At 52.6% G+C, this 67,709-nt stretch overlaps 4 protein-coding genes, 2 long non-coding RNA genes and 2 other non-coding genes across 10 annotated transcripts in view; 5 read left to right on the top strand and 3 right to left on the bottom strand.

Annotated features, from left to right (window-relative positions):
• Positions 1-23,847: 23,847 nt before the first annotated feature.
• PPP1R26 (protein phosphatase 1 regulatory subunit 26) lies at positions 23,848-37,662 on the top strand. Its single transcript, XM_072883023.1, has 2 exons — positions 23,848-24,087; positions 27,712-37,662. The coding sequence occupies exon 2, from the start codon at positions 27,773-27,775 to the stop codon at positions 31,829-31,831; it is 4,059 nt and encodes a 1,352-aa protein (XP_072739124.1). The 5' UTR covers positions 23,848-24,087; positions 27,712-27,772; the 3' UTR covers positions 31,832-37,662.
• A 58-nt stretch (positions 37,663-37,720) lies between these two features.
• On the bottom strand, positions 37,721-39,704 carry PIERCE1 (piercer of microtubule wall 1). Its single transcript, XM_072883211.1, has 3 exons — positions 39,444-39,704; positions 39,264-39,342; positions 37,721-39,033 (listed from the first exon to the last, which is right to left on the bottom strand). Exons 1-3 carry the CDS (start codon positions 39,554-39,556, stop codon positions 38,848-38,850), a joined length of 378 nt encoding a protein of 125 aa, XP_072739312.1. The 5' UTR covers positions 39,557-39,704; the 3' UTR covers positions 37,721-38,847.
• Positions 39,705-39,712: 8 nt separating this feature from the next.
• MRPS2 (mitochondrial ribosomal protein S2) lies at positions 39,713-41,738 on the top strand. 2 transcript variants are annotated; one of them, XM_072883209.1, is made up of 4 exons: positions 39,713-39,819; positions 39,905-39,970; positions 40,244-40,373; positions 40,801-41,738. In XM_072883209.1, exons 1-4 carry the CDS (start codon positions 39,792-39,794, stop codon positions 41,342-41,344), a joined length of 768 nt encoding a protein of 255 aa, XP_072739310.1. In that variant the 5' UTR covers positions 39,713-39,791; the 3' UTR covers positions 41,345-41,738. The 2 variants fall into 2 exon arrangements, with proteins under 2 accessions (XP_072739310.1, XP_072739311.1); XM_072883210.1 differs by having other exon boundaries at positions 39,739-39,819; positions 39,908-39,970.
• An 806-nt stretch (positions 41,739-42,544) lies between these two features.
• On the top strand, positions 42,545-48,382 carry LOC140661227 (uncharacterized). Its single transcript, XR_012045674.1, has 5 exons — positions 42,545-42,812; positions 43,399-43,454; positions 44,266-44,326; positions 45,559-45,608; positions 47,943-48,382. It is a non-coding gene; the product is annotated as an uncharacterized lncRNA (long non-coding RNA).
• Positions 43,661-43,793, top strand: LOC140661432 (small nucleolar RNA SNORA17). Its single transcript, XR_012045745.1, has one exon. It is a non-coding gene; the product is annotated as a small nucleolar RNA SNORA17 (small nucleolar RNA).
• Positions 44,365-44,498, top strand: LOC140661433 (small nucleolar RNA SNORA17). The gene has a single exon (XR_012045746.1). It is a non-coding gene; the product is annotated as a small nucleolar RNA SNORA17 (small nucleolar RNA).
• On the bottom strand, positions 48,353-58,366 carry DIPK1B (divergent protein kinase domain 1B). 2 transcript variants are annotated; one of them, XM_072883068.1, is made up of 5 exons: positions 58,204-58,366; positions 55,096-55,230; positions 52,794-52,901; positions 52,411-52,587; positions 48,353-51,794 (listed from the first exon to the last, which is right to left on the bottom strand). In XM_072883068.1, exons 1-5 carry the CDS (start codon positions 58,264-58,266, stop codon positions 50,982-50,984), a joined length of 1,296 nt encoding a protein of 431 aa, XP_072739169.1. In that variant the 5' UTR covers positions 58,267-58,366; the 3' UTR covers positions 48,353-50,981. The 2 variants fall into 2 exon arrangements, with proteins under 2 accessions (XP_072739169.1, XP_072739170.1); XM_072883069.1 differs by lacking the exon at positions 55,096-55,230.
• A 7,406-nt stretch (positions 58,367-65,772) lies between these two features.
• The window catches only part of LOC140661296 (uncharacterized), a 3,303-nt gene continuing 1,366 nt past the window's right edge, over positions 65,773-67,709 (bottom strand). The window contains exon 3 of the long non-coding RNA XR_012045702.1: positions 65,773-65,953. This is a non-coding gene — a long non-coding RNA (uncharacterized lncRNA). The remainder of the gene's footprint in view (positions 65,954-67,709) is intronic.

Raw genomic sequence — 67,709 nt, 5'->3', positions numbered from 1 at the left:
TGATTGCATTGCTTTGCATCACGGACAGTGACACATGCTGAGATTTGGGGGAGAATTGGGTTTTTTTCTGTTCCGTGCTCTCCTTCTCTAGCCTCAGTCCCTTCGAGCGTCGCTGTTTGTTGCTCTCGGGGCTGCTTGTTTCGGAGCTGGTTTACATTGCCCCAACGGAAGCTCTCACCAAGGAAGTCTTGGAAGGAACAGAGCGAAGGGAAATCTATTGCTGAACGTATTGATCTGTACATTTTTTTGAGGCGAAGCAGGCTGAGATGGTGGCAGCTTCTCTCAACGTCTGCAGCACCGGGGGCTGCCGGGGAGGAGGCGGGAGGGAGAGAGACTCTGGCAGAAATAGCAGCCAGCGAGGGGGAGCCAGGATGCCGAAACGCTGCGCCAGGAGCCCCGTCTGCCAGAATCCTGCTCAGGGCCGAGGGGCAGCGATCCCCGGAGCAGCAGATCTCTGTGTTCCCGTCCCCATCCCTGTCCCCTTCCCTATCTTTTATGTACAAAGCATCACAGAGGGTCTGATGGGTACATCGCATCCTGGGCAGCCCCTTATCAACGATAACCTGAGGCCACCTTCACAATCTCCCACCATTCCAAAAATTAAGGGTCAAGAAAATACGGCAGCAGAAAAAGAGGACAGTTCATTAGAAACTGCCTCCCTCATAGCAGGATTTATCATTTATTTTGTATTGATAGGGCAGTCCACTGCGCTGATGGGATACAGGGAATTTCACCTACCCCTTTGCTACTTAGAAAAATATCTGTGAAAGCAAGAAAGGCCCAAAAGGGAAAGGCCTGGGGGCTCGGAGGGGCTCCCGCTGTGCCAGGCAGGGGGTTTGGGTTACAGGGCTGGGAGCTGCCGGTGCCAATGCTCTCCGCAGTATTACACACCAGCTTTCTGCTCCCCCCATTTTTCTCCCGACTGCTCAGCCGTGTGAGACAGCTCATTAGAGCGGCTGCAGATTTGAGCAGAAGAGATGATCAAGTTGTAGAGGAAAAAAATAAACCATTTTAAAAGTGGCTGGTTTTGTTTCACAGCTGTCTGTGGCGTTAATAACATAATCGCAGCCTGTCTCCCCGCTGCCCGGGCGCGCTGGCTGGGTGGGTAGGAAAAGTTTGCTTTGCCCAACGTGGTGCAGCCACATCTGGGAGAGGAGCTGCAGGAGCAGCTTTGGGGAATAATATTGAGTTTTGACTGATGGAGAGGAAGATTTGGATCAGAGCTCAGGTTATAAAAACCTTTCTTCCTCTCCAGAGCACCTTCTAGTCGGTGCAGGGGCTCAGGAGCCGGAGCCTCAGCTGTACAGCTCAGATGAGGCTCCCAGCAGCCGGGATCAGCCGGCACGCTCAGCTCCCGGCTCCCCTGCTGCCAGGCACGGCTTGGTGTGGAGCCGGGCTCTGCCTTGGCAGGCAGCGATGCGGCATATTTCTCAGCTGGCTGCCTGGGAAGCGCCGGGGAGCCGGGCTGGTGACACCTCTTGGCTGTCGCAAGAGGCTGGGATGTCCTGGATGAATTTTTTAAAACATGGGGGAGGAAATCAAACAGCTACTGTTGGCTCAGGTCTTCTTCAACACCTAGACACCACCGAAGCCCTGGGGACATTCAGCCAAGGCTTGGACTGTCATTGTCACTGAAGTCACCGACCGGGAGGGGACACAGCCACTGGCACCCAGTGCCATGGATGCCAGCGGCCGTGGGCCGGTGCCTTCCCTGGCACTGCACCCACAGTGGCACCTGGAAATGCTGTCCTTTCCCAGACCGTCCCTCCTGCCAGCCCCACTCCCAGCAGATGGGTAGAAAAACTCTGATAAAACACATCGACCGTGGCGAGAGGCCAGGAGAGACGCTGCTCCTGTGCAGGGCTTGTGCAGCGCTGGACCGTGGCCGAGCATCCCGCTGGGCTCCCGCATCCCACTGGCCCCTTCATCGCACCAGGCCCCCGCATCCCGCCGTCCCCAGCACCCAGCCCACATCCGCAGGTCTGATGAAATGTGACAGCGAATGTAAAATTAGTCTTTGGGGAATCAAATGGGGGTTTTGCAGCAAAGAGCCATGAATCAGCTTCCTTGTTCGGAGCTATTAGTGTCTAACTTGCCCTGCCTTCAGACACTCCATGCTGAATTCCATGGCAGGAAACATGTCGTATGTGTGTTACCAAAAAGCACGTAAATAAATAAGCAACTATCCAGTCCCCCCGCCTGGCTTATGTCTTTAAAAGGAGTTGGGTTTGCAGGGCTGGGGTGTGTGATAGAAATCAATTCACCTTGTCCTTTGCCCAGGAGGAGGGTACAGACCTGGACGGCTGTGACAGGGGGAGAGGTGGCAGCTTCCCGGTCCCCGCAGCTGGGGTGGGGGTCCCACAGCAGCTCCCCAGCCATCCCAGCCAGCCGTGCGGTGCCACCGCTGCCGGTGACACTTGAATTCCTGCAAACGCACCGCCATTTATTAGATAAGTGCATTGGGGCAGCAGCAAAGCAATGGCGTATCGGAGGCACTGCTGAAGGTAATCGCCTGATTTATTCAAATTTCTCAATGAGAGGAGTCCTGGCCCTGCTGGGGACAGTGCTCTGGCTCTGTCCTCCTGCTGCACAGCCTGAGGCGGCCGCTGAGGCCACGGTGATGGGCACAGGGCTGTGGGGAAAGGGCAAAGGTCTCCTGTGCCAGGGAGGATGGAGAGACCGTTTCTGGGTAGCAGGGGTCAGGGCATCCCATGCTCCACATCTGGTAAGAGGTTAATTTATCTGAAATGCAGGAAAAATGTAAGGCGCTCTCTTCTTTTTAGCAACCACATTTCAAAGGGGAAATGTTTTATCGTAAGAGAAAATATGCCCCCATCGCCTTGCCAGCACGGTGCCCGGGGAGCACCGGCTGCCCACACCTCCAAGGACCATCCTTCACCGCAGCAGCATCTGATGTGCAGGGTGGAGAGGAGGGGGATAAATCCCAGCTTCGCCAAGCAGCTGGCTCTGCTCAATGCTGATATTAAAAAGAGAGTGAGAAGGGAAATGAAGACAGCCCTGAGAAGCCCAAAAGGTAATTAAGGTAAAACTCGTTAATATTTCAAGCCAGCGCTGTGCCTGTTACAGCAAAAGGCCTGGCTGAAGCTGGAGAAGTGACGGGAAAGAGCTTGTCTCATTGCATAACGGCACATTATGGGATCAAAGCAATAAAACTTAAGAAACCTGCTGAAAGCCCTTGCAGGGCGAGGGGGGGACGGTGCCTCTGGAAAAGCCTGGGAGAGCAGAAAATAAAAAAGCTGCCAGTTCTTGTTAGACCTGAGTAATCACGGAGAAAAATTCCCTGCGATCCTCTTAGCACTTTGCTAAGTCTCCTCTGGCTGAGAGGGAGCCAGCGCGGGGAAGAAGGCTGCTGCTGCTCCTAGGCTGTGATGGGTTGGGGGGCCTTTGGGAAGGAACTCGGCCCTGGCTGGTGCAGGGGGGCCCGGGGAGGGGCAGAGCTGGGGAAACCGGCCAGCGAACCCTGGGACCCTCGGTGCCCCCCAGCATCCCCCCCAGACGAGGAGCTGCTGGGGCAGCCCAGCCCTGAGCAGGGTTGGAGGGGCTCAGCTAAATATCAAGGTTGGAGGGGCTCGGGTCATTATTGGGGTTGGAGGGGCTCAGTTAATTATCGGGGTTGGAGGGGCTCGGGTCATTATTGGGGTTGGAGGGGCTCAGTTAATTATCGGGGTTGGAGGGGCTCGGGTAATTATTGGGTTTGGAGGGGATCACTTAATTATCGGGGTTGGAGGGTCTCGACTGATTATAGGGGTTGGAGGGGCTCAGTTAATTATTGGGGTTGGAGGGGTTCAATTCATTATCAGGGTTGGAGGAGCTCAACTAATTATCTCTCGCAGTCATTGCTATTCCAGCAGCGGTGGTGAGGGCGGCTCAGCTCTCCGGAGCAGCTCAATCTCCGTTTTAATCTCCACAAGGAGGGGAGGGGAGGGGAAACGTGGCTTTTCCTCTGCTTTAAATTTTTCCAGCAGTGTCCCGGTCACTGCTGTTGGCGCAGGCTGCTCGGCTCCTCTGACATCCCCGGGAAGGGAGACGGCAGCAGGTCCTGGGGGTCAGTGCCCGTTCCCAGGACTGAGCCCACCCCTGTCCCTCCCCAGGGAAAGCCCCCCCTTTGCAGAGGAGCAGAAAAGCCCACAAAAGCCCAGTGTCCTGCGCTTCCCGGGGCCACCGCAGGGCCCTATGGCAACAGAAGGTCCCGTCGAAGGGTTGGGGCTGGCAGCGGAGCCCGGCATCTCTTGGGATGGGGCTTTCCCGCAGGCTGTCCCGAAACTCAGCCTCAGCCCCAGCCCCCTCTGCGACGCTCGCGATGCAGGCTGTCTTCCAAATGTTGGATTAGCAGATATGAGAGCAGGGACTTGCCGAGGTGTGGAGTGGATTACAGGCACTCCAGTGCTCTGGTACCCAGTAATTAATGTCCTAGATTTGCCAAGAATACATCAGCAAATATTTGCTTCTTAAGTAAACAAACTGAATAAATATTAATTCCCCATTTCATGTGTCTCTGTGCGAGGGCCCCACTGCGGATGAGCCGGGGGCGAGGGATGCCCGCATCCATCCCACGCCACACCATGTGTTATGCAGCGCTGTGAAATTCCCAACTTGTCATGATTTATTGATGCCAGAGATCTCCACTCTCCTCCTCTGCAGTTTCCCTGAGCAGAATGATTCCCAAATCAAATTGCGGCATTTTCTATAGCACCCGCTCCTCTGAATACACAAAGCACACAGGTTAGGCGAGGAAAATAACACAATCGCAGCAGAGAAATTACAGGATGGCTTCTTTATTTGTGCTTCAAAACAAGGGGCCGGTTTCTCCCAGCTTGTGAAAGCAGCACGGTGCTACGCAGATCAGCACCGCCAGCCACAGGGAAAGAAATTCAAGAGGAAACCAGGCAGGCTTGGAAGGGGCTGCGGAAGGGGGATTTTCTGGGGGAGTCTTTAGGAATGGAGAGAAATTTAAAATACATTGAAAACATATAATATAAGCTTTAAGGGCTGGCAAAAAGGCATGAAGGAATTAAGTGATGGCTGGGAGCCAGCAGCTGGCCAGGAGGGGAAGCCCCTGTATTCGGGGTCTCCTCCCAACCCCAGCCCCAGCTGGGCAAAACAGGGTGAAGGATCCGGCCTCGCCAGCCCTCCCCACGTTAGGCAAGGAAAGCAGGGAGCTCATTTTCCTGCTGCGCTGGAGATGATACCCAGAATATTCTACTTGGATCCCTCCAGCCTCCGTGAAAACCAATTTCCCTTGCACCAGCAAAAGTGGGTTTTATTAACAGCAATTTGAGCTCTCTGATAAATCTCAGCAAGGCAAAATTTCTCCACAAATGGCATGTCCGCATTGTTACTACCTCCGCTGCTCCTTGCTCTGAACCATTTAGGACAATACTTACTTGATGGAGTCTATTAAGTGGGATATTTTGGGATGTGCAACAATTGCTGTCATTAAGCCTTCTCAGGGTTGCTCATTTACCGGGCAATGGCCCCGCGCGCTGGGAGCCGGCAGAGAGGATGCTCACCCATCCATCTCGGGTGAAACCACCTCATTTGCGGGCTGGATGCTGCTACCACCGTGTCTTCGTGTCCTGATCTCAGGAAAATGTAGTAAAATGGGAGCTGAGTTTAGTGGTGAGCGGCTGGGGTGGAAGCCGGCGAGGCGGGAGGTACGGTGAGCATCGCTGGGACCTCACGGCACTACAAGCGTCGGGCAGGCAGGGAGATGTGGAAAAAGCTCCTGGGTCATCTGGGACCCACCAGCAAGGGTGCTTCAAGCAGAGGAGAACCCAGGCTGCTGCGAAAGTGAAGATTTCCACCCATTTATTTGCAAGGCAGAGGTTTAGGGCAGGGATTGACTGCACAGACAGCAGGAGAGCCGCTGCCTTGTGAAAGAGGGGAACGTGGCCAGGGCAGGATCCTGCAAACCTCCACTCCGCAGCCGGACAGTTCCCCCCTTCTCTTCCCCGGGCGGGCGTGCAGCCCCCCAGAGCAGCCCAAGCTCACGGGAGGCGACTGCTGCCGCCCAGCCCTTCCCCAGCAAACCCCAGGGCTTTCGGGAGAACATGCGGGCCGCTCCAGCAGCGCCCATATATCTTTTTTTAATTTGAAGAACGAACAGTTTCCAGGAACTGCTCCGAAGTTAGAAACAATATGATGCTGCTGGTGAATAAGTCATGAGGGCTGGAGCCTGAATCTACATATTTATGTGCACACTCCCTCATCCAGGGGGATGATTTATATAATTTATACAAGTGAGAATACTCCAATGCCAAACCACAGCCATCAGAGCTGCTCTGCCAAGGGTCCCGCTCGCCCCCAGGCTGGGCTGTGCCCCACAAAAGCCAAGCTGCCACCCCGGGGTCCCGCTGCAAGGCTGGCACCCACCCCCCGGCTTCAACCTGCCGCCCGAGTGGCTCCGGGGACACGCCGGTCCCTGTGAGCCCTGCCCTCGGGTCGGCGGTTTCCACCTCCCGGGGCTGCCAAAGCCACCGACTGGAGCCCTCTTATTAGAGAAATGTAAAATATCGCCAGCCGACAACATCTCAGAGTGGGGAAGTCAGCAGAGATCTATTTTCATATACTTTCCATACCAACAGTTATTATTTTTCTTTTTTTGTTTTTTAATTATTGAAAGTTTCTGCTTCAAGAAGCTCTCCCCTTCTCAAGGAAAAAAAAAATATTAAAAGGGCCTTTTGCTAATCTCTGCCTTTTAATGTGTGGCGGAGTTGTGCAGTTATCCTTGGGAAAGCTGACTGCAGAGCTCTCTGCCACCTCCCCCCTGCTCTCAGCAGCATCAGAAAGTCCTGCGCCTTCGGGGTTTGCCTGCCACGCTCCCCACTATGAGAGAAAGCGAACCTAATTAAATCGCAAAATTGCAACTGGCACTTTTCCTTTATTTTTCCTTTTTTCACTCAGCGCTCGGCTATGCCTTTAATTACCACCTTCAATTATTTGTCACTTCAAGGCCCAAGTCCCACTTTTGAAAAATCCTTTCGCTTCAATCAAGGGAAAAAGCTGTGGAAAGCATCAGAGGGTGGGGGGAGGCCAGCTTGGGTGCGGACCCCCCGGGCACCAGCTTAACTTAAGCACGTGCGCAAGGGCTGCGCAGCATGGGGATGTGACGGCTCACCTCGGGAGGCTTTGTGAGGCTTAGAGCATCTCCGTGCCTCAGTTTCCCCCGACCATCCAGAGCAGGCTCTGCCCTTTTCTCCAGGACTGGAGCCACCAGCATCGTCACCGCCCTGCGGGGACACGGGCATCCCCTCCCACTGCCCTGCGGGGACCAGCACAAGCACCTGGGACCCTGGCTGGGGGGCACACAGAGCCCCCCCAGCCCCTCCTGCCCTCCCGGCAGAGCTGGAGCCGGCGGCAGCCCTCTGCCTCTGCCCTCCCACCCCGGCGCCAGCAGCAGAAATGCCCCCACGGACTTTTTCCCCCTCCAAGCACTCCCCAGGACCCCGCTGCGAAGGGCAGCCTGCAAGAGGGGAGTTTAAAGCCAGCAGTGAAGGGTTTCTCCTGGAGAAGGGTTTCTCCTGGAGAAGGGTTTCCCGAGCAGGCGGCTTCACAAGCGCCACAGGCAGGATCGTCTCACCACGATCACAAAAACATCGAGGACTTGGTTGGAGATCAAACACCTTCCCCAGTCTGCTTTCAAAGGCTGCTGGGGTAGCACTAAGAGCCTGGGCTTTCTCTCCCAGCAAGCGTCCTCCTCTCCTCCATCCTTCTGAAAAGCCTCCGTGCTTTCATGCATCCATCAGTGCCCCCTCCCTGCACTAGCGGGACTGACCAGAAAAATCCAAAAACGGAACTAAAACCCCTCTGAGACACTTGTGTGTTCTCGAGCCAAGCCCTGGCAGCTGCCAGACCTGCCTGCAGGCTGCCTGCCCCTGCACGGCACAGGGAGGGATGGGGAAAAGCAGCCCGGTGACACATTTGGGGTAGCCCTTGCTGCTCCCCAGCGGTGCGTGCCCGGATGCTCGGGCACCACGGGATGCTGAGCAGCAAAGACAGCGTTTGGGGAGCATTGGGATCCCAAAGCGCTGGGGTTCCCAGCTTGGAGCGGCACAGGGAGCTCCTGGGCGAGGTGTGCTTGTGCACAAGGAGCAGCGGGTGCCCGTCCCCTCACCGGCCTGTGTTGGGGAGCCGAGCCACGGTGCCCATGGACACACGTCTGCCCCTGGTGCGGGTGCTTGGCGTGCTGAGCCCCGGGGGGTGGGAGCATGGTGAGCAGTGCCTCCGGCCTCGGCTCCAGCCTCTGCGGCAGTGGGAGACAGGCTCTCCATCCCAACCTCCATCCCAACCTCCATCCCAACCGCCTTCCTGTGCTTCCTCTGGAAAGCTAAACCCCCCCCAACCTAACTCCCTGCCTTTGGGCACTGCGGGTGGGCAGCTTCTACCTGCTCCGTCTCTTTCTGTAAATTCTGGGAGAAAAAAGAAGGAAAAAAGAGCTTGTGGAAGGAGCGGAGAGGAGGAAGATGCATTTCCTGGTAATGAGTCCTTTGCATCAAGTGAGGAAGGGGAACTGCGAAGGATTAGCACAGACATGAAAATTAAGAGTCAGAAGAAGTAATTAGAAGAGCCTGGATCACCGCTTAGCCCCAGAGGAACCCCTGATAACGGTGTGGGTGCTCATTAAAGAGATATAATTAGGAATCTGAAGCCACTGATGAGCCACTCCGCATCCCTGGCACTGCAGTCTCTGCGCAGGCAGCTCCCGCTCCCCCCCTCCTCTCGCAGGACCCTTCGCTCCACAGGGCTGGGGCACACGGCAAATCCCTCCACAGTCTGAATTCTGCAAGAGCCTCATCAGAGGTGATCGGAAACGAGAAGCATCGGCATGGCGGGCCACCTCCCTGCCCGCTCTGCCCCGCACGGCTGCAGGCAGCCAGGACCAAGGGGTCGCTGCCTCCATCTGCATTTTGCTTTTTGCAATGAGATGCCAACATCCACGCAAGAGGGGTTTTTTTGCCTGGGGTAGGCGCAGTGAGCAGGAGCAGGGGTTTGTGAATTATTCCTTGGCTTATTTGCTGCCAAATTGCACTCAGATGCAGCAGAGCAAGGCCCAGCTCATCTCCTTGGGCAGGATGCAACCCCAGCTTGCATGGGGTAAGGGACCGCTAGAGCCAGCCTCCATGATGCCGGCGGGGCACTGTGTGGGTCATAAATCCCAAAAAGTTGCAATATGGAAAAGTGAAGCTATTTCGGTACTTGCCAAGAAGGTTGGGTGAGACCGCGCGGTCTCGGGGAGCTGCTGTGCCGTGGGTTCAACCCGTGCAGCTTTGAGATGCTTTTTGACGAGGCTCTAAGGACGGAGCATTAACCCTGAGGGCAGCCCAAGCCCTGGCAGGAGCAGGCAACACGTGGCAGAAATAATTGAACGGGCCCCGCTCACACCTCAGCTGGACACGACCCTTGGGCTGCCGAAAACTGGCGACGCAAAGATGCAATGAATTGTTTGAACACATGATGAAAACCCTTGAGTGAGCTTGAACTCAACAGGGTGTTGTGAGGCTTAATTAATTTATGTCCAGAAGCACTTTGAGGGCGTTAGATGAAAGAGGTTATTATAGGAGTGCAAAGAGATCCTTTATCCCACAAGATGGAAGCAGGAACAGCCCCGGCCACGTTCCCTCTTTAAAGAGCACAGGCTATTAGCACAAAGGCCGGTGATGAATAGGAGGTCTTTTATTTTTTTATCTTAGGGAAATGATCCTGCAGCTTCTCATGATGACACATCATCCTGGCACAAGAGGGCATGGAGGGGGAGAAGCACCTGGTGAAAAACAGAGAGCTAATTATTTCTTCCTAAAAGTCTGCAATGAGCAAATGTTAGCGTTTGGACCAAAATTCCCCTTCTCCGCAATGCCCCCAGGAGCGCTCGCCTCTGCTCCGGCATCCTGCCGAGCTGAGTTAGGGCGTCCCAGGGGTCCCCCACTGCTGCCAGCTCTTTGAGGGGGGAGAAGAGGATCCCTTGAAAGGCGATGGGGAGTTTGGGGGGGCTCTGCCTCGCCGCCGCCGGGCAGCCCAAGGGAGCCAGGCTTGCGTCTCGCCCCGCGGTGTCCCGGGGTCCCCTGAGCTCCTGCAGTCCCTCGCTGCCACAGGCTCCACTGGGACCCCCCGTCCCCATCTCCTCCTTTGTGGTTTCGAGGCAGAGAGCCGTTTTGGGTACCCTGGGCTGGGGACAGCGGGTGCCACTGCTCAGGAGGTGCCAGTAGGCGTTTGCTGGGAGACAGCAAACAGTCAGAAATTAGGGCATTCCTGCTGGGATGGGCAAAATGCGCTAGAAATCAGCCCTGGTCCCACGTGCAGGGTTGTTTTTCCTCTGTCTCCTTCCTCAAGCTGGTGACTCTCCGGCTGTCAGGGCAGGATCAGGCCCTTTTACATCTTACTTTTCGTGGCTGTAGATCTAGGGAATTGCAACCTGCAGGACAGATTCTTTCCCAATCGCCCTCAGAAAATCCCCTGGGGAATTAAAAACACCCCCACGCAGCAGCCCGAAGCATGCACAGCCCCCTGTGCAAGCCCTTGCACAGCTCGGAGGGGTCAGCAGCACCCGTCCTGCCCCGGGCGAGGAGGACCGGGGAGCTCGGGGTAGGGGGGTGCTGGCACCGGGACAAGGACGGGGACAGGAGGCACCGCAGGGCGGGAGCTGCACAGGTTTCTCATTACACTGCTGTTGCAGCGGAGGCATGTTTAATTGCAGCTCCACGGCAGGGATAATTTGTAGGTATGAATGTCGTCCTCGTGGGCGTTAATTTTCATCAGCTGTTTATGTGAACGGGGCGAGCTTCCGCTCCCAGGTTGATGCTTCCCAGCTGCCGAGACGCCGCAGCGAAGGCACCCATCCAGCTGGGAACACCGGGATGCCTTCACTGGGGGGAGAGCACCCCAGCCGCCCCTGCACCGCGGAGCCCACCGAGGCAGCAGCACAGGGCATCTCAGGGACGGATCCTCCTGCTTCTGCTGCGGCGGTGGGAAAAGTCCCCCCAAGGGCAGGTCTTTCTGGTGCCCCGACCACTTGCATTTGTAGGGCAGGCACCTCGGCAGGGAGCGGGTCCCGCTCGGAGCCGAGCGGGCACAGTGTGGCCCTCCGGCACCCCTGCACAGCGTGGGTCGGTGGGTGGGGAGGTCTCGTGGATGCAGTTGCCATGGAAAAATAAAACCCCTCATCAAGATTCAGAGGAAGCTAATGAAGAAATTAACAAGTAGCAAAAATGAAAGAGGAGGATCGTTGCGGTGCTTCTGCCCTGTTGCCCAGGGTGGGCAACTGTGGAGGGGAATTGACCCTGAAAGCAAAGCAATGGAAAAAGCAGGGAAATAAATCCCACCTCAAACTGAGCTGGACCATCTTCTCGCTGGGACTGGGATTTGCTGAATTTTGTTTTGCTTTCTGCCCAAAAAGCAGAAACGATAACTCCAGGGGAAACTGTCTCCACACAATAGAGAAAGCAACAGCCCAGCCCTCCTCTGACCCAGGCTTGCAGAGCAGGCGGTGAGGGACGCTGCCCTGGGATGGGCAGCCCTCGCTCCCCCAGTGGGCCCACAGGAGAGGATCCACGTGGCTCCGTGGAACCTTCATCCGTGGCTGGGACAGGGCATCTGCGAGGCTCCATGTAGCTGAGAGCCAGGGGGGGGAACCCTGGGAGGACCCCCCAGTTGCATTCATCTGAGGAGGCTGGGCTCTGTCTCGGAAGGACCAGTTTTTAGAAATCATTAACATCCCGATGGCAAAAGGCATCAACGGGAGCACAAATACCCTGCCTCTCTGAGGGCTCAGCGCCAGCCTCGAGCAGGGCGCTGGCTGGACACACCATCTCCACCGTTAGCCGAAGGCTTCTTTCTGCCCTGCTATGAAATACAGCATCAGATATATCTCTGCACCGATTTATGCAGCATTGCAATGTACTCCTTCCATCTCCTCTAGACACCATTTGGCAGATCTGTGCTGTGAATGTCACAGCAGTCTTTCATAATAACTTCTCCCACCATCCCGTCAAGTGCAATGAGACGGGCGTACCATCTGCTGGAAGCCGTGCCGCCATGTGCAGAGCCGCATCCCTCCCTCGCTAGAGAAACCCTGAAACCCTTTCCTGGGCCCACTCAGCCTGTCTTGGGGTGTAACAGATCTGCACTTAAGCAGTCCTTGTATTTCTCCCTGGGGGGGCAAGCGGCTCCTTTTTGTCCCCCCTGTAGATGCCCCTCATGTCTGCAGCGATGGCCCCGTGGGTGAGAAGGTGACCAAGTCCGTGCCTCAAAGCACCTTCTCACGTGTGTCTTTAAGCACTCAGCCCTAACATAATCTTCCAGGGTCAAACGTCTCCATCTACAAGACTCCTTCCCTAAAACAAGTAAGCGGCAGCACTTCAAGCCGTCATGGATAAAAGACGCTGTAATCTGATTTTCTCGGGCAGGAGCATGTCATTCACTAGGGGAGGAAGATTTGATCAACTTTGCTGAGACGGGCGCTCTGCGCAGAGCGAGCAACCTCTGCAAAAGGGGAGCTACAAACCTTGCAACGCTGGGGAGAGGGCAGCTCGCCCGGGGACAAGCTCAGCCCGGAGCCCATCATCACTTCGGGCTGCTCCTGCAGACAGCCCCGGCCACCTCTGCCAGCCCGTGTCACCGCTGAGGGTTTGAACCATCAGTGGCTGAGGGTTTATCCCAGCTTTGAAAGGCAGATGGGCAGGGAGCAGTGAGAAGAACCAGGCATCCGCATCCGCAGCTGTTGATACAAGGAAAGCAGGTTTCCAAATGCTTTTCAAAGCTGATTAAAAAGTATTCCTCCAAGAAAGCACCTAAACAAGAGAGCAGCTCCTTGCAGGAGTGCTGGGCATCGCCAGGGTGGCCTCCTTTTGCTTGGGCTGTACAAAGTGACAACAGCAAGGCGATTTATACCTGTGTTTCACTGGAGGTGGGAAGAGTCCGGGCCGGAAAGGAAATGAGGGCAGGAGAAAAAAATCTCATGGCAGTTTAATACAATTTTGTTGTTGATGTTGTTGCACTCAGCATGAGCTGGGAAAGGCCAGCGCGGTCCTCGCCCCTGAGGAGCACACGGTTTCAGCAGCTTGGATAATGAGAAAAAGTGTTTTCTGAGAGAAAAGAAGTGAAATGCTTTTTTCTTGTGAAGTGCTCACTTTCTTTAGGTTGCTTGCAACATTTTTTGTAATTAAAATACATCTATAACGTCATCCAGTGCTTTTTGACACTTGCTCTCTCTAACGGTATGATTTGGATCAATGAAAACATCCCAAGAGCTTATGGTAACAACCTTGCTCAGCATTTTTTTTCACTTGAAAGAAACCCAAGGGGAAGAAAGGTTCATGGTTGTGCAAGAAGAAGGATTTTCCAAAAGGGCTGTTCCCCACCCTGGAAAAAAGAGCGATAATAACCTCACTCTGGAGTTTCCCATCAAGGCCAATTTGCATAATTAACACTAAAATTAGTCTTCGTTCTGTTGTAATGATTAGGGTGGCTTGCAAAGGTAGTCTGGCGAGAGCAAAGCATCGTGCGAGGCAAAGCAGTCCCCGAGGGGGATGTCCCCAGGTCCCCGCCGCAGAGCCATGGGTCCCTGGCAGAGCCGGCACCGACTTCACGCCTTGCGATCGCCTTCCCTGAGCACAGCCAAAGCCTGGCGTGCCCAGGCACTCGCACAGCGCCGAGAGCAACGATAATAGCAGTTAGATTTGATTTTGCCTTGAAAATACACTTTAATCAAACCTGATTGGATTAGCATTGAAATCCAAGCATTGCTGGAACGGAGAGCTGCCGTTTCTCCACCACAAAGTCCTCCTGGCTTTTCAGCTGGGTTCTGTTTTAAACATGCCTCCCACCCGCAACAATTGTGCTCGGAGCTGAATAATTATGAAAAGGGACTTTGGTGCCAAAGCAAAAAAAAAAAATACACTCAACCCCAGCCCCCAAACCTGCGAAGACAGCCGCGCTCGCACTCCAGCGCGCTTGGCATCACGAGGATTCCCCCCCCCCCAACAAAATGTCAAAAATGTACTTAATGAGAAGTTCTCCTCTTACAAATGAAGCAGTAATCTGTCAGAAGGGAAAATCTGCTGTAAACTTAGTCAGAGCTCATCCCCTGACTCCTTGCCAGCGTGCATTACAGCTTGCCGGCAGCTGGGCAGGCAGCGGGGCCGGAGTGCCATCTACAGCGGTCGGGGGGAACTAAGAAATCCGAAATCCTGCTGCAGCTCCAAGCCCTTCCTTCCCTCTGCTCATCCTTCCCACTGGGAGCACGCTCCCTGACCTCGCTGGAGACAGAAAAGGCCTGGATGGGTTTTGGGGTGCTTCCAAAAAAACAGGGTGAGGCTGCAGCTGGCAGACCGTGGGAATAGTGGTAGGGATGCGGGGCAGGTCCCCAGCAAGTTAATCAGCTCTCCAGCAAAAACACCCTGACCTACAATAAGAGTTTATTGGGCATATTATACATGCCAGCACCCATGCCATGGGGCACGGGGAGTCCTGCACGTGGCTTCACCGGTGTGAGGAGGAGTCGGGGCACAGGGCTCTGCTCTGGCTGCGGCACCGTGGGCGCACGGCAAAACACACCCAGGCGAGCTGATGGCACGGGGGAGGAGATCCAGTCGAGAGCCACGCTGTAACAGCTACCAGAAAGATCCGCGGGAGAACATATGGTGTGTTTTTAAATGCACCCATAACATTTATTTAAAATACAGGCTCTAAAGCTTGCCAGCAAAGCTTAATAGGAGGAAACCTTTCTTCATGCTGGAATCTCTCCTATTGTTTCACTCAAATCATTAAGCTTGTATTTATTTGTTTTTAGCCTAAACAAACAGGAAGTATTGCAGGGAGAACTGCCTAGGATTCCCTTTATGTCTGCAGGGTCCCAAATCCAATCTGCTCGGCTCGCCCATGACTGTCCTCACCTGCGCACAGGGGCTGGCAAACCCAGCTGAGCTCACTCTGCCCTGACACAACCCCTAAGCCATAAATGCCCTGCTGCTGCGAGGAGATGGCTGTCATAGTGGTGGCCCTGGAGGAGGAGAGCATCTCTGTGTGTGTCCTTCTTGCTGCTGCCATTGGATGGGTGGAGAGGCTGAATCTCCAGGTGGGATGGTGCGGTTCAGCGTGTACCAGCCTCGAGCTGCCCATTGCAGGGGCCGTTCTCCTGCCCAGGCCTGCAGGTTTGGCAGCTGCATCCCTCCTCGCCTGGAGATGAGTCAGGGAATGGCAGGCGAGCGGGGTTTCTAACAAAAGGCTATGATGGCATCGCGGCTCCTCCGGCTGGCCCGCTCTGCACCCGGCGTGAACGGAAACAGCCCGACTGCTGCAAGGCACGGGGTCACCCCGAGGATCTGTCCCCTCTCCTCCACCTTCCGCTGTGCTCTGCCAGCCTCTCCCCTGGGCACTGCCGGGATGTGCTCTGCCAAGGACAGAGATGCCAGGAATAGCAGGAGATGAATTTCTCATTCCCTCGGTTCCACGCAGCCCTGTGGCTCGTGGAATGACGATGCTCCACAGGTACCTGGCGCAGACCCTCAGGCGGGCGATGCATGCGGGGCGATGTCCCCCAACACCCGTCCTGCCAGCGGGAGAGACAAAGAAGGGGTGGCAGGGAGCTGGGGGCAGACCCCAGGGCTGGCTGCTCCCCACACTCTGCTGCAGGGGCTGGGGTCTGGCTGCAGCTCGTTGGTGTTCAATGGCAGTTGCACCATCTAGAGGAGAAACGGGTACCGGTCCCGGAGCAGAGGGGGGGTAGAGGAAAGGCATAAGCAGAGCATCCCGGTCATGAGCGAGATGCAAATCCCTCAGCCAGGCACGGCGTGAGCGACTTCAGCGTCTCATGAACGAGCCCAGATGGCCCATCTTTCCCAGAGCATGGGAACAGGGGGAACAGGATTCAAAGATGCTGGCACTGCCTGCTTTACATGTGACTGATCTATGCTGGCTGCAAGGAAGAGGGCAAAGGAGAGGGGAAAAAATAAATTAAAAATCCCCAGCCTGCAGTCAAGCTGACCACACACCCCCGAGGTGGGAATCGACAGCCCTGAAAGCAATTTCATCACTCAGCTGGACCTGTATTGCTTCTCTCTCTCCGAACGGATGTGCCAGTGACACTCACGAATTACCACAGTGGAGATGTGAGTGGGTGATGATAAGGTGCCCTCCTCCCACCCCAGCAGCAGAGCTGCTCTTCTCTGCGCTCCCAGCTCCCCTTTCCACAGGGTGCTGAGGCCAAGCCACTGCCCAGCGCTCCAAACAGGCGGCAGCTTTCTGCCCACGGCAGCTCTTCCTTTCTGCTGGAGATCTCTCCAGAGAGAGATTTGAGGACCAAACCATCAGGGCCATACCCTCAGTTATCCAGAGGAAAAGGAAGCTGCACATCATGGGGTTGGCTGTGCCAGCAGCACCCACCAGCCACGTACACACCGGCCCCCAGGACCGGGGGCTGCCCTCTGCCAGCTCACCCACCTCCTGCCCTGCAGCAGCCAGATGAGCCCATGCTCTGACTTGCATCGAACACGGGGCCCTTGCACAGCGTGAGCGGGCTTTGCCTTCCTTTGCAGCCTCCTACAGCATAAGGGGATGTAGGAGCTCCATTCCCACTGGCTTTTTGGTTGGGTTTTTTTTGTACCGCTCAGGCCCCTGCAGATTGTGCAAATCACAAGGAAACGTTGATCATATCCCAAATACAACCACTAACACATCTCAGCTCTCAATCTGCCTCATTTGCTGACACCCAGTTTTTTCCTCCTCCTCCTCCCACGAGCTCCTCGCAGCCGGTTCCTTCCTCCCGGTCTGCGGCACGTATGTCTGCAAGCTGCTCCGGCTTTCCCGTCCCACGCACGGCTTCGTGCACAGCTTGCCCGAGGCGGTGCTGGGAGCCTGGGGCGCTGCCTCCACTCCTTCCCTTCCACGCTCGTGGGTTTTCTGGGCCTCGGCCAAACTGGGTGGCGGGCAGGGAAGCCTGGCCGAGGGTCACCCTGCACAGCGTAGGGTGCAGCGAGGAGCGAGCAATATGCTAAGCACGTCAGGTAATGGCAATAGGCTTTTTTTTTTTCCCTCTCTGATTCTCCCAGGCCAGTCAGGGCAGCACCAAGTATCGGTGCATCGTTGGATCTTCTCTGTGAGCCACATTTTGGGTGAAGGTTTGTAGCCCCACGCTGTCATCTGAGCTCAGCAGCTCCCAGCTTCCTGGTGCCATGGAGCCAGCTGCCCTAGGGGTGCTGGATGGATCGGAGAGGGTTTGGGTCATTTTCCAAGGGGCTCAGACCACTGCCAGGGGATTCAAGACCAGGATGAGGAAACACTTCAAAAGAGCTGTCCATTAATGCCAGCAGCACAAGCCCCATCCAGGAGAAAGTGCCTCTCTAAATACCACGTTTTTCTTAACGCTTACCAGAAGGACAGGATTTGATCTCCTCCTCTGCTTCCAAAGCTGTTATGGATCTGTTGCATAGGCATTTGCGGTGCCCAGTCAATACTCCTCCATCCCTGACAGCTCTGCAGAATGGGAGGGTGAATCTGACACCGCACTTAGTCCAAAATTACCATCACCCGACATATGCCATGGCCCCAAAAGCCCCGTGCAAAAGCAGGAGTGCACGTGGGTGTGAATGTGGAGTGTGTGCAGCTGCGGCTAGCACAAAGCAAGGGTGGTCAGGGCTCCTGCCCTCCGCCTCTCTTGGCTGGAGCACTGGGAGGTAACTTTGGCCCACAGGGAGAGCAGAATGAGGATGAGGGGAAAAATAAATACTTAAAATAACTATTAGCATGTTTGCCAAATGCTGCTTCAACCAGCCTGAAACTGCTCCTGGGAGGTCCCTTCACCCTGCGGAGCCGCAGGGAGGCTTCCATTCTGTATGGCTGCTCTGCTGAGGGTGATTTGCTCTGTGCTGGTTTGCTGGAGAAGAACCCAAGTCAAAGGATTGCACGGACTCTCTTGCCCAGCATGTTTTTTTCTGTTTGATGAAAATTCAAAACAGTGGTGATCTTTGGTTTGATCCGAAATTCATGTAAGGAAGCATTTTGACCACTGAACCAAACAGCAGTTGTTTGCAAATCCTTAATCAAACCCTGCTCACACGAAGTGCATTTTTGCATTTGCAAAAGCACCGGTGAATGAGACCCACCAGGCACTGCAGCCCCGGCCCCTGCCTTCCCCGCTGCCCGCCCCAGTGTGACCGGGCAGGCAGCATCCCATGGTGGCAACGTGGGCTCAACCAGCTCCACGGGGACCTTGGGGACAAGCCGCTCCCTTTGTGCCACGCTGCGGTCGAAGACTTTGACTACCTGCCAGTTGCCCTGTTGTGAATTCACCACAGAGAGGTTTCACTTGTTTGCAGCCAAGAGAGTCCATGGATGCTAAAAATAGAGTACTCCTTGAAGGTGATCTAAAAAGCTTTCCTACATGTGAAGATGCCTTTTAAAAACCCTGAGCTAATGAGGGCTGGGACAAGGCTCAGGATGGCTCTGCCGGGAATCGGGAGTTGCTCCACAGAAGTCATCCAGTGGTTCCCTGCCTCATGGGTGGCTGCAGGGGTGCCCCTGAGCAAGCAGCCGGTCAGCAAAGGCGCTTCGTAAATGCAAGACATGATAACTGCGGACAGACAAGTCCACGGCTGTGCTGGGAGTTCTCAGCAAAAGAGTCAGAGCTGCAGTAATGAGGGGAGCTGGAGCGCAATGTGTTTTCTTTGCCTCCCCCAGTCCCATTAAAGCTCTCAGCAATTGCAGCACAAAGTCAAAGCAGAACAGTTTCCTTTTGAAATATATAGCGAGCGCAGCATCTCAGTTTCATTACGGCTTTTCTTCGTGTAGCAGGGAAGGTATCTATCCCACTGTGCATCTTTGATCTTGCCCTTTAAATAGGCCATTTGGAAGCTCACAGACCTCTTTTCATCACCTTCCACCTTGGCTCATGGCACCTTTCTGCCTCTGAATGAATCCCCGTGTGTTCATCAAGTGCTCCCAAGCCCTGAGATGCAGGAAACATCTGAGCTGTCCCAGCACCTTGAACTCATGCTGCTGGCATGGCTTGGCACCAACCTTCAACACTCAACTTCAACTGCTCACCCCCAAGAGGACGATGGACGAGGTGGAAAGAGACCCATCACTGCTCTGGCAGTGCCTCAGTGACCCTTAGAGCAAAGCAGATCCGAGAGCAGAAGGAGCTATTGCAATATGAAGAGCTGACCTGAGGAATGCAATTACAGACGATCTAAAATATAAATGCACTGTAAAACCCCTGCAGCATTGGGGCAGGAGTCGTTGCGTGTGAATGCTCAGCCTGCAGCCCCAGCATGAGCTGGCAGTGGCTTCAGAGGAACCACAGCCGGTAAAACCTGGGCCAAGGCCAGCAGAAAGTTCCCATTTGGTGGCACAGTGAGCACCACACCACCCAATCTGCCCTTTCTAGGTAGGACCCACAGGTGAGCGTGCAGCCGGCACCCTAGACAAGCCACGCTGGCTCCTGGCTTCTCATACTGGCCTCTCTTCTCTGCGAAGCCCCAGGAACTGGAGGAGAGTGTGCCGATAACAGTCTGACACCTAATGGGCACAAGCAGAATTGTGACAAGAACAGGATCCAGCTGGAAATGTCCTCATGGGAATACAGACAGCATGGCCTCAGAGCAAAGCCCATGGAGCTGGACAGAAAGGGAAGACTTCTATAAAGAAAAGTCCTAAGAGCCCATACAGCACATTTCCATGTTTGTAAACATGAAAAATGTATAATTTAACCTAGATAGGAATGAGTTGTACGAAAACTAGTAAAAGGTGCTAGGTACAGAATATGAAAGGTGCCATCATTTCCTTTGACATTTTAGAGGTCTCTGCCATATGATAGCAAGGAAAGGTCAGGGTTGCAATCAAACCTCTTGGCACTAAATTGTATTTCTCAGGTTGTATTCTTATGTCAGATACACTGGGAGTTACTACGGAAAAGGGACATCTTCAAAAGCAATCAGTTGTGCCCCGCAGAGACCTTCAGCTACGTTTTGTATAATGGTCAGTAATGAATGGGAAGTTCATCAGATTTGACTCAAAAACATGTATGTATTCTGTAAATGTATTCTGTAACCATGCCTCTGTGCTATACTTCCCACTTGATGTGCTCCATGGAGCTGGTGGGTCTCTTCTTAATTTGGCATCTAAAGGCTATTTACAGCGATGGTGTCTTCTAAGGCAAGACACAGCAGAGCTTCCCAGGACCGAGCTACACCGAGAACTGCCCTCAGACCTCCTCCTGCCCCAGATGCTGCTTCCCCGGGCAGCATCCAGCCCTGCTGTAAGGAAGCTCACACCATCTCTGCTCCATTCAGAGGGTAAATAGAAATGTTCAATATCCAGCGCTGTTTGCTGGCAGCTTTCACAGGCATCTCTGTTCCTTTTTTTCTAAATTAGATCTTTCTATTATAACTTCGAGGCCTCATGAGTCTCCTTGGCATTTATTAAATAACAACTAAACTCTTCAATGTACCATGTTACCACATGATCCAGTTGTACTCCACCTAATACGCCGCCTGTGATCAGGCTGAAGGAGCTGAACGGGGCAGGAGGACGTAGGAGTAGGGCCACCACCGTGACCTGCTGCTCCAAGAGACCTGCTGCCGCCCGGGATGTGCCCGGTGCTCACTGCGGCTCGTAGCACCAGCAAACTCATGCAAGAGGGAAACAAGTGCTCAGGTCACACCTGAGCCCTGTTTTGAAGCAGAGGTAAGAAGCCTGCTTGATTTATTTTAAAGCCAAACTTTTTCCAGAACAGTTTTGAGCCTCCTGAAGCTCGGTGGAGCCACAAGATATATGGACCTCAAATACTGACTGAGCTCAAGATTCAGACTGGACTACAGCCACCTCCTTTCCCCGCTGCTTCTTCCACCAAAAACTCAATGGTGACAGCGGGATTTCACTTTTGTGGATTGGTTTTGCCCCAAAACCCAAAGACGTGCTCGGGGAATGCAAAACTGCCACCAGCAGAGGAAGAGGTTTGCAGAACGTGAGGCTATCGACTTCCCTCGTGTCCCAGACACGGCTGTGCCCTCGGCTGGTGTCGGGTATGACTCACGTTCCCAACAAAACAGCAGCGCGGCAGAAATGCCCGGTGTTTTAACACGGCTCCATGTGAGAACTGTAATTGGCCACAAAGCCACAGGTTACCTGACAACAGGAAGATCTGTGAGGTGAGTCCTTTTATTCTGACTATTTTGTTTTTAATCTTGTCCTCTTTCTTGCTGGAAAAAAAAAATAAAGCTATCACCTGATCTCCGGTTTCAGCCTCTGATAACCCACAGCAGCTTTTGCCTCTAATGTATCCAGAGCCACCTATAATGAGCGCCTGTTCCTACCCCCTGCAATAAGCTGCAAATGGGATGAGCAGATCCTGAGGTCAGGGAAGATGTTTCATTTTGAAAACATGAATGTTTCCCTGCCATTCCGGCCATCCTAACAAGGGGTCCAATTAGTGCTCGTGACTTTGTCATCCGTCCAGCGGGGACACGGGGATGGGGACCACTGCTCTCATTTCCACAAAGGTTATGGATCAGGAAGACAAATCATCCCTAATGGGACCTCAGGGAGAGGCTCTGCTCTTCTTTCAAGTCAAAGGCTGCGCATGGAGGCAACTCGCTCTGCAGAGCCATAAAATGCCACCTCCGCTGGTAACAGCAGAGCTCTCCAGCAGCAGCCAGCCTCCCCCTGCCAAGCAACTGCATGTGCACAAGAACATTTATCAGGCTTCTGGCCATAGCTTTGACTTTCATTTTATTTTTAAAGTGCATTCACATGTAAATTGACTTGGCCCGAGAGGATACACGAATACAAGAGCCCTTTCTTTCCTCTGGAGTGGCATTAGGAGGAATATGGTGAAAGGAGCAAAGTTTCCTCACCTCTGGGCTGCAATTCTGCAGCTAAGGAAAAGCAAGTTCATTGTTTCCTTCTGCACACAGATGCTGGCTGTGCTGTTTTCAGCAGTCTTGTTCAGCTGAGCCATTTTAGAATATAAAAGCATATCACATATCCCAGGGACAAAAACAAAGGCAAATGTCTTATCTGCTCTGTTTTATCTATTGTAAGAGCAGGAGATAAATTAATATGAGTCTGTAACTGTGTCTGATGGTTTGAAACATGGTCCTGTCCCACACCCCCAGGGTTAGATGTGGTTTGGTAGGTAGCGGACTCCTGGGAAAAGAAAAAATTAGAATGTGAGGTTGGAGTCCAGGAAAGGGCACAGTTCCTCAGGGCGTGAAAATACACGTGCTCTCCAAAACAGGTATCTCTGGGGTGAAAGATGGGAATCCGTTCCACAGCACTCAGCATGTGTCAGCCCCACGTCTTGCAATGCGTTGCCACAGACTGAGCACAAAAACATCCAAAGAGTCTCGCAGCTCAGAGCCGCAGCGTTCCGTACCCTGCACCAACACCACGGACGGGGCAGGTTCAGTCTAGCCGTGTTGCCAGCTCCAGCAGCACCTTCTCTTTCTGCAAGGACAGAATGGATTCACCTCAGAGCCTGGCTAAATTCTCACTGGTGTTCAACACTGCATCGGGAAACTGCCCTCTAACTCTTGAGTTAAACTTCTTCCGAGCTGTGCTGCAGTGCTGTGACGTGCTGTCTGTCAAAGCTGCAGCAGAAACAGCAACATCAGTCAAGCAAAGTGTCTGAAGCTTTGAATGAAAAGTGACACAGCAAATGATTAATTGTACGCGATGCACCTATTAAGGATAACGGGCCTGATTCTGACATCCACCACATTCTTCATTCTTGTGCACTGGCAATAATTCTCCTTATGGCAGAGGAGCCCAGTGGGCTGTGAGCATGGGGCCTGGTCTGCACTTCCACAAGCTGTCACCCCATTTTTCAGCCTGGGCCCCTTCGTATCTGCTGTTCCCCACTGCTGTTCACTTGACATTTCCTAGCCTGAGCATCTTCCCTGTGATTCTGGCAACACCCAGCCAAAAGATACTGGTTTCCTCTGTAGCATCGCAGGTGTTCAAGCACCATGGGGAAAAAAATTGCACTGGCAAAGTAAGGCTAGGCAGCACTTTGGGTTAAGGCACCGGGTTTTCGTTTGCCAGAAACTAAGAATGGAAATGCTTGTGAAGATTTACAAACCAAGAGTTATGACTCACTCTGTGTTTTTTAGTGAATGAGCAGGTTGAAATGGGTGTCCCGAAAGGAAGGATTCTGCAGCTTGGCTCCGCTCAGGAAGCACAGGGCCCGAAGGACACGGCTGGCAGCACATCCTCGGGGAAAGCCTGCTTGCCAGCGAAACAGAAGAAACAGAGCACTAAAACTTTGCTGTTTCTTTACATGAAAGCAACAACACCCTGATAACTCCAGGAGCCAAAGCACCAACCGCTTCTGCTTCTGAAAAAACAGTCTTCAGCTCTCTTAAGCCCAGTTCTAGTTTTGCAGCCCCGAACTTAGGGTTTGGGACAGTCACTGGGGCGTTTTGTGAATGTTTTGAGTTTTCCCCACCTTTGGCAGCCCCTATCACACCCCAAAGGGAGCGTGACGAATTATTCTACTCCTGTGGGTTGTATTCGACTCCTGTCTCAAAAGTAAACGGTGCAAACGCCCGGTACGTGTGTTTTCAAAGTCCCTGCCGGGACAGAGCTGGTCAGCATTTGCAGGATCGGGGTCTGGGGCCCAAATCTTGCCCGGGGTCTGCAAAAGGCCCCAGCTCCACAGGGCCGGCGGGGTGCTCGCCTTCCTCCCCGGCGGACCTTCCGCTATCGGTCGTTCAACGGGCTCCAGCCTCGCTCCGCTCCGCGCCGGCCCCCGCCGCGGCCGCGCCTCCCTTTGTGCCCCCGCGGCGGGGCCGCCCGGCCCGGCCCGGCCCGGCCCGGCCCCTCCACGCCCCGCCGCTCCCGCGGGCAGAGCCGGCGGCCGCGGACGGCCGGGCGGTCGCCCCCGCCTCCCCGGCGGAGCCCTGCGGCGCATGCCTCCCGCTCCCCGGGGGCAGGGAAGGAAGCGCCGCCCGCCCCTGCACCAGCGCGGCGGGCAGCGGCAGCGGCGGAGAGGAGCCCGGCGGAGCGGCGAGCCCGGGCCGGGCGCTGCCGCCACCACCACCCACTCTCGGCCTCCCCCCGCGGCGGCGGCGGCGGCAGGTGAGCGCCGGGGGGCGGGCGGGGCGGCGCGGCGGGGCCCCGCCGAGGCCGAGGCTGAGGCCGAGGCCCAGCTCCGGGCCCGGCGCGGCCGGCCGAGGGCGGCGGAAGGCGGGAAGGGGGAGCCATGGCGGCGCGGGCAGGGCCCGGCGGACCGCGGGCAGCGGGCGGGGCGCCCCGTGGCGGTGGCCCCGCGTACGCCGCCTCCGGGCGTCCCCCCTGGGTGGGTGTCTCCTCACAGCCCCTCTGTGGGTGACCCGGGGTGGGTGTCCCCTCAGCCCCTCTGTGGGTGACCCGGGGTGGGTGTCCCCTCAGCCCCTCTGTGGGTGCCCCCCGGGTGGGTGTCCCCTCACAACTTCTCTGTGGCTGCCCGCTGGGTGTGTTACCCCTCACAGCCCCTCTGTGGGTGCCCCCCGGGTGGGTGTCCCCTCACAGCCCCTCTGTGGGTGCCCCCCGGGGTCGGTGTCCCCTCACAGCCCCTCTGTGGGTGACCCCGGGGTCGGTGTCCCCTCACAGCCCCTCTGTGGGTGCCCCCCGGGTGGGTGTCCCCTCACAGCCCCTCTGTGGGTGCCCCCCGGGTGGGTGTCCCCTCACAGCCCCTCTGTGGGTGACCCCGGGTGGGTGTCCCCTCACAGCCCCTCTGTGGGTGCCCCCCGGGTGGGTGTCCCCTCACAGCCCCTCTGTGGGTGACCCCGGGTGGGTGTCCCCTCACAGCCCCTCTGTGGGTGCCCCCCGGGTGGGTGTCCCCTCACAGCCCCTCTGTGGGTGCCCCCCGGGTGGGTGTCCCCTCACAACTTCTCTGTGGCTGCCCGCTGGGTGTGTTACCCCTCACAGCCCCTCTGTGGGTGCCCCCCGGGTGGGTGTCCCCTCACAGCCCCTCTGTGGGTGCCCCCCGGGTGGGTGTCCCCTCACAGCCCCTCTGTGGGTGACCCCGGGGTCGGTGTCCCCTCACAGCCCCTCTGTGGGTGCCCTCCAGGTGGGTGTCCCCTTGTGTCCCCTCACAGCCCCTCTGTGGGTGCCCCCCGGGTGGGTGTTCCTTTGTATCCCCTCACACCCTCTGTATGTGCCCCCTGGGTGGGTTGTCCCCTCACACAGCCACTGTCCCCTCACATTCTCTGTGGGTGTCCCCTGGTTCGCACCCCCTCACATTCCCCCTCACACAGCCTCCTGGTGGCCCTCAGTGTCCCCTCATGCCCTCCGTGGGTGCCCCCTCACAGCCCGCACCCCTGGGTGGGTGCCCTGGCCTGAAGCAGTGCTGGGGCGGGAAGGTTCATCCCCATCCCATGTAATTCTTGCAGCGTGACTGCATTCCCAGCGCAGGGTGACGAAGGCACCTGCCCCTTTCCTGGAAACTGTGGAAATAGGTTAATAGGAAATAAGTTGAGGGTTTGTTTTTTTTAACGAAGCTGGGAGTGTAAGTGTGTTAATTGCATTTCTTCAAGATAATTAGGTATTCTAATTTCTGTCTTTTTGATCCTTAGCTGCTTATTACAAGGAAAAATGTTTTTAATTTATGTTTGCCCTAGTGAACGTGTTGGAGGCTACTTTAGAAATTGTGCATTCGTTCTCGTGTTTCTGAAAGTTCGGGTTCTGACCCGTGTCACGGCAGGCTGCTTGTGAGATGCTTCCCCGGTTAGTTCATGGCCGAATACACGAACGGTCGGGAGCACTGTGCCTTACTGGCGCGCGTAGAGCAGAAGTCAGTCTAAACTACCTTCATTTGACTAAAAGGTGGAAGTTAAAACAGCATGTGTTGGGTTGCTCCAGGTTCCATCCCAGGAGGGATGTTCTTGATCACTACGCTTAAAGCTTTAATTCTTCAGGAACGATGTTTTGAAAGTAATTGCCACCAAAGAAAATCTGACATGGATGTCCAGAGCTTGGGTTAAAATGTATTCTGCTAAGATGTTCTGCGGCAGAGAACTAGTAAAAGAGGTGGCAAAAGCATTATTAGTGGTGTGTTCAGAGCTAACTGCTCTGCAGATGTCACGTAAGGCATGTTCAGGGTGACTCTGCCTTGGTCAATAAGATTTCAAGAGTATTTTAGTCTATGAACAAGATGGCAATGAAACTGCTCCCTGAGCACAGGTCCCAGAATAATTTTGACAAAAGCATTTATCATGTTAAATATAACATTCTTTGTTGGAGCACTGTACTCTTTTTAAAAGTGATAAAGAATTGTCTTCCCTCGTTGTCTGTTATCTTAGTGGCAAATAAATATAGGTTTTAAAGAGTTTAGAATCATTAATTCTTCAAAATATTTATTGCCACTGATTAATTTGAAACCAGAACTAGAGAATAATTGACAAGGGCAAGGTCGGAGAGGACTCAGAGGCAGAAGCGTGTCTCTGTAGGTCGGTACTCCAGTGCCACGCTGCAGTCGGGGCTCACTGGGTTTGTGTTGGGAGATGGCGAATTGGGCTTGAAGAACCATTCTGCTGCTGTAGTTTTTTGTTGGGGTTGCTGTATGCCTTGTGTCAGCCAGATACTGTTTCGATCCCGCCAAATGATGCTGCAGGGGAAACCTTCAGCCCGCATGGGACCGCGTGGAAGTTGTGAACTCTTTGGGCTGTTATCTGGCATTTTCTGGATGGCTTTTTTTTTGTGAAACAGGGCTTCATTCTGTTTGGGGTTGCTACTATAATACAAAGAATAGTTCATAATCTTCATCTTGCCTTTGCAAACTCCTGAAGATTTGTGTTTACCAAGAGCTTTTACCCTGCAGTGAGGCCAGAATGATTGAAGTCTCAGGGTTATTGCTGCATAGTATGTTTCAGGAAGAAATAAGTTCCCTTTCCTTCTCTTTGAGCTGCCCCAGGTCCCTCAGCTGTGTGTGCTTAATGCCAGGCCAGAACTACTAAAAACTGTCTCGGGCTAGTGGGTGACTTCAGGCATCATGCTAACGCAGTTACTCTGCACTTTGAATAAGAGTTGGTTTGTGTTCCACCGTCTCGCATCACAGGCAAGCTTGCTTCACATCCACCCATTATATACCATGTGGACATAGCTAACATTGTTTTCGTTGTAAAACTGAAAAGCTGAGCTATGCATGGCGGGAGTTCTTTAAAAAGGGCAGTTATGCCAAGGGAAACCTAGGGAGCAGAATATTTTGCAGGGTTCTCCACTCCCACCAATTCCACTTTTTATGAAAGATTCCCTTAAAATTATTCTTTCTCTCTTGCCACAAAGTTCATTGCAAAAATATTAAGCCAACGTTAGGGCAGAAGGGGATCGCACACGCCTGTGCACTGCACATCACAGAATCATCAGAGTGATTCTTTGTGAGTCTTGACAATACATGGTTATGTAGGAGCATGCACAAAAGAGAGTGCGACCTTCAATGAAAAGTGCAGGAAGAGTTTCGGAAGTGAAGATAATTACCTGAATTGGATTATGATTGTGCCAGAAAATACTGAAAACCACAAATGATGAGTGCTCTGTCTTATCCTTAATGGCAGTAGTGACTGATTTACCCATAAAAGTGATGTTGAGGAGTAACTCTTGTGATTAGCTGGCACAGTAAGTCTGAGTGTTAATAATTTACAATTTATGTTACCCGTATTATTACATGGGACTTCTAGAGGGTAGATGCATAATAAAAACTATTTTTCTCTTTCTTTATTGTAGGATGGAAGAGAGGCCAGTCTGAAAAATCGTTCCATTGTGGACTTTGCTGTTGTCTGCTAGAATGTTCCTTATGAATGCTTCTCCTTTGGTAGCTCTTCAGACAAAATGGGAGTCCTTTGGACCAGCAAGGAATTGTAGATATCCCGTTTGCTTCTCTGAATCTGAAGGGGACGTCACTAGAACCTCTGTAAGTGCCAAAGTTCAGATGATCATAAACAACCTGCAAAGTCAAGAGTCTCCCCTGGGTATGAACAATGAGTATGATTGTATTATGCAGAAGAAACAAAAGGGAGAAAAGGGCACTAGTAACGGAGTCACGTCTAGCACCGCATTGCTACGGAAGCATCCTCAATATACCAAGTGTGGTTGCCCTGCTGATTCAGACGACACCGAAGTGGAAGAGAACGTGGGCTTTGGGACTCTCTTGCTAGATTCTGATAGTGATGATTCTGTTGACCGAGATATAGAGGAAGCCATTCAAGAGTACTTGAAAACAAAAAGCAAAAGCGACCAGTCGTTGCAAAGGAATGCGGAGTGTTCTGAGAATATAAGCAGAGACAAAAGGTTTAAGAGAGAATTCTCCCAGAACAAAATGGCTAGTAACCTTCTCCCTGTGAAATTTAAAGCTGAGATGCTCTCTGAAGAGTACCTGTCTGACCACCTGGGAATTGGTAAAAGGCTACAGCCTGCCTCCCCTCAGAGCATCAGTAGCGATGACTCTTTTGAACAGAGCATACAAGCTGAAATAGTGCAGTTCTTGAATGAGAAGAAGCAGCAAGAAATTAGTAAGTGTGTAATCGGGGAGGATAAAAAAGATTCCCATGTGAGATCTGTCCTAAAATGCAACAAAGAAACAACTAACAAAACAAACTGTGGTGCTATAAAGCAAGGTTGTAATGCGCTCCTCTTGAGACAGCATCCCAAGCTACAGAAAACCAGCACGCAGTCCAAGTGTTTGCAGTCTAAAATCCAAGAAGAGCCTAGTGATTTCAGCCAAGTGAACCAAGCGTATCTAGAAATGGCCACTGCCAGCCAGCCCTGGTTAGTGGAGCAAAATGAAGAAAGTGGAGCTAATTACTGGGACACAAGGGGAGCGCTTGTCAACGAGAGCGTGCACACATCTGACTCAAGTAGCGATGATGGCATTGAAGAAGCCATTCAGCTTTATCAGCTGGAGAAAATCAGGAAAGAGGCAGGTCATGCAACAGACTGTGTCCCTTTGCAGAGGGAACAATTTGATACAAAGGGTATGGCGGACATTTCTGCAAGCCTGACGATTAGCTCAACAAAAAGTGCCTCACCAGAAATCCATAAAAGCCCTATAAGCAACAAGAGAAAAGAAATTAATTCAAAGTCAACAGAATTAGAAAGCACCAGCAATGAATTTAACAAGCTGTTTAAACCACTGAAAAAAGCCAGACATTTTGCACCTCCAGAAAACAAGATTGATGCTTGTGAGCTTACATTGCAGGCCTCTTGTAGAGCAGACACATCTGCAGAACTCATGTGTGCGGAAGCTATCCTTGATATTTCCAAAACAATCATGCCATCCCAAATGGGAAGTGACAACAAATCACTCGCTGCAGACTCCTTCTTTTCTCCCCAGCTTCTCTCGTCCTCCCGTTGTGAAAGTGACAGCAGCCTTGTGGACAGCGATGATAGTATAGAGCAAGAAATCAGGGCTTTTTTGGCTCTGAAAGCACAGTCAGAAAGCCTTGGAACAAAGCCTCCCAGCTTGTCGCACTCAATCCAGGTGCCTTTGCCTTCTGATCAAAACAGCCTTACCGGTACCCTTGAGCCTTCTCTTCCCAAAACACTGAAGCTATCACTGAGTCGTAAAAGGAGACTTAAAAGGGAAGGCAGAATAGTGAAACAAGGTGCATCAAAACCACCTGAACAGCTGGAGACAGGATTTTTCCAGCCAGGTAACTACTCAAAATTTCCTGTGCTCCAAGAGGAGTGTGCCCTGAGCAGCCCCGCAGAACTCTGTGATGCTCAAAGGGTCAGTAGCAAAGAGACTAGGCAGCAGCAGCAGCAGCTGATGTCTTCCAAATTAACCGGATCTGTTGGCAGATGTGTGGCCTTGGATTCTGTAAACCCTTTTATGCAGGTTCAGAGTAGCGCAAGAAAGCTTATGAAAAATACCATCCAAACTCAAGAGAGGGATGGTTCGGATGATGAGAGCAGTTCTCTCGATAGTGATGAGGACCTTGATAGTGCTATCAAGGACCTTTTACGGTCTAAAAGAAAATTAAAGAAGAAGTCCAAGGACCAGAAATCTCAGTGCAAGAAGAGAGTCAGATTTAGCGAGACAGAAACTCAGCTGCTAGATGAATTTAGTAGCCTCCAACAAAATGAGTGGAAATGTAAAAATCCCATGCTACTGAAAAGCTGCCTCTCAAAACCTAGAAAGGCTGTGAAAGAGAATGCAATCAGAAATCCTCCAGACAACATAAATGTCAAACTTACCAATGAAAAAACAGAAACCATGAAGAACTTGGAGTTTAACTTACAGCTTAAAAAAGGATATAAACCTAAACCAGTTGCAAACCAGAATAACCTGCGGGAAGCTAAAAATAAAAAATGTACTTTCACAGCTGCGTCAGACGCTGATGACAGCAGTTCAGTGGACAGCGATGACAGCATCGAACAAGAAATTAGGAAGTTTTTGGCAGAAAAGGCGAAAGACTCTGCAAGCAATTCAGAGATGCAAAAAGATGATGCAACTCTGGACCTATTGAGAGTGACCGACCAAACTGCTAATAAAGGAAAAGCAAAGCAAGAGCCAGTTGAAAATGAGATTGACCTCATGCTGGGTCAGAGTAAAAAGGCTGAGGTATCTCAGCAGACTGATGAGTTGAAGAACTCTCAGAGAGCAGAAGGGAAAAGTGCAATGTTACATGGCAGTGGGAAATCTTCCTCTGCAGAGAATGTTAATCTTCATACTACTGGTCAGTCAAAAGCTAAGCAAGGAGCGGTGGGGGTTAAAGGTGTTGCTGGTGGTGAGTTACCTGGAAACACAACAGGTAAAAAGGATGTCCCTAATACAGAGCCCGTGCAGAAAATGCTTCCACCTAAAACCAGCAAAAATGAAGGTTGTAAAGTACAAAAAGTAATTAATGCAAAGTCTAGATCTAAAAGAAAGAATACCTTTCACCTAAAAATTTCGAGTAAATTTATTGCAGGTCTAAAATATGCTCGGGACAGGAAGAAATCCATGCTTTTGAACAAAAGGCAGAAAGCAGAGCGTTTGCTTGCCCAGAGCAGTGCGTTAGGAACGGAGGTAGCTTCCCAGGATACAGACGTACTTACCCAGGGAAGAGGAGCCCCCTTGCCAAAAGGCGAACTTAGTGGGGAGTGTACGACAGCAATAAAAGAATCCAGTTCTTCTCAGAAGCTTGCTGTGGAAGTGTCAAGTCCCCATGTAGCAGAAACCTGTGAAAGACTGGAGGCTGCTCCTTTGTATATCAAAGAGGAAGCAGAGGGTTGCAGAAAGGCTAATGCTTCAGGAGACCAGTCAGATTCACACTCGAGTCTCCCCTTGCAGGAGCGGAGTGTGGCAGCAGTAGAAGTAGATAAGGTTTGCAGAGGGACATCCAAAGCTGAGAACACACAGATGTGGATTGAGGAAGGAGATATCTGCAAAGACAGCTGGGCCGATTCAAATTTAGATCCCCCGCGCCCTGAACACAGTATGGCAGTGGTAAAAGCAGATAAAGTTAGCAGAGACACATCTTCGCAGAGTATACATGCCTGCAGTAAGGGAGAGAATAACCAGCAGGACAAGAGGCCAGATCCAAGTTTAGGTTGCCCACTGCAGGAACTAAATGTGACAGCAGTAGCAGTGGATGAAACTAGTGGAGGAGCATGTACAAATAACAGTATGCAGATGTGCATTAGGAAAGAAAAAGTTACCTGCCAGGACAGTGACAGGCAGGAAGAAATTCAGGCATCTGGCTCCAATTTGGAAGGAAAAATACTTGTCCTGCAGAATAGGGGAACTGCTTGTGAAGTGGACCAAGGGCAGGAAGTTTTAGACAAAACCTGTGCAAAATTTACTGATGTACCTGCAGGGGACTGCCCAGATTCCCTCTTGAAAAGAAAGGTTTCAAATATGTAAGTACACTTTTTTTACAGTAACAGTCTTTTTAGAAAATAACTACCATTGTAATTACCTTGATAAAACTTGAGACATGAAAGGAGAGACAGTGGGAGATGCTGATATCTGTATATCATATACACACTAATGTGAAAAATGCTTCTATTTAACAGGGATATCATGGATAAACATACATAGTTTTTGTAGAATTTTGTAAATTATTTAAAGTGCTCTAAGGAAATATTTTTTATAATGATTTTTAGGGCTTGCGTTACTTACTACAGGAAGCTGTAGTTACTGTAGGTAAGAAGATACTGGCTAATCACGCTTTAAATTATGAGGCCTCTAATCATATATCAGAAGGAAACCTGTTTGCACGCAGAATGTATTTGGCAATCTGTTAAGAGATCCTAGGAAAACACAGCATTTGATAGCAATGTTGTGCTTTTGAAGCAGATTATTTGACATCTGTTCCTATTCGAGCTGCCTTAGGACAATCCTATGTAGTGGTTTTATGCTGGGGTCTCAGTTCTCCCACCCCAAGGACTGTTGGGCGAGTTCACTAAGCAGAACTCCAGCAAAGTCAGCGCAGCTGTAGGTGTGGAGATCCATCCTTGAAGATACAAGTGCAAATTCAGGTAAATAAAGTGGATCGGTCTGTCTGCACATCCTGTGTAAAGCGATCTCAGCAGCTGCTGAAAGTACCTTTTGAATACGGAAACCTCCCGCTAGCAGATGATTCAAAGCACAAGTGCAGTTTGAGAAAAGTGAAGGAGCGTGTCTGTTCAGACAACATGATTTCTGTGGATTTTGCTAGATTTACGTACTGTTGGGCCTGCAAGGCTGAAACAATTCCTCGTTGCTCCCAAGTGTAATTTTAATGCCCTGCAGTTACCCAGCAATGGCTTTTGGTTTTCTAAAGGAACTTTTCTTGAATTGAGTGCCCTTACTTTCCTTTTTCAAAAGTGGTTTCTAAAATGTTACATTTCTGTGAACTTTTATTTTCATTTACAATTTTTGTGCAATAGAACAAAGCTAGATTTGCTGTAGGAAGTCCCTAATGTAAACGCCAAGGATATTTTCAGCACTGTTCTTTCATACTGGTAGTGCTTTCTCTGCCTCCGTTTCCAGCAGCCAGAATAAAGCAATTTTTCACTACTATCTATTTGTACTAACTTTAAATGAGATTGAAGTAGCGTGTTCATATCACCAAAAAAGTGTCCCCATGCTGGTTTCACTGAAAAATCAAGAAAGTGTGAATTTAAGCTGTTGGCTGGTTCTTTCCTTTTCATTTGTGTGTAGTGAAGTCCTTTGAGTAGTTTGTTCTTACATCTTGTCCCTGTGAATTGATCTGATATTCTCTTTATCTAGTCTTGTACAGAACTTCTCTCAGCCAAACTACCACTCAGTATCACTTTGTTTCTCAATCACTTCAGCAGTCTTCCTGGCCTTAATGTCGCAAAATGGAGCAAAAGCAGTCAAGAACAGATCCAGTATCGCACAGTATCCCCTGGTGTGATCGCATTTGCAGAATATTGGCAAACTACAGCGTAGCATAGAGTAGGACAAGTAACTGTGGCATGTAGAGAAATAAACAACATCCTTTGTGTGTTTATACTGTTGTGCAGTTACATTTTAAACATGTTTGTAGTGGTCACTTGGCATTTCTTACTGTCCGGCCACCTTTTTATAGTCCTTGGGTTGGTTGGTTGAAGAGATCCATATGCTAGATCATCTCATTTTTGTGGTAGGATACCTTGGAAAAGTGTTTTTTACTTAGCTCACGTGCCTGCAGTCCGTCTACACAGGCATATATTTTTGTCTGCCTTGATTCAGTTGCAGGATTTGGGCCTTTTGTTTGGAATAGGTAAATAGGCTGGTATTTTAAAATAGAAGTTTTCAGAGTACCTTGCTTTAAAAGGATTAAACTGTATACTTAATTTTAATAGAGATGATGGAAGCACTATGTACTGTTTGTATAAAATAAGCTGAATGTTTCTCCTCAAAGTTTTCAGTAAATCAACATTAAGACTTAAAAGGTGTCGTGTGCCCCTGTCGATGTGTCTGTGTTCTCAATACTACTCGTGAACTGATTGACTTTCAGTTAAGATGCAATTCCGATTACCTTCTGCTTTAAATAAAACCTAATTTCAAACAGCACTTTTTTAAATTGATAAACTTGATTTGTATATAGGAAATGGTGTACATTGATAAGTTTATAATGTTTAATAAATGGGCTTCTGACCATGGACCGTGAAACCAGAGTGCTCCTATGATTTGTGTTATCGTCTTTAGTGAGTAGTATTTTTGTGTTACCTTTTTTTCTCTCCTGACTGTAGTCAGAAGATGTAATTAGCTTGTGCCAGTAACGTTTGTGAGTAAAGGATGTCACCCTTTAAAACAATCACAGCGTTTGTGTTAGCCGAACCTGGGAACGGGATCTCAGTTCATCTGCTGCTCTTGCTTCTTGCCTCCTATTGTCTTCAGCCACCCGCTGTCTGAGACCGTAACCCCCTGTGTGACAATACCGTGTGATTTCCTTGTGACTGTGAAACAGAATCCAGATCTTTAAAGATGTGTCCGTTTAAGGGAGTATTGTTCTTAATAACAAAAAATGAAGAAGGAGAATCTACAAAGTGCATAGGCAAAAAAAGTTGCAGGTATTCTGGGAGGTGAGAAGGGTTTTTGCAGTTTTAGCAAAACCCTAACAGCAGTTTTCTTTCCTGGCATTCATGGTCAAGAAATGGAGTCTTTCCTTGTGCTTGTCCCTCTCCATTAGTAGCACAAGGGTTAGCAAAAGGGGTTCCTTGGTGTTGAGGCAGAGTTCAGTAGGTGACATCTGTCATTCAGTCAGAAAGCACGCAGTGTATGTCTAAATGGCATCCTCTGTAGCACAGCTTCTGCAGCATCCAGGATTAGCACATGATCCTTTCTGCCCTGCTATTGAAGGCTGGTGGTAGTGAGTCTAGGAGCCCTTGATGGTGTGGACATGGGATGAACACGCCTTCTTGCTCACAGGTGACATTGCGACACCCAGCACTGAGGTTCTCCTAGAAGGCATGGAGACTCTGAGCTAGTCTTCAGGGTGGGAGGAAGGAAAGGAAGACTGCTGTTTTGATATTCAAACCATCCTGTCACCCTTGGTGTTCCTGTACCAATATGCTATGGGTATTCCCTTCTACCTCCAAGTCCTCCCAGTCGCCTTTGGTCTCGGCAAGTAACTTTTCCAGACTTTGTCCCATGAGAATTGCTGACTTGCCAAGGAGGAGCAAGCACCCACAGGGGATGTGGGTCAGCCAACGTCTCTGGAATTGGTGCCGCGGCCACAAGAAGAGTGCCATGGCTCTGCTGGCAGTATCGTCATTCTGGGTACAGTTCTCATCACTCATTCAAAAAAGAGAAGTCTGGTGTCTTGGAGCAAGAAGAAATCACTCTTATACATTACAGATTAAAGGTTGAACAGCTGAGGAGTAGAAAGATTATACTGAGTGAGAATAAATTCCTGAGCGTGTGGTACCAAGTTTGGGACTGCAGTACAAATCTCAAGGTTGAATTTTGATAGATGCAGTACCAATAGCATTTTTTTTTTTCTTCCTGTTGATACTGATCATAACAGGCAGACAACCATAGAGCAGGCACAGACTAAAACACCCTGCCTGTCCCTTTTCAGTGCTCCAGTGATAGCTGACAAGGCTCTGGTGAGTGCCCAGAACAAGCTCGTTTTTCCATTATTTCAGCCCTCCTGAGGCATTAATTTGATCCTTTAGCTATTGCAGTAGATACATGCATGGAACCGTGAACTCAGGTCTACTCAAGCATGTGAAGAAGTTACTTTTTTTTTTTTTACTCAGTGCTGGTTTATATTTTTTAAAAATGCAGAATGATTTTTTTTTCCAGTCGGAGCACAAAACTTGCTAATTTGGATGTTAAGTTACTAAACTACTCAGTATATTTTATTATATACTCCTAGACTCACTACCACCAGTCCTTAATAGCAGGGCTACTGGTAAGTTACAGCATCCTGACTGCAATACAAGAGTTCTCAGATAAATCTGTGCTCGCTCAGGAGTTTGAAAATAAGTATATTGTTTTATTTTTATCACAGTGACTTATTTTTCTGTGCTTCAGGAAGGGCAATCTTCAAGGATCCTCAGGGGACCACAAGGACTACCTTAATTTTTTATAAACAGTTCTTTGCTGCTATTTTAGGAATATGTGTTTGGACGTGTAGCTGCTTTTTATACAAGGAAGGAACACACCATCTCTGCCGCCATTTCTTTCATTAATGTGTATGCTTTTAATTTTTCAAACCTTTAAGAACTGCAGTTTGTCCTGGTTTGATAGTGCAGCCTTACATAATTTTATCTGCAAATGTGAAAATCTTGCTTTCAAAATACAGAGTGGAAAGAGGCTGTTTCGGGTAGATTCTCTACAGTAAAATGTGTCATCTTTAGGATGATGTTTTGAATTTGTACAGGTATTTCTTAAAAATGAAAAAAAAGTGTGTGGGATCTCTAACACCTGAACAAACAGGTCAGTATTTCTTAAGCCCACTAAAATAGGGAAATGTAGGAAAGCAAACAAGGAAAATATGTCTTTGACCTAAGTAAAGTTAACAACCTGACATGAGGACACGGGACATTTCAGAGAAATAGAGTGCAGAAGAGATGAGGAGGAACTGCAAACCTCTGTAGTCTTGAGCAAATCAATGTGTAGAGGCACGTCTCGGGGCTGGCTGCAACTGAAGCTTTTGGGTCGCTCCCTTCTCCGTGGACCTCAGTGGAAGTGAATTGCATAACCTTACCCAACGTACCACAGGATGCAGTCCGTATGAGAGTGACATAAGGTACGCTGCATGCAAAACTGCATGCAAAGAATAAAACGAAAAGGGAAGAAATTAAGGCAAGGAAGAAAAGAGGTGGGTGGTTTTAGCTGAAGTATGAAAACAAGTGGAAAATATGTGACAAAAGCCACTAAGTTTATATTTTTAAGAGGCAGTCTTATCCCTAAATTATTCCACCTGCAGAAAAATCTGTGGATAAAAATATATGTAAAATTGTCACAACTGTTTGTATTAATTCAGCGCTTTATGTTATTTTTCATTTCAGGAGAAGAAAGGGAAGTTACGAGAAGCTCACGGTATTGTCTAGAGTCTAATAGAAGAGCAGTGAATCATAGAGGGTTGCTTATTTATTTTCATATGTTAAATATTTTAAAAGTTAACTTTTCAGGCCTGTTTCTGCTTAGTATATTTACTTGTTCCAATGTATTGGTGTTTTCAGCAAAGGTGAATTTAGCCGGCTGTTCTTCTGTTTGAGATAACCAAATGCATGGGAGTGAGAACTGGAACTGTGGGGTGGGCATGATTGAAATCTTGCTGGTGGGTCCAGGAACATGCAGCTACACGGGGGTTTGAAGGTTTAATAAAACCACAAGTACAGGCCTGACACACTGTTCAGTTTTAAACTTCAGATTTTTGCTTAGTGATATTATTAACTAAACAGAATACCTCTACCTTGCAAGTATGTTTAAATACATCATCGTCATGCTTCCTGTGCAGTTTGTAAGACTACATAAAAATGACACAAATGGGGAATATTTCTGACCTGTGAAGAATATCATTTGCAGTGGTACTTGGACATACTATTACACTCATTTTTAAAATTTTTTTAGCAAACAGCTAGAATAGTATTATGTTCATTTGTAATATATGCTATCAGTATGTTGTACCTGTAAGGTAGGACGGTTTCTCATCCATAAACAGGCAGACTAGTTTCTCTTCAAGACTAGTCTTTAAGCTAAACGTGCTAAGGTGTTCCTTTTAGTGCCATTACTGTCTAAAGGGTGCGGTTTCACTGGCTGTGTAACTACAGTTGTTACAATAAAACTTAAGAAAACATTTTCTTTTTGATTACTTGTCTTTATTTGAATAATTTCTTAAAACATTGTAGTTTTGAGAGGTAAGAAAGATGAACATGCTTTCTACAAGAAATCCAAAGGCTTAATGAATACCTCTGGAAAACACGCAGTTTGGTTATTCATTAAATAGTACAGAAACAGCTTACAGATTTTAATTTTTAGTGATATGCGGTACATGAGCCGACAGTTTAAAGGATCATTAGTGACAGAGAAAAGGTTAAGGGAACATATATATGTGTGTAATGTATATTGTTCTAGTATTATAACTATATACTACCTATAAATTAAGTAAAATGGTTCATATGAGCTATTTAACTGACATTTAATCATATTAAATCTTTACAAATTAAGATATTATTCCTAATAACATTCATTCTGTAAATTAGTTTTCATCTAGTACCAAAGTGGCTTTATGTGGTTTTCCCAGCAAATTACTGAACTCGGTTTTGATAACACAGATTTAAACTGCTTTTCCCGCAAAGCTAAATTTGTGACCTTAACTAGGTAGGAGTCCCGTTAAAAAAAAAAATAATGCATACAACAGTTTGGGTTGGGGGGCTTATTTTTAGAAATGTACTGCTACCTTTAACCTACTAATTTTGTAGCTATTCATCACATTGTAATAGCAAGTCTCACATTACCAAGCTGATTTTTTTTTTCCTCCCTGTGTTCAGGAGAAAAATTCTCATTAAATCCTGACTTACGTGGTTAATAGCGTGAAGCACGCGTGTTAATCTGCTGCTGCTTAGTGTGCCGTATGAATTATTTTCCTGACCGTCTCTACAGTTTTTACTCTCCTCAGTGGTAACAACTGTTACATCCCAAGTCTGCGTGCAGGAGAGCCAAGTGCTCCAACAAGACTCGTCCCAGCCTGACGGCACAGGGTGCAACTGAAACAGAAACTGGCCGCCTTCTTGATGAAAGAGCCTCTAACTTCCTTTAGCAGCTACAGCGGCACGGTATAGTGCCTCCTGGCATGCTTTCAGATGAGGCTTAGCAACAGATTTAGGATAAGGTCAGTGCTGTTGTTTGCTTGCTCGTGGTTTTTTTGTCTTTTGGGTTTTTTTTATTTAGGCAGCCAGCAGTAAACGCTTCATATTGTCATTACTGCTAGAGATCTAACAGTGCGATGGGCCGCTTGGGTTGTAGCTGGGATGGAAATTGAGGTGGTCATAGGCGGTGATGAAGTTGTCTGGGCCGGTGACATGGCTCTTCTCCAGGGAGGTGTTGAGCCCGTTATCTCTGTACATGCCACACTGTGCCAGAGTCTTCGAAAACGCGTGCGAGGTGACGTGGAAGGAGGTCTGTGAGAGCGAGAAAAGGAAGGGGAGGAAGGAGATGTCTTAAATGCCACCATCTGCAGCACCTGCGAGGTGCAGAAGCTTGGATGCAATGATGAGGGCACTTTATCTTCGCACGCTTCAGGGAGTTCATTGCCAGGGGATGTTGCAGAGGCCAAAACTTAGAGATGCTGTCTCCGCAAACCCCGGCTGAAGCCCGGTGGGTGCCTCCGTCACCCCGCCCCCCTACCTACCGGCACCTCGTGCACCGTGGGGGCTTTGCTGCCGTAGGCCTGGTTGGTGGTCCGGTACCGGGGGTGAGGCTCCGGCTTCCTGCGGGGGGAGAGCACAGGTAGGAGAGGGGGTGCCGGGGGGGGGCTCCGCGGGGCGGGGGCCGCGCTCGGCCGCAGCCCGGGCCCGGGGGCCGCGCTCACCCGTAGCCGCGGAAGCAGGCGGGCTGCTGGAAGCGGCCGGGCAGGCCGGGGCTGGTGCGGTACCAGTCGCTGGTGCGGGGGCCGGGGCTGCCCGCGGCCTCCGGGCGGGACATGGCGGCCGGGCCTGGGCCGCGGGGCTGCGCGTTGCCCGGCGACGTGCCGCTGCGGGCGGGCAGCGATCGCTCCGCGCCCCGCCCCGGGGAGGGCACAGGGGCCGTGCGCGGCCCCCGGCCCGCCCCGCAGGAAGCGGAAGGCGCCGCCTGACCCCGCTCCTCCTCCTCCTCCTCCTCCTCCTCCTCCTCCTCCTCCTCCTCCTCTTCCTCGCCCTCCGGCCGCCGGGCACGGAGCATGGCGGTGCCGCGGCTCCTGCGGGCAGGTGAGCGGGTCCTGCCCAGCCGAGCCGAGCCGAGCCGTGCCGTGCCCGGCCCGCCCGTGTGACCCCCGTGTTTCTCTCCCCGCAGCAGCCCCGCGGCTCTACAGCAGCGTACCGGCTCCGGTACCGGCCCCGGCGGCGGCCCGGCCCCGCGGTGAGTGCTGTCGCGCACCGGCCCCTTCCCCGGGGAAAGGGGGGGTTCCCCGAGCCGGGCCTCGAGTCGTGGTTCAGCCCTGCACCCCGCGGCGCTGCCGGCACCTGGGGCCGGGTGCTGAGCGATGTCCTTGCTGGTATAACCGCATCGCCAGGCCCTTGTTGTGCTCAGGTGGCCATGGGCGCATCAGGGCCCTTTCTTCCGTCCGGGCTCATCCCCTGCAAACACAACAAGAGGGAACAGTGATTTATTCTTTTTTTTTCCTTCTCTCAGCTGTGGATGACAAGCTGCTGTCCGAGCCTCTCAGCCACCCTGACTTCTTCAACGTGAAGGAACTCTTCTCCCTGAAAGATCTCTTTGATGCCCGGGTGCACTTGGGGCACAAGAAGGGGTGTCGGCATAGGTGGGTGACCCCATTTCATGATCCAACGCTTGTTGGATCCTGATGTTGGATCAACCGTTTCATGACCCAACATCAGGAGTGCTTCCCCAAACCACATCAGCCTTTGGGGGCTGCGCTAGGTCAGGCTGGGGCTGGAACTGCCCACGCAGACCCACATTTCTGCCTGGGCATGGTTACTGCCCTGCAAAAGTACAGGGACCCCACTTAGCGTGGGCACCGAGCGGGGTGTGAGACCTGCACCCCCCTGAGCCCGGCTGGGACAGACGCTGTGCACAAGGGCTCTCTGCAGAGAGCACCGCTGGTATTGGCTGGGAGTTGGGGTGTGAGAAGGTTTCTGTGGGGCTGCGCCACATTCAGAAACGCTGCTCGATGCCTGTAGCTCCCTGTCCCCGCGTCCCCTGGTCTCGCCCTCCCTCTGTCGCTGCAGGTTCATGGAGCCCTACATCTTTGGCTGCCGCTTGGATCAGGACATCATCGACTTGGATCAGACGATGCAGCACCTCCAGCTGGCGCTCAACTTCACCGCCCACATTGCCTACCGCAAGGGCATCATCCTCTTCATCAGCCGCAAACGCCAGTTCTGCCACCTGATTGAGAGCACGGCGCGGGAGTGTGGGGAGTACGCCCACACCCGCTACTGGCAGGGCGGCCTGCTCACCAATGCCCACATCCAGTTTGGGTCCGGCGTCCGCCTGCCCGACCTCCTCATCTTCCTCAGCAGCCTCAACAACGTCTTCGAGCCCCACGTGGCCATCCGGGATGCTGCCAAGATGAACATCCCCACGGTGGGGGTGGTGGACACGAACTGCAACCCCTGCTTGATCACTTACCCCATCCCCGGGAACGATGACAGCCCCACCGCCATGGAGCTCTACTGCAAGCTCTTCAGGATGACCATCATCCGTGCCAAGGACAAGAGGCGGCAGAATGAGGCCTTCGATGAGCTGCGGAGCAAAGCGGAGGGCAATTAGAGCCCTAGGGACAGGCTCGGCCGTGCCCAGTAGCTTGGTGATGGGCATCCTGCTCCGCTCCCGCGGGCGCTGCAGGACTGACCCTGCACCCAGAGCACCAGCTTTCGGCAGAGCTGGGCTAGTTGTGGAAGAGACCCCCCAGCTCTGCTGCTGTGCAGAGATCCCACAGCAAGTCACAGCCGCAGTGGGTCTGTAGCTCAAAAAAAAAATTGTCTGGAGTGATGCAAGGGGAGACGGAGCCGGGCCAGACCCCGCTCCTGCCCGTGTGTCTGTCCCTGTTGCAAGGAGGCCTCTGTCCTGTGGCCTTCCTATTCCTGAGCTTGTGATCTCACCTGAAACCACTTGTATCTCGTGCCTCTTCCTGACTTGACAAATAAAGGGCCCTGGGATCCTTTTTTCTTTCTTCCCTTGTGAATTGGGGAGGTACGGGGGGGTCTCTGGCAAACATTTGTAGTCCTGGGATGGGGGGTGAAGGGTGTTCCCAGCGTGGGGACCCGCGGGACATTGCAGGCTGGGAGCAGGAGGGGTGGGAGCCTGGCCGGTGCATCACAGGGTTGCAGGGTCCCCGCTTTGTCCCCGTGTCCAACCTCTGCCACGCCACGGGGAGTGGGGGGCTCCAGGGTGCAGCCGAGACAAGGGAAATCCAGCTCCTAACATGCCTTGGGTCTCTGTGGAAGTGCTTAGGGCAGCCCTGCAGCGTTGGGGGTCAGGCCCAGCGTGGGGAAGAGGTGTGGGCCGGGGGTCCCCTTCCCTGTCCCCGTGTCCGCGGCCCTGGCCCCGGCCGCTCCCTGCTCGGCATCCTCCGCCCAGCAGGGGGAGCCGGCGGGAGCGAACGCGCTGCGCGGATTGTCCCCGCGGCGCTTCCGTCCGCCCGCCCTATATAAGCGGAAGGGGGGGAGTTTGCCGCCCTTTCGGCCGGGTGAGTGGCGGCGGGCGGGTCCCTCTGCGGGGAGCGGGGCCGGCCTCTCCCTCGGTCCCGCTCTCTCCCTCGGTCCCTCTCCGTCCCGGCGGGGTGAAGGGAAAATCTCTCGTCCCCTCGGGCAGGGGAGGTCCGTGTTGGCCGGGACGGGGGGCACCGTTCCTCCAGGCGGGCGAGGCCGCATCCGTCCGGGGGAGTGGGGAGGGCTGCCTTCGCCCTCTCAGGCGGGGAGGCGTGTGCTGACGGGGGGGGGGTCTCTGGCGCGGGAAGCCGGTGCCGGCCGAGGAGGGGCCTGCTGTGCCCCGGGGCAGGGCCCGTGCCGCACTGACCGCCGGCTGCTCTCCCCAGGTGCCCCTTCCCGCGCCATGTTGCGGCGAAGCTTCTTCAGGGCGGGCCCTGACGGCGGCTGCTGGGCGGCGGCGGCCGATTCCGCTTCTCCTCTCCTTCCCCGTGGCTGAAGAAGGGATGGCTACGGTGTGAGGACATGGCTGCGGACCGGCAGACCCCCCTGTGCGGGGGGGGAGGCGGAGGAGCAAGGTGTGACTGGAGGTACGGGTGGTTCCTGTGTCCAGCTGGGTGGGCTGCCTGCGTGTGAGGTGCTGGTCTTACTGGTCTGGGTGACCCCTAGGAAGATCAGGCTTTAGTCCCCAGTCTTGCCTGCTCCCCCTCCCCAGGTTTCTGGGCCTCAGAGGGACAAAATGTGCCCCGCTCAGCCACATGGCCGGACACAGCCAGGAAGGGACCCGCAGGTCCCCTTGGGCCCCGTCCGGTGCTCTGTTTGCTTCAGGCACTGCTGTGTTCAGTGTAGATCGGATATATTATAAACTGATGTATAGGAAGGTACTAGGATTAAGATAAATGCGGCTGTGGTTCCATTGAAGGAGGAGAGAAAATCGAGGGCTGCCACCTTTTCAGGTTTTGAGGGAAATGTTTTTAAAGATTTGAGTAACTAAAGTGAATCTATTCAGCAAACAATTTTTTTTACTATTATTAGTAGTAGCAGTAGTATGTTTTAATCTTCTGGTTTTCTGTTAAGTGTTGCAGTTCACAAAGAAGGTTGTTATGCAATCAGCAAAACACTTGTTTTGTTATTAACTACATTATTCTCCCTTTCTTTTAATTTGTGGGTCTTCAGCCTGGCAGAAGACAAAGGGTGAAGTGAAAAAGATTGCACGTCTTGAAGAATCAAGGGTAAGTGGTGCTTAACACAACGGCTGTCCAAGTAAGTGTCAGCCATCTTGTTAACTCTTGTAACACCACTTGGGAGTGGTGTGTTGCATTTAGTATCTACACGTGCACCAAATACCTTTGTAATACTACTTTCTGAGTAGGTGATATAATCTTGTTCTTACAAATACCTGTAACACCTTTCTCAGTCTTTGTGGGCTTTTTTCCAACCTGCCACAGGCGTTGCAAAGGTGGCTGCTGTGGCATCTTTGTGTCATTAGGTGGCAGAGAGAGACAGGCTATGTTCTACGCTCGTTTGTTCTGAAACCCGTGAGCACTCAGAGTGATTGATAGCCTGACATTATAAAGAAGCTGGTTAACAGGAGGCTCTTGGGAAACTAAGCCTTTCCTATTTTTTTAATTGCCTTAAACGTGAGATCTGTATGTAATAGAATAGAAAGGCATTCTGTTTGACCTGTAGCGAATGTGCAGCAGAAAGGCTGTGCACGGCTTTCTGATGATTTAGCCTTGAAAACGGTAGGATCCTGTTGGTACGTAGACTTGTATTGCAGAAGAATGAGTTGAAGTGATCTGTCTAAAGCCACATGGCAAGTTGGTGACATCACTGGGAGCACGTCCTGGGAGTCGCATGCTGGCAGCCCCAACCCTACTCCTATCTGAAAGAAAAAAATATGCCTGCACTATGCATTTATTTCTTTAGCTTCCTTCTCTTACTGAGCCTTTCAAATTTCTGTCGTCATTGAAACAGTAACCAGATAACCAGGCTTTGAAGCATGTCTAAATATATAAAATAAATGCCGTATGTACTTTCCAGTTCTTTTTCAGAGAAAGCTGTGTGATGTGGCAGACCCAGGAGGCCTTCTCAAAGACCTGAGGTGAGCAGTAGTGGACAAGGTCCCCTGTTGAATAGCTCCATGCCCCAGCTCGTGTTGCAGATGTGGCTGTAGTGCCATGTTTGTGTCATTAGGTGGCAGAGAGGAAAAGGCTATGTCTTTGCTAGTGCTCTGAGACCTGTGAGCACTCAGGAATGACGAGCAACCTGACAATGGTTTCTTGCTTTCCCTTTCTCTTTCCTTTAATGTTAATCTTAAGTTGTGAAGGATGGACAGCTGCAGAGGGACAGGGTACAGAAGCTAGCCCTGTCCTTCAGTGGGCCAGATAGTCATTCTCTTAATGAATGCCTTGTTTATGTGACAAGTAAGAGATACAACCGATTTTCTGCCATCACGTTCTGTGTTTTAGAAGTGAAATTTGTGTTTTACTAACACGCTAACTATGTTAAAAGCTAATTCAGGTTTCTTGTATATCACATCTTTTATTGTTGTGGAGGAATGGCAAACTCCAGTATTCTTTATTCTAATAGTCCTGAGTCCTTGGAGATTTGCTCTCCTGACACGTTAATGTCATTAGGGGGCAGAGATGAAGGGGCTTCCTGTGCCTGAAACTTGCAGCTGCTCAGAGATCAGTAGCTTGACATTGTTTCCACGTGTACCTCTTTCACCAGAGAACCAGCGGAAGATGGAGCAAAATTCCTTTGAAAAGCAGTTAAAATGATGCCAAGTTTTAACTGCATCAGGGGAAGGTCCTTCCTTTTTTTTTTTTTCTTTCCCAAGGACAAATAGAAGTGACAGCTCTATCCTTGAGTTCTGTTTTTGCTTTCAACAGTTCTTTGTGGCCTGCAAGACATCCTTGCTCACTGCCTCTTCTGTCTGTGAAGGGGTACCTCTTGAGTTTTGCAGGGTTTAGCATTATGTAGATAGCAAGAATTGCACGTGGGAGTGGAGGAGATGGGTGAAACGGGCACTTAAGTTTGTTGTTTTCAAAGCATTGGCATGCTCTAGAAACAGGTGGGTGTGGATTTAGCACATGGCGAAAATTGCACCCTGTTCCCAACATTAATAAAACACTCAGCCAACAACATCTTGACTTCCAAGGGTGCTGAGGAAGTTTGACCAGAAGGTGCAATCAGCAGTCTTCTGAAATGCAGCTTTATAATCATACTTGCTGGGGTGGGGGAGGCAGGATAAAACAAGCAAACAAAAAATCCCCAACCCAACACTCCTCCCCCAAAAAAAACCCAAACTGAAGATCTTTTTCCTTCTTACAGTTACTTTTGAGAACAGGACTGAGTTTTGGAACTTGCTTCAAATGTTGAAGGTAGGTATTAGGTAATTTCTTAGAAACATACTAAATCTCGGTGTGTTACCAAAACAGTCAGTGGTAGGAAGTCCTTGGGTTGGTACATCTTGTCCTTCTGACTTTTCATGGGACGTAGACAAATTAAAAAAAAAATTTAAATGCTACTAGTGCCTACTTGCAGAAAGAACTTAAGATTCAGTGTTTTTTAATCTTTTTTCCTGACAAACCTCTACTTTAGGTGGAGCACTTTCAGGTTTCTCTATTCTGCTAGTGCAGTAATGGTTGTAAGCAATCTTAAACAATCTTCTGATGAACTTTTTTATTTCACTTCCTCAGACTGCCTTTCTCAGCCCCCAAAGTGCATCCTTTTAAGGGCAGCTGTCAGTCAGAACACGACACTTTTATTGAGAGCTTACACTTTTACTTATATTAGAGTGCCTGGGATTAGCAAAACAGGCTCTGGTACTACTGCAGTCTGACACAAAACGCTACTGAAAAAAGTGTTTCTGTCACAGATGTGCAAGGTAATGAGATTGTGTCTTAGGCATAATGAATGAAGAAATAAAAAGATTGATTTCAGTAATCCAAGCAAAAAAAATTAATGCTAAAACCTGAAGTCTTTTCAAAGCCCTTCTAAACTAACTTCCAGTAAGTGCCACAGTGGAATGCTTTGCCCCGTTTCCCAAGACAAGATCCAGCTTCCTTGAGCATTGTGTTCTAGCTGGTAACACAGCAGACAAAAAGCAAAAATATAATTAAGCACAATGTGACTTTTTAGTCAGTTTCTGTTGCATTTATGTGCTAGCATGATGGCAAAGGAATGTGACCTCCAAGGCAGTGAGCTGGTAGGGAGCACAGGTATCCATATATCCTAATAGCTCCGTGTGTCACTGTCCTTTCTTGGGTGACGTGCACATGAGCCTCTGCCATGCTGGTGTTATTAAAACAAGCGGTGAGAGAAGCTGTGGCTACACGTCGATAGTATTGTGTGAAACTCTGAGAGGCTTTGCAGTGACTAATAGCTTGACAAAATCTGGCAGTGCTAAATGGTGGAAAATGTCCTCATTAAATGGGCATTATGAGGGCCAAAGGTGCCATTAACCAAGCGGGTAGCTGCTGGCTGCAAAATGAGCCATTTAATTGGGAAAAGTCATTGCCTACCAGCAGTGGCTTTGGAAAAGAATGCTAATAAGGTTGCTGGGGATATGGTTATGCAAAGAGGCATGCCTTAAGATGTGACTCTTCCATTTAAATTTCCTGACTTCTTTTAACCCTGAAATACATATTTGAGTTTTTTCATCAGGCTTTACTCAAGTCAAGGATCCTGTAGGGGTAGTGAGTGCCTAATGAGTCTCTCTTTAGAACTTTACTGTGTGACACACAGGATAGCTAGTAAAATTTTTGTGATAGCATTTGTTGCTAACCATCTTCCCAAGACTGAGCAGCAATCCCAGGCTATGAATATTGCTTTACTGAAAGAATTGCCTGGCTTTCAGCTGTGGAAAAGATGAATGTTTTGTATTAAAGTGGTTTTGAGAGAAGTTAAGAATCTTTCTGCACGTTAACTTAGCCCTTCACCATTTACGACTGGTTTATGTCGTGGCTTGAACGCTGGAATAAGCCCAGCTTTTCTTTCTCTGCACTGTTAATCAATGCAGAGGCAAGCTATTTAGGTTGTCAAATTCACCTTTGATTTTTAGGGAGCCTAAGAATGAAAGAGTAACAAAGAGCAGGCTCCAGCTATCATGCTGTTAAATTATCCCTTTCCCAGACTCGCCAGAGTGCACTGTGCCTAGGTGGAAGATTTTTTCAAAACCTTTCTGATCTAGTGGCAAAGAACCTCTCCTAAATTAGTCTAATTTATTAGTGCCATCTGCCTTCTGTCACTGCTTTAGGTCCTGATCCACCCAAGTTTGCAGGCACTCAGCTTCCACTGACTGCAGTGAATACAGCCAGGGCGAGTTAAGGTGTTCCTGTGGTTCTGGACTGAAGTAAATTGCTTTCTGAAGTTCCCTGTGAATCATGATAACCGAGCCCAGCTAATGACTTCCCTAAAATTTGGTTTCATTTTATGAAGCTTTTTTATTTCCTCTGGGATGTGAAAAAATCTTCGGACAGTCCCAAGACAAACGTGATGTAATCCATCAATTAGCTGAAAATGTTGCCTTTGCAATTAAAAGCAATTCTCGGTCCCGACTAGCTGCAGCGCCTTAGCTCGGATACTGTGCCACAGTGGACAGCAGGAGTCTGGATGATATGGATTGATTACCTTCTTAGTATTGGCATTTATTGCTAACTTGTGCTGGCTGTATTTGAAGTTGTCTAACATCTTGGGCCTTCTTTTCTTTGCAGGTCATGCCTTGAGTTTTAGAATCTCTAGCAAACCTGGCTACAGCGAAAGAAATGGTTAGCGGTGTCTGTGTTTGAAGATTCCTATAAGTTCATCTTTTCTCATATGTGGGTTCAAGCAAACTACAGCCAGTAAAAGTGCACGTGATGCTGCTTGTGGTTCTGAATGTTTGCTGCAACCTGTGTACACAAATGTCAGTTTAAAAAAAAAATTATAGTTCTGCTCCAAGTGTCCTTTCTGCTTTTGCTGTACTCCTGTTGAATAGCTGTGAGAGTTGTAATTTTGCCCTTCTCCCGGTCGTCTCGGCTCATACGCTGTTTTCACAGCCATATTCTAAAGCACTGCTGTTTCAATCCATGTTTTTGCTACATGGTTAAGAAGGATTTTAAAAAAATAAAACCTAAATAAAGATGCCACCTACAGTAAGTCTGAAATGATTATGCTTGTGTTATTTGTAGCACCTCAATTAACATTAATTTTTAACCATTCTAGGATTTAAGACTTTTATTTATGGATACGAGAACTGGGATGGTTTTTTACTTTCAGCAATGGAAGGTAGAAGTCTTGCTGCTTACCTCCATCCCCTTGTAGCACAAATCTACTATGCTGCTAAAGCAGCAGCATCTGGTGAGATCAGATTGTCAGTCTTGCAGTGTTCTGGCTCTTCCTCTTTTTCCAGCTAATGTGGGAAATCTGGAGAAGACATTATGAGCATAAAATAGCTTTGCCGTTAGTCATTTTTCTCCCATATTGTAGTGTAGCTCATAAACCGTAAGCATGTGTCTGAAAACACTTGTGCTTTTTATTAGTGACGACCAAACCTCAGTGCTCTTGGGGTATGCGAGAGCGTCCACTGCTGTTACTGGGGTGTGCAGACTAGTAACACGGTAACGTGGCAGTTCTTGTCAGAAGTGTCTTTATGTGAATAAAGCTGTCTCGGCTAGTTCTTTAACGTACAGGGGCTGTCTTTCTCCTTGAGCTTCATCTTTCATCATAAATGCTTAAAAGAGATTCTGATACTTAAGATTATGTGGATAAGCAAGGAACGTGGTTGTTTTCCTCCACTTCTCGAGGTGCTTACCTGCTGCTTTACCTGATACTGCTTTTGGGGAAGGGGGCAGTTGGGATTAAGTGTAGTGGGAGTGCTGCTTATCTGGACAAAATTTACTAGCAGATTTCAAACACAGAGGGGAGGGTGAAAAATGGCTTTGCTGAAAATCTGAGGAGAGGATTTGGCATGGTTGTGAGGTTCCTTTTTCTAATAGCAGAAGAAAATTAATTTGTCAGTGGAGCTGGTTGCCATGGGAATGCAGGACAATAGACAAGGAGCTGGGGTGGCTGCATGGAGCCTCATTACCGAATTCCAGTCCTTGCCTTCGCCCTCCAAAGGCTCCCTTGGAGGTGAACCTGCGCCGGTGCGGTGCCCGGAGGTGGGGCCTCCACCATCTTTGCAGTGTTTGTACTGAACTGAGGGTGACTCCAACGGGCTGAGGAACTTGCCACCCCTCAGACGCAGAAACCTCACAAATGCGCGCTTACCGCAGATGAATGATGTTGGGAAGCCAGCTCCTCTGCAGGAAGCGAGCTATGCTGGCTCCGTGCTAGATTTAGAGCACTGTTGACGCTGAAACGTTTCCTCCATAAATAATAGTGAGAGGTAATGATGATCCTATAGAACTAATAGAAGGAAATACTGATATCTCTCCTCCAAAGGGCTCATAAATTTGCAGCCATGACACTACCGATTGCCTTCGCAGGCTATATATACTGTCAGACGTATTTTTTTCTTGGTGATTGTACTTCAGATATACGCTCCACTTCACTAAGCAATTGTTGGCAAGAGCACTGGCATATGGTCCATCAGCAGGAATAGGATGGCACTGGGACCAGAGCACGCTCGGGGTAGTTTACATAAACTCTTCCTCTCTACCCGTAGTTTTAAAAGGTTGCTATAATTGAGCACTTAAAGGAAACAGACTGTACTTGGAGACCTGGTAGTATTTACACAGCCAAACAAATAACCTGAAACCTGGGGAAATGTCTTGAAACCCGGGGAAAGCTTGCCTGGAAATTCATTTTAATAAAGGGAGAAGCATGGGATTATTCTGGTATTAATCTTTAACTTCTGCAGCGCAAGCCCAGCTTAGTTTTAGGAGAATTAAACCGAGAGGTTGGCTTATCCCTGCACTGAGTACTGTGGGAAGTAACACACGGAGCACATACGGTAACCGGTCAGGATTGTTCATGTTGTAGCCCTTTTCCTTTAAGCTGTTCTTGGCCTTAGATGCTTCCAAAGCCGACACGCGAGAGGGAACGGCCTGGGCTGCCAATTTCAGACTGCAGGCAGGAGCAGCCGGGTGGGAGCCTCACGCAAGCCATCGCGTCGCTGTCTGGGGTCAGGCACTTAAAAAAGGAATGAAAGAATTGCCAGGATTCTCTGCTGTGGAAAAGACAGCTTATCTGCTTCCTAAGTTACAGCTGGATCTGATGGCGGATGACTCAGACACTTAAGGAGAGACTTTTGAATAGGGAAATCTACCTTTTTCTCCTTTTTAGATCACAAGCAAGCTGGTACTTAAAAGGCTGCTGTTTCGCTATTGATGTACTGGTGTGATTCACGTAAAAGCTATTTATTTACATCAGAGACGTTCATCAAAAGAAGATGTGACAAGTACAGCATGAATGATTCATTCTCATCTCTCTGCACTGCTTTCCTGTTAATCAAGAAACAGTTAGATGCGTCCAGCTGGGCTCCGCTTCCTTATCGCTTTCCGCGTCATCTTCTTCCTCCAAGCCTGTTCAGCCCGGCTCCCGGTGTCCCAGCTCTGCAGCATGCTCTTGCCGACTGTATCGATGATGCTGCTGGGCGGTGGAAGTCATGATGCTTGGTTTTCCATGAAGGAGAAGGGGCTGCAGCTATGCTGAACTCCCTGTGTAGGGTGTATTTTTCCTGTGGGGGAGACGATGGAGAAACAGGCCTTCAGCCCTTGGACTTTACTCCAAGATTGCAGATTCTAAACTCCAGGGCCGTGCTTCCCCCGTTAGGAATATTTGGTGTTGGAAATCTTCTTCCAGAGCAAGGTCTTGAGGTTGTTCAGCACGAGGGAGTGGTGCACTTCCATCTGGCTGGCCAGGCCACTGAGGGTCATGCAAGTTCGGAGCTGTTTCTGCAGCTCTTCTTTCAGCTCCGGCGGTGCTCCATACAGCAAGTAGTCCTGCAGCAACCCGCAGACCTTCGCCAGGTTGGGCTGCACCATGTCGCTTTTGCACTGCTTCATGAGTTTGTCGCATGTCGCCATACAGTCCTTGCCGTAGGTGCAGTCCACGTTCTGCTCACAGTGACGTCCCTTGAGGAAACCTCTGATTGTCATCTCCGTCGCCACCTTCCTCAGGTTGACCATTTTGAAGTCGTATTTGTCATTATAGCCCACGTTCTTAAAGCTGGTCTCGCAGATGTAGAAGTTCCCATAGGTCCCATGGAATATCTCCTCCACGAATTCCAGAAGGCCGATGGCGATCTTTGCCCGCCGGGGCCATGCTGGTGCAAACCACTGGTGGATGATTTGGTGGATGACTGAAGGCAGCAGCGACTGGAGGAAGGGGGGGACATCCACTCCGTAGAGGGAGGTGTGGGGGATCTTCTCAGTGACATAGAGGTCCCCGCAGTGCCCCAGCAGCTTGGAAGTGTGCTCTTTCTCGTGCAAGGAGAGCATGAGAAGAAACTCATTGAGCTGAAGTAGTGCCCAGATGGATTTGGCCTCTGCTAAAGACACTTTCCCATCCCGGTTCACATCTGCCATGGCAATGATCCGGCTCACCAAGGCTGCCAGAGAAGGCTGATCCCCCAGGTTGGACTGCGAACAGAACAAGAAGTGGCATCAGACCCTTGCAGCTCTCTGCGTTCGGGCTCAGGATCGCGAAACTGAGCTGGGGAAGCAAAGAACTGAACTTGGGAGAGGAGAAAACAGCCACCATGCTCGAGCGAACTCGGTGCCAAACCGTTGTGTATGGTTGGACGGATTCAGCTCCAGCTGAATTTTACCAGCCTCGGGGCTGCTCTAGACCGGGAGGGGAGCAAGCTTTTGAGGGAGCTGCCGTCCCACCACTGCAGCAGAAGCCTTGCACAGAGGTAACTGCTGCAGCGGTGCCAGCACTGCCAGGGCCACCCGTGGGCTTGTGAATAAGCTCTGCCCAGCACAGATGCCACCTGCAGCTGCGGTATAGCAGCCTCCAGGGTTGCCGCTACTAAAATCTTGCAAATAAGAATGCCTGTGTGACGATGGAGGTTTTTCTTGGCTAATCCTTGCTCTGCAGTAAGGGTAAGGAGCCCTGCCCGGTGCCCAGCAGCTGATGGGAGAGCGTGGGCCAGAGGAGCTCTCGTTTAAGGGGAAGGAAAGACGCGTTTAGTCTTTCTGACTCGCAAGTGGCATCCCAGGCCCGCAAGATCCCAGAGGGACCCTCCACACTGACCTTCAGGAAGTTCAGGAGCATTTCTTTGAACTCATCCATCGATGTCCCTCGTGTCGGTTTGTCAAAGAGGACCACGTCCCTCCTGGGCACAGAGTCTGGGTGGCTGTCTGCCTTCAAGGCTTCTTCGATGCCGCATTTGATGATCACCTCCCTCTCCCTCCAGAGCCCACTGTAAACCTACAGCAAAGGAGAGGGGACACGGCGGAGACAGGAGGAAAACAACAGCAAGTGCAGAGAACTGGTTTCTGGTTCGGTTTGGGACGGGTACCGGGGATGGGGTGAGGAGCAGACATGCGGGTGGGTGGAGGAGGACATTTCCCGGGTTTGATGCTTGCACCCATCCCTTGCCGTGCAGTGGTTTCCCTGGCGGGGCAGAGACCTACCTGCTGGGTGGGAGAGGAGGAGAGGCAGTGCTGGAAGAGGAGGCTGCGCTCCTCACACAGGTCTTTGCACGTGGAGCCAGAAATTATTCCTTTCTTGTACTGGTCACACTGTGGAGGGGAAGGCAGAGAGAGGAGCTCAGCGGGGACAGCTCCCCGTTTGCCCGAAGAAGTGCGACAGGTCCAGGCTCAGTCCCACAGCTCGTGACCTGGGGCAGCCCAAGCACGCCCGGCCTCCCCTGCTGCCACCAGCCCTGCTCCCGTCACCTGCTCTGCCCAAACTCCTCACCCCTCGTTCCTGCAGCAGGGCTGGGGCTGGAACTTTGGTTTTTCAATTTACTGCATGTAACAAAAGCATCATCAATACCATCGCATCCCCGGTGAGCCCGTTTCCTCTGAGTTCACGCAAGTCTCTTATACAAGAGAAAAATACACCTTAAAAGAGGCAAAGCCTCGCAGGCTGCTTGGAGGCGAGAACAGTATCTGCAATTGCCGACAATTTCTTTCTTTCCTGGGATTCTGAGGTTCTCAAGCACAGAGGGGCTGCTCGGGGTCACCATCCCAATATCACTCTGGCCTTGGGTTTGGCAGCCCACGAGGTGCCGCCTGCCGCGGGGAACCCCAGCAGTGCCAGCATGGCGTGCAAGTGGTTTCAGACGACGTCTGCATCTTGGCAGCCATTTCAGCCGGTTCAGGGTTTCTGGGAGGGAGGGGAGCGCCTTGTGCTCAGACTTTCGTCAGGGAGATGTAGTGCCAGTTGCTCAGCGTCCAGCCCCTTCCCGCACCCCCAAACTCCCCACTCTCTGTCTTCCAAAGAAATCCCAGCCCAAAATCTCTGCACTAAGACCCAAATATTTCTACTGGCCCCAGAGCAATGACTTTAAGGGGGGAGACATGGGGAGAAGAGTGTGTAGGCATACCTAGGGTTGAGCCCCGGCCAAACGGGCAGCAGCTGTGGGCAGAGCTCCCGGCTGCAGGCAGGGCCCTTTGGGGTGGCTCGGTGCCTTGGGCAAGGTGGGCTTGGGCTGGTGCGGACCCCCCGTGCTGCTGCAGGGACCGCAGGGGATTTGCTCCTGGGTGCTCCTGCTGCAAGTCCAGGGGGTTAGGGGAGCTTCCAGGGCTGGAGGAGAGGGCAGTGTGGAGCTGGGCGAGGATGAGGATGCACGGGCTCAGGCTGCTCAGCAGAGCAGCAGCCCCTGCTGTGAAATGGGCTGGCCCCAGTCCAGGCAGTGATGGGGACAGGGACAGAGGGTGGCTCTGATCCGCAAGCAGGGCGGCTGGGTCGGGAGCTGGAGGCATCCCTGGGCAGGAGAGGCTGCAGCTCTGCAGCTTCTCAGCGAGGGCACAACAGCCTCAGGGCTGGAAACAGGAGCTGCAGAAATTCACTGCACCTTTTCCCTCTTGTTTTTTTTCCCCCCAGTGTTGGATGGGAATTAACCCTCAGACCGGCTCACAGGGGACATGGCCAGACACGGTGTCTTAAACCCCGAGCTCAGAGCAGGAATTAGCGCCCAGGACCCCGTGGTCAGAGTCATGCAGAAAATCAAATTAAACGATCGTCGTTGTTATGGCAATTCCTGCCTCCCTCCTCTGCTGAAGGATTGATGAACGAGGCGTTTTCAGACACAGCCTGGCGTCCCCCTCCTCGCCTGGGCTGGGTGGGCGACCTGCTCCCCTGCCACGGTGCACACACAGCAGTCCCGGGGGGGCCCCGCTTGGTTGCCGGCCCTGGGGATGCCGTGGGGAGCAGGCTGCACCCCACTGCAAACCCCAGGGAGGGGCAAAACGCACCAAGCCAAGCTCCCACGAGGGGTCTGCTCTTCGTGCAGGCTGGTGCTTTCTTTAGGGCACATCAGCAGTTGCAGAGAGGTACCCACGGGCTGGCTGCTCCCCTTTTTTCTCTGGCTCTGCAGAGCTCGGGGGGGGCTGGAGTGATGCTCTCCCTGCCTGCAGATCCTGCTCTGACATTGCAAGTTCATCTCCACAGACATTAATCTGCCCACGTCTGCCTGGCCTGCCCTGCCCTGCTTCCCCCCGACATCTCATTAAATTGGTTCGCCGTCACCCTGGCAGGAGAAGGTCACCTCTCCCACTCCGAGCTCCATGTGATGCTGGGGACGGTGTCGGGGAATCAACTGCCAGGAGGGCTCCTCAGCCCAGCTCTTGTGCAGGATGCTGCCCCAGCACTGCCTGCCCGGCTGCAAACACCGCACAGGGCTTGGGGGGCTGGAAATGGGGCTCCTGCAGCCCCGCTCACCCCGAACTGGGACCAGCATGGCCACGGGGGCTGCTGGCTGCCACTCACGATTATCATCCGGCAGACGTGGCCACGGCAGAGCTCGGAGTAGGACGAGTAATGCATGTACGCTACCCAGCTGCCCACGAAGATGCCCAGCCACACCACCAGCAGGTATTTCACCTTGATGCCTGGGAGGCGACTCTGGAAGGAAAAGAAAACGCTGGTGAAGGCCGGGGCTCTGCACGGGTCGGCAGTGGCTGGACAAGAACAACTTCCCCTAGACAAACCAACCTGAGCATTGGTGAAACCTTCAGCCTTTTTTATATGTATTCACCAGTCTATTACACAACTCCTGCTGCAAGTAGGTCACTTAAAATTCCCTAAAAGCAAGGAGATTACAGCGCTGGGCTGTGAGGAGCTGGCTGCCAGGCATCCCCGTGCCCGGGAGCCGCAGTCGCGTGTGCCCGCTCTCCTGCCAAGCGCAAGGGCAGAGCCCGCTGCCCTCTGCAACCCCGGGGTTCACCGTCAGGGCTGCGAGAGGCTCTGCTCCTGCCTGGGGGGACCCTTCTCAGCAGAACCCCCCCCTCGCAAAGCCCCACGGGCACGGGAGGCTGCTGCTGCCAGCTCCCGTGTGGGAGCGGGCGAGTAACGAACCTGGAAGCGCAGGGACAATACTCCATGCAAACGTCTCGGAGGCTTGCAGCATGATTTTCTTTTCCTGGCTTCATTTCTTCCCCTGTAACAGCAGCGCTGCTGCCATCTGGCCTCCCCGCAATATAGGTTGTTTACCTGACCCGTGTAACACAGCGCAGATCCCCGGCGGTTCCGAAGGGCAGGGAATTAATCCTTGCGTCAAACACCCCATTCCCTCCGGTTTCTATAGATAATTCCTGCTTCTTGCCAGGCCAAGAGAGCCCTTGGAGAGTGGCCACCTCCAAACCCTCCTCTCTCCTTGAACCACATCAGCTGGTGAGACCACGACCTGCTGCTGGGATAGGGCTGGATCCGAGCGGATGCGGCACCACTACAACCTGCCAGGGATCCTCGCTTGGGTCTCGTAGCCCAAAACCGCTCCCACCTCCAAAATGCCTCCTCCCTGGCCCCTTGCCCAGCTCTGTAAGGGCTCTGCCCTGCGGCAGTAACCGGAGGCGGTGGAGCCTCCTGCCATGCCGGCTGCAGCCAGCGGCTCGGCTCATCCCGGCCCTGACGAACAGGCTTCACAGGAATTGGCAGGCGAGGGTGAAAGCAGGCAAGTCTGCCTCGAGATCGCGACATCGTGCATGTTAATTGGAAATGCCAAAGTGCGAAGCAGGCCACGATGCCCGGTTTAACTGTCAGTGGCAACGGCACCGCTAATTAACACCTGGTAAAGAGAACCTGACCACGGCGCGGACTTGGCAAAGACAAAGGATGGGTGGCTGCTCCTGCGAGCTGAAAACCAGCTCAGGTCCCTGAAGTCAGACATACACCACTGCGACCCGTGAGATCCTCCCCAGCACAGCAGTCCCCCGAAAACTCCCCTGTGGTGGGTATGCGACCCATCAGGCCCCCTGCCCTCAGCAAAGGGGCCCTTTCCATGGACTTCCCAGTAGAGACATGGCTTGGGGTGGCAAAGCCCTGGAATGGCCAAAATGTCTGGGTTTGATTATTCAGACCTAGAATCCATCACATTCCTGGGGCAGAAGGGGGGTCAGGACTGTGACCCGAGCACGGCATGGGGAGCGCTAGCTTCAGTGTCCCCTAAATGATGGCAAGAAATGTGGAGGCGGGGAATGCATCAAAACGAGACGTTCTACTGGGCTTTGGTAGTATTTTGGATTCATAGCTGGTGCTAAGGTTTCCTCCAGGGGCTCAGTCTCAAGGCACGGGTGCTTCCCTGCCTGCTGCCTTCCCTGCCCACCACCTCAGCTGGCAGCCTGCGCCCAAAGGGTGTTACCCTTCGCTCGTGTGAGTTGCTGTGTTTAGTTTTAGGGCGACTCTGGGGGACCTGGAATTGACTTTGGGCCGGCGCTGACTTCAAAGGCAAAATGGATGCAGCATCACAAAATCCTGCTCCATCCCCGTGGTTCCCCTGCAGCGCCCTGGGAACAGGGGGGTTGTTTCACGGCAGGTCCCGGTGGTGGGGGCCACGCCAGGGCTGGTGTGCTCCCAGGGGCGGCTTGGCGTGGCCGTCACCCTCCCTCCCATGGGGTATCCACGCAGGCGACGCTGACGCAAGGGCTACCCCCAGCTCCCACCCACCCTCACTCTGCACCCAGCTTCACCCTCCCTGCCAGACCCAGTCCCCAGCCCCTGCCCACCGCCGCGGCCCCACGCAACCGCTCCTCAGGCCTTTTGTCTTGGAAGAAGACAGCCTGCGGGGGTGGCTCAGCAGCCAAAGGCCCATCTCCCCTGGGAGTGGAGCTGCAGCACCCATCTGGCTCTCGGCTGTTCTGGGGACCCACAAAGCCACCCCTCTAAACGCTCCTCTCGGCCGTGCAGCCCTTCCCGCGCCCAGTGAGCCCAGGGCTTTGCCCCAGCTCTGCATCCACCTCCTGCCAGCATCCTCTGCCCATCAGATACCTCCTCCCATGTCCTCCCTTCTCCCCTCCAGCGGGACAACCTCTCTGGTCCAGGACCTCCACCAGAGTCGGGGTTTCTCATCCCATGGGTGCAGAGAAAGCACCCAGGCCAGCATCCCCAGCCCTGTCACCACCCGCTCCCCGGAGCGCTGAGATGGGTCCCCAGCCCGCCCGGCAGCTCAGGGATGGGAAGGGGGGAAAAAAACCAGAAAAGAAAAGAGAGGGAAGGAGCCATCCCTGCCCTGCACTGCTGCGTCGGCTGCTTCATTCGCCGATGCGGGCTGACGGATGGGCTGCCCCGGTGCTGCACGGCCGGTGCGGCTCCCGCAGCACAGCACAGCACCGCGGCGCGGGTTATGCAACCCCTGCGGCTCCCGCTGCCGCTCCAGGTCCCCCCGGTGCCGCTCCAGGTCCCCCCGCTGCCGGTTCCCGGCCCCCCAGCCCCTTGCACCGGCTGGCGGGGGGACCGCGGCGGAGCGTCCCTTTGTGCACGGCCGGTGCCGGGATGCGGAGACGGGCATCACCGAGCCCCCCCCCCCCCACCTCCCCAGCCCGGACCACCCCCCACCCCCCCCGGCCCGCTGCATCCCCCCCCCGCCCCTCGCCCCGGTACCTGCAGGCCCTTGGAGAAGGGGCAGAACAGCACCAGATGCACCAGCCGCCGGATCCTCCGCATGCTGCGGGCGCCCCGCGGCCGCGGGCCTCAGGCTCCGGGGGGCATGGCCGGGGCGGCCGCGGCCCCCTCCTCGCCGCCGGGGGGGACCGGGGGAGGCCGGGGGGGGCCGAGCCGCGCCGCCCGCTCGCACCGCCGCAGCGCGCCCGGCCCGGCCCGGCGGGGCTCAGCGTGGCTCCGCCCGGCTCGGCGCGGCGCGGGGCGGCGCACGCAGCTCCGCCGCAGCCCGGGGAGGCGGGGGGCTGCCGCCCGGCTCGGCTCGGCTCGGCTCGGCTCGGCCCCGCGGCATCAGCCCCCCCCCCACCGGCCCCGAGGTCCCCATTGGGGCCCCACCCACCCCGGGTCAACCCAACCCCAGGGCTCCCCATGTGGGGATCCCACTCCACAGCCCGGGGGTCCCACCCGCCCGGGGATCCCACCCCCAGGCTCACCCCACCGCCCGGGAGTCCCAGGCAGGGTCCCCCAGCCGCAGGGCCGGTGATGACCCTGGCGGAGGGGGGGGTCATGGAGATGCTGATCCCCCCCCGCACTCCCAGGTTTTATTTAACGCTGTTTCGGGTGGCAGCCTGGAAGAGCCCCCCGCTCTGCAGCGGGTAACCCGCGAGCACGGCCCGGGGGGCTGCACCCCCCCCAGGGCTGAGAGCGGCCATCGCCCCTGCTCGTTCCCCTCCTCGCTGTCTCCCATCGGAATCTTCAAGCCGAGCAGCGGCAGCAGCGCCCGTCCTCCCTGTTTGCGTTGCGCCTGGGAAACCTCAAGGCGAGACAGGGGCTGCTTTGTGTCAGGCCGTGAGCGGACAGGCCAGGGACAGCCCCTCATCCCGGGGGGCTGCAGCATACACAGGCAAGCTAGAGCGGGGGGAAAGAGAGGGAAAAAGGTGATGGAAAACGGTCTGGGAGGGTCAGTCCTGAGGCCATTGTTAAGGTAATTCCTCGCTCGCTGTTAGCAACTCTTCAGATTATCCATTTGTCCCCTTTTCATGGTGCAAATTGCCTCCTTCCATTTGAATTTGGCTCAAAATGACCTTTGAAAACAAGCTGGTTGCTTCGTACCCAATGGTTCCTACTCGGTGTCAAGCACCGGGTGCCAGGGGACTAACTAGCAAAAGCCTGCGCTGGCCTAATCTGATCAGCGGTGATAAATAATGAGCATCACAACAAAACCGAACTAAAACACCCCAAATCCTGCAGCTTGTTTGCTGCCTTCCTTTAGCGTCGAGGAGATCCCTGCTGCTCTCACGCTGTGCAAAGCCAGCGCGGTGCCGTGACCTCCGCGCTCGCCTCCGATCGAGCTGACATTGCCCGTGGCGTTGCTTCAGTAACGGGGCCGGGTGAACGTTGCCTCATCTGCCTGCAGCTCTTGTTCGTGCAGGTTTTTATGTCCTGCTGAAGTCAGGATGGTTCTCTGGAGCTTACACAGCTTATTTTTAGTTTTAATTAGCCCACTAAAAGAAAGAGCCTCTGTGATTTTTTTTTTTTTTTTTTTTTTTTTTTTACGGTGAGGTTGGTAATTTGGAAAACAGCAGGGACAGGAAGATGCGTTGCTGGGTGCCCAGTAGCTGAGCCAGCTGTGAGGGTGAGGAGGGTCCCGGGGGTCCTGGTGCTGCGACATGCTGCTTTCCTTCGCAGCTACAGGGAAATAGCTCTTTTACTCAAGCACCAATAAATTCCTTATTTCCCTCCCAGCCTGAAGATGGTTATTTTCAGGCTCCCCTGAGCCTTCCTCAGCGGGATTTGTCTCCCACCACCCTCGGAGCCATCTTGGGAGGCTGAGCAGCGGCAGGCAGCTTTCCTGCCCTGCCCGCCCTGGGCCCCTCACCTCCGCCCCGACTCCTGCCTTCTGAGACTCAACAGGATTAAGCACAGAGATGCCTTTTGGTATTTGTCCTGCCAGGGCGGCTGCCTGCAGCGAAGCCCCCTCTGCCCGTGGCATGAAGTCACTCCCGCTGCCTGGGCTCGGCAGCATCCCACGGCGCCCACGAGCGCTGCCCGGCTCACCCTGCTGCTGCAGCTCCCTGCACCTTGAGCCCTGATTTCGGGGGCCGAGCACAGTGCACGCAGGCAGAATGAAGCCCTCGTCGGAGATGAGAAATGACATGCCTGGGCCAAAGCTGAGAAAGGCTTGAAATGCCACGGATCTCTGCTGCGGGGCTTTGCAACGTTCAGGGGTGGATTGTCCGGAGAATCTAATTAGGAATGAGCAGACCTTCCCGAGCTGTAATACACCAAGTAATTAAGCGATTAGTATTGATCGTGGGAATGCCTAATGAGCAGTTATCACTGAATGATTAATTAATCCAATCAAAAGAGTAATAAAAATTCTGCAGGTGTGATTATATCTTATATTCAACGCGCAAGGGCAGCGGGATCTCTCCCCGTGGTGCCTGTCTCCCGTTTATATCCCAGGCACGTGGAGGACCTGGCACCGGAGATGCCCGTTTTGCTACCCTACTTCCACAGCCTGGGCTGCCCCTGTGCAAGGGGTCTCTCCCCTCCCCAAAAATCCCTCAGCACTGCCAGGGCAGGCTCCCGGCAGCGGGCAGGCATCCAGAGCTGCTCCGTGTGGCATGGAGGTGGGGAAGGCGGTCCCCGAGGAGCTGTCAGCGTCCAGAAGATGCCGAAAGCAGTCGATGCTGATCTCCTCCCTGGGAATCTTTCCCTCCCTCCCTTGATTAAGCCGCTTCGGCTTCTCCCGAGTCACCCAGGCCGTGAAAGCCCTGCTAATCTCCGCTAAACCCGCAGCGTGCAGCACGCTCGCCTCTGGTCACTTCCCAGCCATGTGGTGGCTCTGTGGGCACATCCCCAAGAGCACCGCGCCCTGGGGACACGGGAGCTCTCAGGGCACCCACAGCTGTAACGCTCATTTGCTGGCCCATAATATTTACCCAATTACATGATAATGCTATTCAATACTGAATAAATTATCTTGCCAGCTAGTGCTAACAGCAAAGTACAGAGCAGCCCTGACTTGTGAGCAAGGACCTCTACCCACCCGTCCCTGCGTCCCCTCCAGAGCACCCTCTGCCACCCACCTTCCTCTGGGTGGGATGTCAGCGGCAGGTGACAGCCAGGGACAGCGCAGCCCGATGCCATCGCCCGCAGTGCCCAGAGCCGCTGCTTGGCAGGGGGGTGCAGAACTCAGAACCAAAAGAGGGGCACATGCTCACCCCCTGCCCACGCTCTCAGGATCAGCCCCGTGGCCACGAACCAGAGGGATTCCTGCCCCAGGGGCTGTGATGGCGCCCGGCATTCCCAGACACTGCTGCAGCTCAGAAGATGACGGATCCGGGCTCTAATGCTCTTTTCTGTGCATCCTTTAAGGATTTGAGGCTGATCGCCTGCGCTTCCTGCACGGCATCCACAGCTGGCTCGGCACAGCGCTGTCAGCTGCCTCTGCCTGCCTGACGGGCCCTGACGGGGCTGAGCGCAGCCGTTATAATTAGAAATGCTAATCAGCTCTTGTGTTTCTGGCTTGACAGCCCTGCCACCCCCAGCACAATCTTCCCTCCAATCTGTCCTATGCTCGCCCCCTCTGCTTCCTCTCCAAATCCCTGCTACTTGTAATTAAGCACTACAGAACTGGGGGGGGGGGGGGGGGCGAAAGCTGGGGCTGCTGGGGCTCCTTGCACGCTTTGGGCCAGGCGTGCAGCCCCTGCGGAGCTCCTGGCTTGCTGGGGACGGTTTGGGGGTCTTGCCCTCCGTTCACCACCAGCAGCCTGGGCTGGGGACACCCTGGGGACGCCCCTGCCGCCCACCAAGAGCCCTGGCACTGAACTGTGGGGTGGAAGAGGGGCAGCCCAAGGGCCCTGCTGCAGGCAGCACCGGGGTTAAAGGCGAAGGGTGGTGGCTGTGGCCGGAGCCATGGGGCTCTGCCAGCCCAGCGGCTCTGCAAGGGGAGCTGCTCTCATTAGGATTTCTGTCATGTGCCAACCGCGGGCTCTTCCCAGCCGAGGAGGAGAAGGGGCTTGCAAAGGAGCACGGACAAGGAGGCTGAGCAAGCAGATCCCTGCACAAGCTTAGCTGGTTACGGAATTATTCATTGTCACGGCTTGCACTAGGAGACACAACCCAGGGGATTCCTCCCTTGCCGGTGCCTGCAGACAGCCCCTGACAGCCCCCAGCCCCTCCACACTGCTCCCCATGCTGAGCCAGAGCGCTCCTGTTGCTGCGAGAGCCAGGACACGGCTTTCTCCCTGGGCATTTCACTCCCAAAGTCAGGCTTGGCTGGGGGGCCTTTCCTTGGAAGCAGCCATGGGGCTCAGCTGGCCATGGAGGAGACAGAGGTGCGCGGGCAGGACGAGCACCCTGGCCACGGTGTGAGGACACACACACAGCCCACTGTGCTCAGAGAGGGACGGCATCCAAACGCATGCTGGCACCTCTCCCCGGCAAACAAGAGCCAGCGCGGCACAGGCCAGGCAAAGGCTGGCAGTCCCTCGCCCAAGTGCCGTTCAGATGCTCACAGACACCCCTGCAGCCTCCTGGGGTCGTGCCCAGTGTGCTGATGTGTTAATAAGGGGTTGGGGTCTCCCAGCCGATGTCAGAACCGCATCAAGTAACCCATGGCATTGCTACAACCCAGCTGCACCAACATGGAGCAGGAAACAAATTTTATCTGGAGCTGCAGCCTGGACTTGCCCGCCTGAGCCAGGAAATATCACGGCATCTCTAAGCGGTGCTGTGCAAGAGCAAAACACACGCAGCTCTTGGGTTTTTAAGTCAGCCTTCACCTTCCAGATGCTCCCTGTTTATTAACCTCAGGTGACTACAGGAGAGAGTCTCCAGTCTGGAGGCTCGGCATGCAAAAGGACAAGGGTTTTCAAGAAGGGAGCGGCTGCCTGAGCAAAGGAGACCCCCCCTCACCTCCTCTGCCCGGGACCCCCACGCATGGCCACACTTCACCTGGGACACACGTCTGCTCGCTGCGGCATCTTACGGCACAGGCGGGCGGTGGGCATGCAGGAAGCAGCAAAGGGCTTCCCCCTCCTCCCCGCACACTGAGCACCGCGATTTCTGGAGAAAGGGAAACAGGAGAAACAAGAAGGTGTCACAAAAAGGGTGCTGGGAGGGACAGGGCATGGTGGCTCCAATGGTGATGGACTCATGAAAAGGCTCCGGCAGCACGGGCAGCTGACTAGGAAACCTCCGGGGACAAGTTGGATTGGATTTGTCATGACTAATTGACTGTCTCCAGTGCTGCGGTACAGGTTTCACGCGCCGCATGAGCGGGGTCCCGAGCATCCAGGAATTAATGAGGGTCTGACCCTGTCTGCGCAGCCACTTGAGTTTTTCCAATGCAGACAGCTGGCTTAAGAGGCCCCTTTATTCTTTACATATCAGATCAATCGGGATAGTTATAATCTAGTCCTTGTGAAAGCTTGGAGCAGCCTTTGCTGCCCAGCTAGCTCAAGGGGAAAAAAAGCAAGCAAGAGGGAGAGGTCATGATGAACTATTGATTGAGCAGGCAGCGGTGCTGCTCCCAGAGATGGCTTTTGCAGAGAACTCGCCTGGGACAGTTTGCCTCTATATCTCTCGCTAATGCTGCTCCATTGATCTTCCGTGACAGGCAGCAACTGCAAGATTTTTTTAGCTGGAGTCATTAAGAGGCATTAATCAATAACAGGGAAAACAGAAAGAGAGAAACTGTTTGTTTCACGGAGACATATTCCCCGTGTGGATTTTAGCCCACTGAGGTGCGCATGTTTTATTTCCAGTGGCAGGGAGATCTGCCAGGCAAAAAATTCACCTTGTGCTGGACTCTGGCACTGGGAGGAGATCCTGAGCTGGTTGCAACACGCTGGCAGGTTTGGCCAGGCTGTGCAATGAGAGGTGTCCAGCTGGGGAGTTCGTGGCATCCTATTCCAGGTACCACAGCATTCTACCCGGCACCCCAAATCGCCCAGACCCTCTGTTCCCACACACGTACCCCAGGAAGAGCTGGGTACTAATTTCATACACCCGAAGTGCTGGGTACTGGTTTCACATCATGCTTCTGCTAAATCCGGTCGCTGCCTGGCAGCAATGCAATGGGTGCCGGCATTTGAGCTCAGTCCCTGCCCCGTGGCTCAGCCCGTGGTGCTGCTGCTGCTGTAGGAAAGACCGGAATTCATTCCTGTGGCAAGACTAGGGTTGTCTACAAGAGAAACGGTCTTTGTGCTGAAAACGCCCCGGGCTGCACCACTCCCTCCCGCCCTGCCTCAACGGTGTCAGTACATTTCCATTGCTCTGTGGTGGCAACACCCATTTTTCTTCTCCAAGCACTCCTGTGCTCAGCCCCAGCAAGTGTCTGTGCAGGTGCTGGAGCCCATTTTCCCATGGAGAGCTGGAGAAGGGGGCTGGAGACGTGCTCAGGAGCAGGGGAACGGGACCACCTTCAAAGGTGACTGCAAAGAGAGGCGGTGGTACCGGCCGCCTGCTGTGAGCGGTGTGTGCTGTCGCAGGCAGAGGAACCAGCAGCCCCGGGAAGCTCGGGCTGCGGAGGTGCCGCGGGCTCCGGCATGGGCCGAGCTCAGCTTGGGGAATAGCCTGTGGTGCAGAAGCTGAGCTGGTACTTAATTGCACTTGCGAACTTAGCCCAAAGGCCCTTTAGTACTGCTCAGTCCTGGGGCACTGGTACACCTTCTGCACCGTGCCGGCAGGTCTGGCAGCCTGGGAACGCCATGCTCGGCACGCTGCTCGCTGCCTGTGCACCGGAGGGAGCACGGGGAGAGAGCACGGCTCCTGCTAACAGGGTCTGCACCGAGCAGGTGCCAAGTGATGCTTCAGAGCAAGAGAAATGCCCTTTTGGAGGCGGGGTTGGAGATCCCAATGGAGATCAGCATCCCTTTCCTCTCTGGGGCACATCTCGCCTCAACTCCCAAAGCCCCAGTCTCCCGCTGCTCCAGCTCTCACGGGCCACTGCGCCGTGGTAATTACTGCAGCTCTCTGGGGAAATGGGATCTTCGTCTTTGCTGTAATTACCACTACACATCCACAGCAAAGCGATCAAAGGGAGCAGGGGAGGAGGGGATGAGGAGATTGCTGTCTCAGAAGCAGGTTGCACCGGCGGTGCACGCAGCAGGCACGCTCAGGCACACGCTGGCCATAAGCACCTGACAGAGTCACGGCCCTGAAAAAAAACACACACACACAGAGCTCAGCACCATCACTTGAATCTAGCCCAGATGGGGCAAGTTATACTGCTGCTGGCTGGTGGCTCCCTGGGATGAGGGTCTCTGGCATGGGAGGTACAGCAAACCCCTCCTCAGTCCCAGGTTGCCCATCAGGAGAAGCCCTTGGCTAACGGCTTTGCCTTCCCTGTTCAGTCCATCAGTCTCCAGGTCAACCACCCAGCCCCTTCCACTAGCACAAAATCCATTAGAAACAATTTGATTTCCTTTATTTACACATGTCATTTGGGAAAAAGCCTAATCCTATTGCAACTGGGGGAAAAAAAAAAAAAAGTAATTCCAGTTTTACAGCCTTGGGCCTGGAGGAGCTGGAGTGCTGCAGGCAGACGAGATGCTGTTTCCAAGGCTGTGTCCTGTGCTTGGTACACTCTCATTTTACTCAGAGCCTCGCCTGGGGCGGATGATGCAACGTCTTGCAGAGACCATCAGGTGCAGGGGGATTTCCATCCCGGGCGTACAAATGCAAATGCAACAGTAAGATCTTGCAGCCTCACAGTTTTGCTGTCTCCTGTTTCTGGCACAGTCTGCCAGGAGAAAAAAATAAAAACCAGTGTTGGGGGGCACGGTGGGGTGTAAGCCCTAGCAGTAATCCTTGACTGATGGTGCATTGACCCTGCAAACACCGATCTCCAGACTCACTGACAGCCAGAGGAGCAGTGCTCTGGCACTCAATGGGGCTGCTCGTGTGACGTTCCTCATGCGGATAAGCATCGTGCCAAATCAACCTTGTATCTTACGTGGATTTAAATAATTGGCTGCGTTTTTCAAGGCAGAGGTAAGACAAGCTCAGAGAAAGCAGATCTTTAAAAAGCACAGCTGAGAGAAGGGTTTAGCTGTGTTCGGAGCGGCAGGGCTGGGTGTCCCAAGGCACCTGGAGAGCACAGGGGTGTTTCCTGCAGGGCTGGCAGGGGCTGTGTGGGGTGTGGGGCCTTGTCCTGGATTCGGCTGGGACAGAGTTAATTTTCTTCCTAGTAGCTGGTACAGTGCTGTGGTTTGGATTTTAGTATGAGAATAAGATTGATAACACGCTGATGTTTTGGCTGTTGCTAAGCGGTGTTTACAGTGGTCAAGGACTTTTTTCAGCTCCCCATGCTCTGCCAGGTGCCCAAGAAATGGGAGGGGGCACAGCCAGGACAGTGGATCCAAACTGACCAAAGGGCTATTCCATACCATATGATGTCGTGCCCAGTATAGAAACTGGGGGAGTTGGCCGGGGGGGAGGGATCGCTGCTCGGGGCCTGGCTGGGCGTCGGTCGGCGGGTGGTGAGCGGTTGTATAATTTTTTTTTTTCTTTTTCTCTCCCTTGGGTTTTGTTCCTCTCTCTCTCTTGTTGTTTTCCTTCTCATTACAATTCATTATTATTATTACTATTATTTTGTTCCCATTATTAAACTGTTCTTATCTCAACCCACGAGTTTTCTTACTTTTGCTCTTCCGATTCTCTCCCCCATTCCACCGGGGGGGAGTGAGCGAGCAGCTGTGTGGGGCTTAGCTGTCGGTTGGGGCTAAACCACGACAGTCCTGAAACCTGCAAAGCGCTTGAGTCCCTGACAAATGGGACCATAAATCCACAGCTGGCTGGAGCCAACATCCGAGCAGATAACGCACTTACTTTCTCAACAGTTATTTGTAGGTGAGTAAAGGTTGCAGGAAGGAAGGCTCTGATTATCTAATATACTTTTGCAATATGTTTATCTCTTAATTGCGTGTTCCCAGCGTCAAATTCTCCCAGGCTCTTTCTCTTTCCAGTGACCAGCGGAGGCTGTGCATGCAGAACCCAGCACCAGGGCAGTTTAGCAATCTCAGGCTTCTGGTTTTTGTGCAACCCTGTTGCTATGTGGTCCTGCTGGGAACTGCAACGCTCACATCCAAACCACACCGAGCCGACAGCCCAGTTCCTCCCCAAGTGTTTATTCTGTTGTCACGAGAGCGCTGACGTGTTATTACTTACAGGCACTTGAAGGGAGTGTGACCACGAGGCAGCGGGAGCCAACGCAGCAGCTGGAGGTCAGTCTGAAGCTCTGCCTGTGCAAGCGTGGGCTCGGCCGTGGACTTCCCATGCCACCCACACGAGGAGCGGCAGGAGGCCTTCACCTCCCATGCACTGGTGCCCTTTTAGGCTGAATCAAGTGAGACGGAAACGGGATTCACCCACATCCTTTGCACAAACTGCTCTTAGCCACCATCCTTGCCTTGCCGAGCAGCCTGCAGCGGGCCCTGCTGTGCACAGCAGTAGATACAGCACAGCCCAGGCCAGACGTCTTCACTGTCTTTGCCAGA

Source organism: Ciconia boyciana, chromosome 18 (genome assembly GCF_034638445.1).
Source record: "Ciconia boyciana chromosome 18, ASM3463844v1, whole genome shotgun sequence".
Lineage (NCBI taxonomy): Eukaryota > Metazoa > Chordata > Aves > Ciconiiformes > Ciconiidae > Ciconia > Ciconia boyciana.
The sequence above is the reverse complement of the archived record's forward strand: the minus strand, read 5'-3'. Positions and strand labels throughout refer to the sequence as shown.

What these genes read in the sequence shown, in the direction of transcription:
- PPP1R26 (XM_072883023.1), top strand. Translation starts at nt 27,773, where the DNA reads ATGTTCCTTATGAATGCTTCTCCTTTGGTAGCTCTTCAGACAAAATGG.
- DIPK1B (XM_072883068.1), bottom strand. Translation starts at nt 58,266, where the DNA reads ATGCGGAGGATCCGGCGGCTGGTGCATCTGGTGCTGTTCTGCCCCTTC. An exon ending in ACGTCTGCCGGATGATAATC is followed by an intron (nt 52,902 to 55,095) that starts GTGAGTGGCAGC and finishes TCCCCTCCACAG; the next exon opens with TGTGACCAGTACAAGAAAGG. An exon ending in TGCTCCTGAACTTCCTGAAG is followed by an intron (nt 51,795 to 52,410) that starts GTCAGTGTGGAG and finishes TTCTGTTCGCAG; the next exon opens with TCCAACCTGGGGGATCAGCC.
- MRPS2 (XM_072883209.1), top strand. Translation starts at nt 39,792, where the DNA reads ATGGCGGTGCCGCGGCTCCTGCGGGCAG. An exon ending in GGCGGCGGCCCGGCCCCGCG is followed by an intron (nt 39,971 to 40,243) that starts GTGAGTGCTGTC and finishes TCCTTCTCTCAG; the next exon opens with CTGTGGATGACAAGCTGCTG. An exon ending in AAGAAGGGGTGTCGGCATAG is followed by an intron (nt 40,374 to 40,800) that starts GTGGGTGACCCC and finishes CTGTCGCTGCAG; the next exon opens with GTTCATGGAGCCCTACATCT.
- PIERCE1 (XM_072883211.1), bottom strand. Translation starts at nt 39,556, where the DNA reads ATGTCCCGCCCGGAGGCCGCGGGCAGCCCCGGCCCCCGCACCAGCGAC. An exon ending in GCCTGCTTCCGCGGCTACGG is followed by an intron (nt 39,343 to 39,443) that starts GTGAGCGCGGCC and finishes CTCCCCCCGCAG; the next exon opens with GAAGCCGGAGCCTCACCCCC. An exon ending in CCACGGTGCACGAGGTGCCG is followed by an intron (nt 39,034 to 39,263) that starts GTAGGTAGGGGG and finishes TCGCTCTCACAG; the next exon opens with ACCTCCTTCCACGTCACCTC.